The sequence below is a fragment of the Cupressus sempervirens genome, chromosome 10, assembly GCF_028749045.1.
Source record: "Cupressus sempervirens isolate cs-2001-9-10 chromosome 10, ASM2874904v1, whole genome shotgun sequence".
Lineage (NCBI taxonomy): Eukaryota > Viridiplantae > Streptophyta > Pinopsida > Cupressales > Cupressaceae > Cupressus > Cupressus sempervirens.
The window spans coordinates 479,404,214-479,476,302 of record NC_143127.1 but is presented as its reverse complement, the minus strand read 5'-3'; the positions used below and the strand labels follow the sequence as shown (position 1 = coordinate 479,476,302).

Below are 72,089 nucleotides of genomic sequence, written 5' to 3'. Positions count from 1 at the left end.
GAATTTTTTTACTGACTAGACCAGAGCCTTAACGTTAAGGTTGAAAACTAGGGCTTGGTGCTAATTAGGGTTGTGGGTGTCATAGAGCCTTGCAATTCTAGAATCTTGGTGTGCTAGGATATAGCTACCAGATTCCTAAGTTTTTTTTGGGGATTTTTTGGAGAAAATTTAAGAATGGAAGAAAAATAGGGTTAATAGACCTAATAGACAATGGGCTTATCTAGCCTATGTGAAGTATTTGGAACTTCTTGGTGTTTTATTGTGACCAAAAGTGGCAAGTGAGGTTAGGAAAGCTATGGGGAGTACCTACAAGGTCAGTAGACTCCAAGGTAGTGGAAGGTCAAGATCCTAAGTAGGGGTTAGGGTTCTAGGAGGAGGACTAGTTGGACTAGTGCTTTAGAAGGGAGTTGAGTCCAAATCAAGTCAACTATACCTAGGAGGCAAGTTGGTCGAGAAGCCTTGGATGCTTGTATTGGTGATAAGGACAAAAAAAGAATCTTTGGAAGATTCAAGATTGGACCTTAATTGAATGTTGTTTAGTTGGAACCTTAAGCCCTCTACATCATATTGGTATTAGAGCCAACATTCAGGTTGGTACATGTCTAACAAAGAAGGAAGTCAAGGAAGTCAATAAGTTGATAGTATGCCACCCAAGGAAATGAACAAGGGAACCATAGTGGACTTGGTCAAGGACCTACTGGCCAAGGCTAACTAGACAAAGACCAAGAGCAAGAAAAAGATCACAGAATAGGGAGATGAAAGTGATGAGGAAGATGAAAGTCCCATAGGGGAGACAATAGGTAGTAAGGAGTAGGTGGATTAGGACAAGAAAGTATTTTTGGAAGCCTTCAAGTCTCTTTTCAAGGACAGTATGGAGCATATCCCTTACTACAATGGTAGCTTGAATGGGGATGAATTGCTAGATTGGTTAGTAGCCATTGATAACCAATTTGAATACAAAGAGGTACAAGAGGAGAAAAGGGTCAGATATGCCAAATCTAGACTCAAAGGATCAACATTAGTTTTGTGGAACATGATGCAAGATGATAAGGTAGTAACAAGGAAGAAGAAGATAGTGGCATGGGAGAGAATGAAGATCAGAATTAAAGCTCAATTCTTGCCTACTTAATCCAAATGTATCAAAAGTTGTAGAATTTGAGGCAGAGAGACATGATAGTAAGTGCTTGTTATCTCTAAAAGTTGTGCCTTGACTAGATTATAAAGTTCAGTCACTTTGAGTAATATGGAAACACTCCTACTGTAATGTCCCACCCAAAGATCCTTGAAACCAAGATGAAATGCGAGCCAAGATTTAAAAATAATAATTACAAGTATGAGTGCACACAATAATGTCATATAGGGATCACAAAGATCACAATAGAAGACTTAACCACCATCCTAGCAACCAACGAATCTCCAAACGCCGCTACCTGAATTAACACAACCAATCAAAGGATGAAAAACTACTATGATAGCAGAACCTAAAATCTCTTAACTGCAGAAGCAAGGAAACACTAGCAAACCCAAAGTGTACTAAAAACACCAAAATGCATTTCCCAAAAACTAGTGGAGATACCCCTTGTTTTTTGTGCAAGGACAATAGATTGACATAATTTCACATAAGGAAGTGCAACACTACACGCGAGGATTTGCTTTTCACACGAGGAAATGCATCAAAGGGCGCATGGAAGTACTTGGTCCAACAGCCAAAGTACCCCAACACTGGTGTGGGTTTCATGCAAGAAAATGCTAGAAGCCATGCGTGAAAACCTAGCGCACTACGCGAGCTTTTACATTCTCATGTGAGAAAGTACAATTTCACAGAAGGATACAAAATAATGAGCTAGAAAACATAAAGGTAGCAAGCTAGAAAATGAATTCCTCCACACTAGGGAGTACTAGATCCACATAACGAGGCAAAGACACTCAATGGAATAACTGAAAGATGGAAGCTGAAATTAACCATCGAACAAAGTAGTGAAGGGATATAACTAAAAGCAACATCACAAAGTACCAAAAAAATGAACTAAGTAAACGAGTCCTCCCAGCCATAATAGCATCATGAAACCCCAAAGGTCCTAGCCATCCCCCGTGCATGACATCCCAAACTACCAACTAGATAGTCGAAGCTTTCTTATAAGGATGTCACTGCTAAAGCTTAATAACATCATAAGAACAGGAAATCTATCATGCTAAACCAAAAGCAATAGATACTCCAACTAAGCAGATAACATCATCTATCATATGTTAAACATCATAATAAGGGAATGTGTCAATAAAATAACATCATCTAAACATGAATGCAAGCATTCCAATGAAAGCATAAATCACAAGAAAGCATACTTCGAAACCCAAAGTACCAATTGAAAGCATCCAAAAATGGTCGCATTGGGATAATAGACCATCTTTGTACACTAGTCCCTAGTAGTGGTAAAGGTATCTACATCTCCCAACCATGTGAAACCTGTAGGTCCACTCCCGTCGTGTTGATGGAGATAATGATCCAACCACAAACACACTCAAAGCAAATGTCCATGGCTAACACTCATGCCATACAATAATGATGACTGAAACCAAGATTATGAAATAATGCAAGTACAATAGGTCTTGGTCAGACACTCAATGGGCTACTGTGTAGGAGCTGACATCATGGAGAGTAACTTGGCATCGATAAGCCCAAGCTAGTATTGGTAGCTACTCTCCCCAATGGAAGGCGCACAACCCAGGTAGCAACTCTTCCCAATGGAAGGCACATAACCCACTTTTTAATTATCTTATATTTATTACCACCCAATATTTTAATTTAGTTATCACTTATATAAAACTTCCTCTACTAACCAATGGGACATAGTTACCAGGTTGCGAGATGGAAGCCCCTCCATGTGGTACCCTATCATACCCATGCTCATCCAACGATAAGTACCCATAGGCATGCATATTCCTAATCCAACCTCGAATGATCATAACTCCCAGAAGTACCCTAGAAGATCAAGCCTCGCAAGTCACCTAAAAAATGTACGTGCACATACTCATGTGCGGCGCACCACCATCATGAAGATCATAACACAAGGACTAGATGAGAACACAATGTAGAAATATGCTCAACTGATAATAGACTCGAGAGAATGGATGTAGCACACATCCCAATGCAAAATAAAAAGTGTAGCAATGGTTAGACTAAAATCCAAATGGATAATCCAAGTCCACAACCAACATCATGCCAGAAAAACCCAAGAAAATGGGGTGGCATGCAAAACGAGGTAAAAACCCCAAAACGAAAAAAACTTTGAAATAAAAACCCATTTGGTCTTTGGGCACAAAAGCCTAAAAAATCCAATATGCAGAAATAGCCAACATAACGGTGTAAAACCCTAAACCCCCATCCCAAAAACTGGGAAAATTTTTATACCAAACCAACTGGACAGAACCAGCAAACAGAAACAGAGGGGAGCACTAGTTCTCAACCTCCAAACAACTAGCTACCAAAAATAGATATAGAAACTGAGTTGAAACATAAAAATAGGCGAGCCCTACCTAACAACAAAAGGGGCTAAAATAGGAAACAACACAATAAAATAAATCAACTATTGAGATTGCTAGAAATTACAACAAAGCAAGGTCTCCCCAAGTCAGATCCAACGAGACTGACCTTATGAAGATCCCATGCCCGCAACTTTCACAATGAACAAAAACATGATCCTCCAGAAGAGGATTCTCAAAAAAAGCTCTCAATTTTGTCTTTTGCAAAAGTGAGAAGAAGTGAGAAGTGAGGAATTAAATTCCTCTTTCAATACTTATTCACTTTTTGATGAATATTCGATAAGGGAAAACAATCAGTTAGACTAGCTAGACTTTGAATCGACCCAAATAAAAATAGGCTATCCCTTGAAATAGGAATTCATCTATGGAAAAGCTGCTAGAAATTAAATTCAATAAAATTTAAAGCCCGAAAACCCAAAATTATAGAAATTTCCTTAACAACTTTCACAACAATGCGAACCTCTAAATGCATAGACACACTCATAGGTCTAGTCACATAATGCAAATGAGTTCGGATTTAATAATCACCTAAAAGTTTAATTAAACAATTAGAATAAGGATACATCGACCATACATGGATGACATTGGTGAAATATGAATAGCTAAATCACTAACTCCACGTGTCACTGACAGGGATATAAATCTTACACACTAAAACACATGATCAAGTGTAATTGCATAAAATATCATAGTCAAAGCAATAAATACATTAAATAACTAATTTAATCATTTATTCAATTTAAACCTAAATAATCCATTTACATCACTCACATTTGCATAAAGCATAATGAAACAAGAATGAAGTAAATCACCATAGCATAAAATCCAACACATAACAGAATCAACAATATGTCCAAATACCAGATAACCAGATATCATCATAGACCTACTATCATCTCAAAATGGCATCAACATGCAATAAGATGAACTAAACAACATAACATTATAACATCTATGATACTAAAATCAAAGTATAACATCTGACCCTCAAGTCATCTCAAAGTACAAATAATAAGAGTATCAAGTATCTCTTGAATCAAAATAAACAAGGTACAAACTACAAACACAAGAGGCACTACACCTAAGTAGTGGATGTACCAAGGTTAGGAGTGAATCTTCAAGTTCTAGGCCAATTCCTTATGATGCTTCACCTTTTTTTTTCTTCAAACATTAAATTAAACTTGAGAGGGAATGAGATAGAAGGATTTCTTGCATGAATGCAAATGTTGAAAAGTAAAAATGAGGTGATACACCGAAACATTAAGATGAGAATATTGTTGGCCTGACATGATGAAGCATTTCTGAATAGTCAAGGTGAGCACAATATTGACCTCAAAAAACTCAGACATAAATATTTCACAAGAAGGATATACTTCAGACAAGATGCTAAGGGGAATGATGACATTCACAATTAACCACTTCAGATAAAGTACAATTTCATGACTTGTAACCTATATGAATATTCTAAAACTCCACTTGCAGTTAAAACTGAGACACAAACTCAAGGATTCAAAATAAATCACAAAATTTATATCAAATCAGTGCTTTAAACAACAAAATGAGACACAAGAAGGGCTTCTGAACTGGCCCTTTATTTTTAAGCTCCAAAGGTAGTTCCACAACATTCATCAAGACTAGTTGCCAAGCAATCTGCAAAAAAAATGCTATGAAGGACTCTTAAGAAATCACGACAACATTGTTTTTCGCATTAAACTCCAACCTTCCAATTCCCTTTTCCACATCTTGGGAATCTTTATAAAGAGAAGGATTGCAACAAGATTTATATGGGAGGGCACATGTCAAAAGACTATTTGAAGAATATAGAGACACTTTTAGAAAGTTACATTTTTACATTTTCTATATTTGGGTAAAACTAAGAAGATGGTTGCAAGATCGGCCAATTGGCAACTACTGCAAGAGCCTTTAACTAACTCTATTTGCCCTCTGATGCCTTTAATCATGTAAACCTTCAACTGCCTTTGTTGACAAAGCCATGACATCCTTAATTGCTTCTACTACTTCATGCCTTTTCTAGGGCCGTTCAAAATATTTGATTTCATCTAGACCTCTCCTTCTACTTTACTCCATCTAAAATTAGATCTCCATATCTCCTAGTTCCAGCTCTGCAAATTTGAAACTTGAATCCATTATTTTTGCTACCTTTAGTCAATCTCCAATTTATTGCCCCAACAAGATCCATGTGTCACTATTTGATAGGTTGGAATCACCACCTTGTCACCTTTTCGCATCCTCACAGCTATATTTCCTTGTTGATTAGGTTGACTTGTGATGATACGCTTACTCTTCATTCTAACATTTATTGCACATTCGCAGTTGTTTATCTCTTTTCTTTATTATTGGTTCTGACCATGTGAAAAATTTAAATTTTAACCTTTCACGGCTTTGCATATCTTTTCTCTAATTGCTAAGTTCAACCCACGACTTTGTGATCTCCTTATTGTCACGCTCTGTCCTCAATTCATTGTTCATCTTCACTAACATTTCTTGATATCGCGACTAAGCAATCACTTACATCCTCTTGTCATTCTAACCTATTCGCACATTCATGGTCTAAAACCTCTTTCAATCCTTAACCATGCAACAAAGTGAATAAATATCCCTTAACTGAGTTCACCATATCATGGCTTATTCTGACTGACTGCCACTTGACATCACAAGTGTGTGATCATATATATTTAATTCATGTTGAGTGTTTCACTAGGTTGTTGACTTTCTTGATCTTATGCTTCTTAACTACTTGACTAAGCGAACAAAGGATTTCATGACTGCTTGCAGCTTATTCGCCAGGTTGCGGCTTGAGGTATGATTGCATCATAAACCACTGCAAAAATGTGAAGACCATAACTTAACTGATGATCACCTAGTTAGAACCTAACTATTAACTCTGTTGTTGAACCCGTGATTATGTGATCCATAAGTTTTCATAACTTCACTACCATGACCATAGGTTAGCAATTTAACCATGAAATAAAGTGACTGAAGGTTTCATTATATTGCAACCTTATCCCTAAGTTAACATTAACCTTTTATGACTGTGCAATCCATTGAAAATGACTGAGTTATTTGACTTTTTGCATGATCACAAATTGAAACATTGAAGCTCATTTTGATAGAATTACATCGATTCATCAAATTTTGTTTCATTTGATCAATAAATCCTTCGAAGATGGCCCTTGTGATGCTGTGACTGAAAGATTCCTCATGTGCTAGCACTGCATATTCGCACTATCATGAGTGCCTGATGCCTTCTTCCACAAACTGCTATGACCCTACAACTGCATGAAAATGACCTTTCACACTATCATGGATTAAAAGTAAGGTTTGCATCAAATGCCTATGACCCTGCGATCATTGTAAACTTAATTGCTAATGTTGTCTTTTATATGGTCAAGACTTAATCTTTAACTCAACCATTGAATCTTGTAAACGAGCGATCAAAGAAATCATTGCATCACAACCTAAACTCTGGTTAAGCCTTTAACTCTTGAGATGATGAGATGAGAGTCTTTTCGCTATGTTGCCACTCTAACCCCTTGGTTAGCTTGACCACCTATGATTGTGCAAAAACCATAACCTTGACTACCAAGAAGACCACTTTACACCATCACCACCCTTTTGATAGTTAGGTCGTTACTGCTTGCAAACATGCGAACAAGCATGAATCACAAGATTGCGACTTAAATTTGATTAAGCATAAAACATGTGATTATAAGGGGTTAGAAGACTTAGGGATAAAAGACATAAATTAAGACCAACCTTTTATGTATCCCTCTCATGCATGCATGGCAATTATAAATAATACAAGAACGTGGGTCATGACTACCACCTTAGATGTATGAGATTGGTCAACATTTCTACCAATCGCATAGTGATAAAAATTGGTAACAATGCTTATACTAAAGAGTTTAATAGGTTGAGCCTTAGGGATAGAAGAAAAGAGGACAAGATGGAAAAGGTAGCAAGATACCTTAATGACTTAAGGCAGGGGGTTCAAGATGAGATCGCCATGATGGCTCCAGATAGTATGAATAAATGCTTCTAAATGAATTTGAGAGCAGCAGAAAAGGCCAAAAAGAGAAATGAGTCCTATCAAAGGGGAAGAGGTAATAGAAATAGAGGGTTCAGAAGAAGAGGTAACTTTAGAAGAGGGCAAAGTCCTAATAGGACTATTGAAACACCATTTTCTGACAATAGTGGAAACAACCAATACAAAGGGTCATCACGAAGAGGTGGATTCACAACAAGGGGACCACCAAGAGGCATATTTTAGTCTCAAGGCAAGGGTAGCACTTTTTTTATTGGCAGATGTTACAACTGTAATCAAGTGGGACATATAATGGGTAGATGTCCAGAGAAGGCCTCTTCTTCATCCATGGGAGAAAGGAGGAGTGCAAGAGGATGACACTCAAAGTGTCACATCACCTATCTCTAAGGTAGGGCCAGTAGTAGATGGTGAGAATTTGATGCTAAGGAGGACCTTGCTAAAGGTACCTAGTGTGATTGAACCACCGTAGAGGAAAAGTTTGTTTAGAACAGCTTGCAGGTCACATGGCAAGATTTGTAAAGTAATAGTGGATTCAAGTTCCACTAAAAAAATAGTATCTATTGAAATGGTGGACAAGTTGAAACTTAGGAGAGTACCCCATACCACACCATACAAGATGTCATGGTTGAGCAAAGGTCAACAAGTCATGGTGGATGAGCATGCTTTAGTGGAGTTTGAGATTGGAGAATACAAGGACAAGGTCCTATTTGACATAATGCATATGGATGCATGCCATCTCTTGTTGGGGCATCCATGTAAATATGATGTAAAGGCCATCCATGATGGTGAGAGGAATAGTTATGTTATAACCAAACATGGTACGAAGTATCAAGTGGACCCTTTGGTAGAACCTAGTGAAGAGAAGCAAATTGGAAATAGTCTTATGTTATTGAGTGGAAAAGAGTTCTTAAAGGTCATGAAGAAGGAGAAATGGGTATGTTGTGCAGTGATTGTAAAGCCAAAGGAAGAAACCAAGAAAAAGATTAGTATACCTCAAGAATTGCAACATTTATTGGAGAGGTGCTATGAGACAGTGGATAATGGGATGCCTAGTGCACTACAACCTATGAGGGAAGTGAGTCATCAAATAGACCTAATACTAGGGGCAACCTACCTAACATGGCAACCTACAAGATGACACCAAGCCAAAATGTAGAGATAGCAGAACAAATTCAAGATTTTTGAAGAAAGGGTTCATAAGGAAAAGTTTGAGTCCTTGTGTAGTCCCTACAATCCTTGCAACTAAGAAAGATGGCAAGTGGAGAATGTGTGCGGACTCGAGAGCAATAAATAAAATCACCATCAGATATAGGTTTCTTATGCCAAGGGTTGAGGATCTATTGGACAACCTAGGAGGCTCATGCTACTTCTCCATGGTGGATTTAAAGTCAAAATATCATCAAATCAAAATGAGGCCTGGTGATGAGTGGAAAACAACCTTCAAGACAAATGAAGGGTTTTATGAGTGGCTAGTAATACCATTTGGCCTATCCAATGCTCCAAGTACCTTTATGAGACTAATGAATGAGGTGCTAGCTGAATTTATTGGTAGGTTTGTAATTTGTGTATTTAGATGACATTTTAATCTTTAGCAAGTCCAAGGAGGAGCATATGAAGCACTTGGAGATGGTATTGAGGAGACTACACCAAGAGAAGTTGTTGACTAATCATGACAAATGTGAGTTCCTAAAAACTGAACTAGTGCACCTTGGTTTTGTTGTTGTTAATGGATGTATCAAGATGGATCCTAATAAGGTCAAGTCTATCTTAGAATGGCCAACTCCAAAGTGTATAGGGGATGTTAGAAGTTTCCATGGGTTAGCATCCTACTATAGGAAGTTTGTAAGAGGTTTTAGCCATATATGTGCACCTATACTAAACACCATCAAAGGGGGAATGAAATGTCAATTCAAATGGATGAAATAAATAGATAGGGGATTTGAAATGTTGAAGAAGAGGATAGAAAAATTTCCTACTCTAAGGTTTCTTGATTTCAGTCAGTTGTTTGTGGTGGAATGTGATGCTAGTAAGCTGGCCATTGGGGTAGTTCTAAGCCAAGAGGGGTATCCTATGGCATTCTTTTCAAAGAAGCTAAATGAGGCCAAAGAAAGGTACTCCACCTATGATTTAGAGTTGTATGAAATGGTGTAGGGCTTGAAGAAGATGAGGCATTACCTCCTTCCAAAGGAGTTTGTGGTTTATACAAATAACCATGCCCTTAGTTTTCTTAATGGGCAAGAGAAATTGAATCAAAGACATCTCAAATGAATGGAATAGTTGCAAGCATTCACTTTTGTAATCAAACATAAGAAAGGTACGAGCAACAAGGTTGTTGATGCTCTTAGTAGAAGAGTTAAAGCGATCTAAGAGATTCAGTTGCAAAGTGTGGGAATGAAGGATCTAAGTGACCTCTACAAGGAGGACAAGGATTTCAAGGAAGCATATGAGATATTTGTGAAATTTCAACAAGGTTTTCAAACTGATTATACTAAGTATATGTTGCAAGAGGGTTTTTTGTTTAAGGGACATCTATTATGAATTCCTCAATGTTCTATGAGGGAGAATATCCTTAAGAAAAAACATCAAGGAAGCTTAGGAGGACATTTTTGAATAGACAAAACATTGGAGCAGGTTTCTAGGTACTATCATTGGCCTAGGTTGTAGACTGATGCAAGGAAGCTTGTGGAGAAATGAAATGTGTGTCAGAGAGCTAAAGGACATAGAAGTAATGTAGGATTATACCAACCACTCACCATACCACAGAGACCATGGGAGTGCTTGAGTATGAACTTTGTTTTAGGACTTCCTAGAACACCTAGAGGGCATGACCATGTGTTTATGGTTGTAGAAAATTTTAGCAAGATGGCACACTTTATCCCATGCAAACAAACAAATGATGCTTCACATATTGCAAGATTGTTCTTCAGGGAAATAGTGAGGATCCATGGTTTGCCACTTAACATTGTGAGTAATAGGGACACTAAATTCATAGGGAATTTTTGGAGGACTCTTTGGAAGATGTTGGGGACTAATTTTTCATTCTCTTCAGCTTACCATCCTTAATCTGATGGGCAAATAGAGGTGGTGAATAGATCTTTAGGCAATCTATTGAGGTGTTTAACCAAACATAATGGTCAATCATGGGATCATGTTATAGGGTAGGCATAATTTGCTTATAATGACTCCATGAATAGGAGCATTAGAAAGAGCCCATTTGAAGTAGTATATGGAGCTCACCCTAGGGGGATCTTGGAGTTGAGGGATCTCAACCTACATGACAAAAGGAGTGCACAAGGGGAGTCATTTGCTAAACAGATGAAGGAGCTACATGACCAAGTGAGGAAAACATTTCAAAACCAAGTGGACAAGTATAAATCAAGGGTGGATAAGACAAGGAGGGATTTGTAGTTCAAAGTGGGGGATTTGGTCCTTGCCCGCCTAAAAAAAGAGAGGTTACCCAAAGGCCATCCCACTAAGCTACTAATGAAAAAGATAGGGCCTTTGAAAATCCTCCACAAGTATGGAAACAATGCCTATGAAATAGAACTTCCTCTAGAAATTGGCATATCTCCTATTTTCAATGTGTGTGATTTGTTTCCATATAAGGAACTCATGCAGCTACTGATCACCATACTCTTGTAGATGTGGAAGGGGTTGATTGGGTACAAGACTTACCCACACCCCAACCTTTACAATTAGAATGCATTATGGATTCTAAGGTGATTAAGAAGACCAGGAAGGGTACCTATAGGAACTACTTGGTGAAATGGAAGGGACTACTAGATGTTGAGGTAGACATACTGAAACATGGTGTCACAATTGAAGACCTCCTCACTCAAGGGACTTGAGTTCTTTGTCCTAGGGGAGTATGGTGTAGGGCACCTCCATAAACTTGAGTTTTTGGTGTGATAAGGGGTTGGTTAGGTGTGAGTGTTTTCTTAATAAATTTCACATGTCCTTGGAAGGAAACTATTCCATTGTAAGAACTAAAATGCTCACTAGGTCTTAATTGCTCAAAAAACTGCTTATTGAGCCAAAGTTGCTCAATAGGGAAAATATATGAAGGGATGAGTAACTAGGCTCTTTAATTAGCCAAATAGGTCTTAGGCATTCTATTTAAGGTCCTAGGATGGTTCTAGGTGGACCCATTTGGCCACAAAGTCTTGTGAGCAAAAAGTTGCTCCAAAATTGCAAAATTGCAAAAAGTTGCTTGAACAACTTTTGCAATTTTTGCAAGAAAGTGCATTTATCAGTTTTGGAGGTTGTAACTACCCATGCTTGAGTATATGAGAAGGGTAGATGATATTTTGAAGGGTTGGAAGAATTACCATCAAGTTTTACATGTGAGACAATACTGTACAGACATCTTTGTAGGGTTTATTTGTGTTTTCATGCAATAGTACAACCTTGTATGGATTGACACAGTAGGTCCAATTCATATTTTTGGTAGATTAGTTTTTATTGGTTCTTTTCCATATTCATTTTTGTACTGGAGTGCTAGGGTTTGCAAGTTACAAGCTTTTGTTTGCTGACTAGTCTATGTATCAGTTCACAGTGTTATTTGCACAAAATGTCTCTAAGTTGATCACCTCATGGTGAAAAATGCATGAAACTAAGGAGGGTGATAGGTTAGAAGATGTACATAATGTTTCCTTTTTGTTTTGCACTTGTTTGATGGGATTCCAAGACAAAAAGTAAAGCCCTAGCTTGACTGTTAGGAACTAGTGAGCTAGGACACTTTTACAAATATCAATGCAGGGCACACCCATGAACATGGTGAGGCAAACCTGTGCCATTCCTAGAATCCCTAAGATGTCAGGTTGAATATGCAGAAGGAAAGGAGGCTTGTTTTGAAATTTGAGGAGTTGGGGAGATTTTTGTTTACTAACTGGACCAAAGGCCTAATGTTAAGGCTGGAAACTAGGGCTTGGTACTAATTAGGGTTGTGGGCGTCATAGAGCCTTGCAAGTCTAGATTCTTAGTGTACTAGGAGATAGCTACCAGATTCCTAAGTTGGTTTTGGGAATTTTTTGGAGAAAATTGAAGAATGGAAGAAAAACAGGGTCAATAGACCTAGCCTATCTAGCCTATGTGAAGTATTTGGAGCTTCTTGGTGTTTTATTTTGACCAGAAGTGGCAAGTGAGGTCAGGAAGGCTATGGGTAGTACCTACAAGGTCAATAGACTCTAGGGTAGTGGAAGGTTAAGATCCTAAGCAAGGGCTAGGGTTTTAGGAGGAGGACTACTTGGACTAGTACTTTAGAAGGGAGTTGAGTCCACATCAAATCAACTATACCTTGGAGGCAAGTTGGTGGAGAAGCCTTGGAGGCTTGTATTGGTGGTAAGGACATGAACAAGAATATTTGAAAGATTCAAGATTGGACCTTAACTAAAGGTTTTTTAATTGGAACCTTAAGCCCTATACATCAAAAAAGGTGAAAACAACAAGAAGTCAAGGGAAATGGGCCTTGTTGAAGAATGGGAAAGCCCAAATCAGTAAGCGCTTCTCAAGGGAGAAATAGCAATTAGGGACCCTACATGACCACCTAAGTATTGTAAGTTGGAATTGTAGAGGTTGTCCATGGAGAAGAGGTTTGGGGGTGGGGCCCATAATAAAGATAGGGATATTATCATCCTTGTAGAAACACGTGAGCATGATGGTTGCAAAGTACCAGATTTTGAAGGATACAAAAAAAATCAGTTTGGAATAAATGGAATGAGATAGGTAAAGGACATGGGGGGATTACGGTGATGATTCGAGAGGAGTGGTGTGACATTGCAAAATTGGAAAAGGAGGACCCAAATAAATAGTATATTTAGTAGCAAATATCAGGGAACACAATAAATTTCAAGCTGGCTACATGTTACTCTACTCCACAAAACTCTAAGTTTTACAAGAAGAGGAAACTAGACAATGAAGATCCTTATGCATCACCAAAAAAAGACATCTTAAAGTTCAACAACACTAGAGACATAATGTTAGTGGGTGACTTCAATGCTAGGACAACTAACAATCAATCCTTGCAACTAACCAACAATGACAAAGAGACAAACAATCCTATATGGCTAGAAGAAGACAATGATCAACTTTGGAAGAGAGCCTCTAAAGATGGTGAGGGAGGTGTCTCACACTTTGGAGCTGAATTATTGGGGTTGTGTATTGTGTTTGATATGGTGATTTGCAATGGGTTGAAGAGTTGGCCAAAATCAAGATGTATCACATGTAAAATGTATAATGGCCAAAGTTTAGTTGACTATGTAATTTGTTCGCAAAATCTTATAGCTAAAATGCCTAATTTTAAAATTGTTGTTTGCCCTTTAGAGTTGAACTCCAACCACATGCCTCTTTTTGTTAAGATGGACTTTGCCTCAAATAAACCACAATATAAACATGACTCTCATGCACAAAAGACAACAATCAACAAAGGCAAAGACAATATCATTTTAAATCAAGAGAACAAAGTTATTTTCAAGACAATGCTAGAGCAATAGCATAGTGAAAGTAACAATCTTTTGGTGGATGATAATTTCAATGAGAAATGTGAACCGATTCATATCAGCGTGTTGGCCTCTAGTATACATAAGGCTCTAGATGCGTGTAAAAGATCAAAGAACAAAAAGAGGGCTACTAATACTTTCCTGGCTAACCCATGGTACGATGAAGAATGTAAAGCAAGAAAGAGATCTATAAAAGGGAATGAAACAAACAAAGAACTCAAGAAATGGTATAAAACATTGATTCACACAAAGAAAGAAGAGTATGCCACAACTAGAAGGCAAAAGTTAATATCCCTAAGAAAACATGACCCCGAGAAGTTTTGGAGAGAGCTCCAACACAAAAATAAACAAACAACTAACAACATTATAGATGCTCAATGGCTTGAGTATGCTAAACAACTTTATGACCACCCAAAAGAGGAGAACACCCCTCTATTTGTGAATATAATGAAGGAAATCTTCATGGTTGAGGATATCAATATAGGGATAAAAACTCTAGCAAATGGTAAAGCTAGGGACATTGATGGTTTGCAAGCTTAATTTTTAAAATGGGGAGTGGAACTCCTTGCACCTCATATAAATGATACAATCATGTTGCTTGTGAGGGTCTCCCATCAGAATGGACAACTAGCGTGTTTATCCCCCTCTTTAAGAGTGGAGATGTCAACAATCCATCAAATTACCGCACTATTATGGTTAACCCACTTTTGGGCAAACTTTTTGGGAGCATGGTAGAACGTCAGATCAGAAAATGGGCAGAAAAGGAAGGTAAGAGAGCAAGAGGGCAAGGTGATTTTAGATCCAGACACTCCACAATTGATCATTGCATCACTCTTCAACACATAATAGAGGAAGTGTGGGACAAATAGGGAGAAGAAGCCTACTATTATTTTGTAGACTTCAAGAAAGCTTTAGACATGGTGCCTAGAGACAAGTTATGGAATAGAATGAAAGATTTGGGTATTCTAGATTAGTATAGAGTAGTAGTGCATAGATCATATGATAGAGTTAGAGCCAAAATCAGAACTAGTGGCAGAATGTCAGAATGTTTTGGGAGTGACATTGGCACTAAAGAAGGATGCCCTTTATCTCCTTCCTTTTTTGGGTTGTACATTGATAATCTAGAGGCTTGGTTAGATAAAACAAAGGGGGAGGCTGTTCACTTGGCAGGGTACGTGGTGAAGCTTCTTTTGTATGCTGATGATCTTATTTTAATATAAAAAATGACACAGGGGCTAAGAGATCATTTAGGGGCCTTGGGGGAATTTTGTTAGGAAGTTGAGATGTAGGTGAATATTACTAAAACCAAAGTAATGAGTGAAGAAAAACATATTGCATTCCTCATTGAAGGCAAACCACTGGAAATTGTGAAAGAATACAAATATCTTGGGATTGACTTCAATTATAAACTCAGTTGGGAAACTTTTAGAGCGAAGAAAAACATATCACATTCCTATTTGAAGGCAAACCATTGGAAATTGTGAAAGAATACAAATATCTTGGGATTGACTTCCATTATAAACTCAATTGGGAGACTTGTAGAATGAAAAGGATTCAAGGGGGCTGGAAAGCTTCATTTTTACTCTAGAATAGATGTAGGACATTGAAACTATGGGACTAGAAAACCAAGAAGACTCTCTTTGGTTTGTTGGTCACATCAGTGGTTCTTTATGGCTGTGAGGTGTGGGGGGGTAGTGTGTCAAAATGGGGGTGGAGACAAATAGAGAGAATTCATAAACATTTAATCACAAACAATCTCAAAGTCAAGAGTTCTATGCCTTATGAAATTCTTATGGCCAAGGCCGAGGTTTTTCCATTAGAGGCTTCAGCAGTAATCCGATTACTTAGTTACTTAAAGAAGATTGAAAACATGCAGGATCATCGTTGGTCGAAATTGTGAAAGGAAAGGCTTTTAACCGAAGGAAGAAAACATGGATGAAGCAAAACATTAAATGGTTGGCTAAATGGAATATCAAGTTACAAGATTGCCCGAACACAAATGTGGACATAACAAAGTTTGTTAGAGGGAAGTTTCACAATGCTGCGTGGAACAATAATATGAATAGAAAAGAAAAAAAACCTATTATATTATAGAATTTAATCCAATCGGGGAACTTGGCGAAAAAGCATACCTTGGGGCTGCTATTAAAGGAAAGGCAAGGTTATTAGTGGCACAACTAAGGATGAGATCTCATCACCTTAGGTGCGAGATAGGAAGATGGAAGAGGCCTAAAGAGACTTGGGAGTAGAGAATTCACATATTTTGCAAGTCTGGAGCAGTTGAAACAGAATGACATTTTCTCTCAAAATGCACAACATACGACAACATCCGATCTCTCTATAATGTCATCTTGAGGGTGGACAACATGCATAGTTTATTTGAAGGGGATAAGATAAAACAAATTGCTGATTTTTTGGTTAAGATACATACCAAAAAATTAGAAATGGAAAGGAATTCAAAAATTATCTAGTGTGGTTGCTCTTCGATCGTGATCTCCTAAAGTCATTAAAAAAGCATTCATTCATTTAAATATAGATAGAATACATTATTTAAGAATGATGGTAGAAGAGGTGTCTACCCAACATATAGAATATGTACGATTAGACAAGTTCTTTTTATCTATTAATTAAAAACACATATGATCACACAATTTTCTACTAATTCATCAGAAAAAATTAATAAATAACAGCAAACTGTCAAATAAGATGCATTCTATAGGCTAATAGAGACACTGGTAGATGGTGATGAGCCCAACATCCGAAAATTGGTCAAACTCTTCCCATTCTTAAAATTGATTGTTGGATTTCAGAGTAACGAGTCAAGGGAAGCATTCGGAATGGGCATGAGACATCTGCTGAGACGAGTGAATGAAATGGATCCTCTAGTCTGGCACAGGGTCGCCGGTATTTCTGGTGCGCGAAATTCGTTCTCTTCATTAATCCACGTTCATTTGCATTGTCCATGGTATCATACTTCTTTGTTGCACAGGCATGGCAGCTCTCGCTTTGGGAACATACGGAGCTCACATGTATAAGCCTAAAAATGTTGCTTATAAACAAGTAAGTCTTTCTATTCCAAACACGCCTAATTCCTTTTCCTCGATTATCGATGTCCATTTTTATTTGATAGAATGCAACATGAAATAGCAATCTTTCAAGATGGAATTCGGAAGAAAATTCTATTAGACTCTACATTCTCGTCCTTAATTCTTTGAAAAAATGTGAATTGGAATTGATCAGGTTTGGCAAACTGCAAGTTTGTACCATCTGGTTCACACAGCAGCATTGCTGGCAGCCCCAGCCACCAAATATCCACATATTGTAAGTTTCTGACACATTTACCTCATGTGATACGAATTTTGATCGCCATTGAGTAATGGGCATGTTCCAAAAAGTGATCCCAAAACCTAACACGACTTCGGTTTAATGAAATTAAATTTCTTTTACAAAATCTTTTTAAATTTTGAAGCTATTGAGGCTCAGGACTCGAGCAATAACTCGAAGTTTTATATAATTATGAAGATGATGTATTTTCCAATAGCGAGTAAACAATTCAAGAGGGGACATATACAACTTCAATTCTACAATCCGTCAAAGCCTTGCTGTATTACCTCTTCCGAAAAAGAGGGTTTGCCCTATCGATTGGCTGTCAGCATTAGAGATCACCTTGAAACTGGGCTTTGCTTGCCTGGTTCCCATGATACTTTCTGTAATTGTTGTCTCTTCGGAGCATATTGAAATGACCATGCTAATCATGGATACCAGCTGACTTTATGGTAATATCCATCAAGGTGGCTTAACTTTCACAAATGCATTGGATTTTGTTAAAATACTGCCCGCCGCATATATCTGATTTAAATAGATGTAGCTTTTTCCCCACATTTATATATTGCTAAATCAGTTAACATTAATGGAAGTGGGTAGGCCTCATACCACATATAAGCACATTTGGATGGCCAGATTCCACTTATATGTTTCATAGTAGCCTACTCAATGGTCATCGTCTAGTTCTTTATTCGTGCAGTTTTCTCTGTATTATATATACTCGTTAGATGATAATAGAATATCATACGCTCTTAAACAAGTTCCAATATGAGCACAATTTTCTGCTTTCCAGACATTGATGCGCAGAACATTTCAATTATAAAATGAGCTTCAAACCAACCAATTCGAAAGGAATAAATTCATGACACATACTCATTTGAATTTTGTGCTGCAACCTGACGAGAATTTAGTTAATAAAAAATTCTCTCTATCAAACTGTGTTTTCGATAAACCTGAAGTAGGTCTCAACCTACTTCGATTAGCAGATATTTTGAATATAGGGTCAATCTGGATCAATGTTGCAGAATATTTAGAGAGAAGTCAGCTCAACGTTATTCCAAACTGTGATTTCTGTTCAATTTATTTTCCTTTAGGTTCAGTCAAAATTATATAAATCTGCAAAAGGAAAAAATTCTATTTCTACTCTATTCTAGCATATTGTAGAGTGTCATTTTTACGTAATGGCAATGGCAGAAATTTGGGACGAATTTCTCCCTTGAAAAGCTGATGAAATCAACTCCAAGGTTCCTTTAGGCTGTTTTTCAACTGTCTGGGTAGCTAAAGAGATAAATGTGAACGCTCACAAGAAGGCCTTTTTTAATTCAATTTCTCTGTGATCGTGACTTTTTTATTCCATTTCTTTGTGATCATGAAAACTTGTAAAAACTGCAAAAAGAGACAACTTCTAATATTTTTTGTATTTTTCCAATTTTAATGCGTGCAAATTCTAATGTGCAATTAGTATGAAATTTCCTAATTAACCAGATTCTTAAATAAATTGCAAAGAGATTAGGGTAACGAGAGAGAGAAAATTTGCTGAAAATGAAATAACCCAAACGGACATAAGCCACTACTGCAACGCTTCTGCAATTGAATTTTCAAGGGAGTGGTAGGAAACCCACATAGTCAAGAGCAATGCAACTTTACTTTGCAGATGCAATCTTCGGAGAAATTCTTCAAAGGTTGTATGATTTTTCATAACTCATCGAATCGTGCAGCCACTTCGGATGTACGCACACACGAGACAAATTACTATGAATGCACTAGCAGAAATTCCCTTTCCAATTCGTTACTATAGAGGTATTTGCAGCGATCATGACAAACTCCAATATACTAAGATCGACAAGCATCACATGCAATAAACTACTAGCTCTACCATCATTCATAAGCGTAAATTCATGAAGACATGATATTCAAGCAGGCTATACAATACGTAGAATAGGAGCATTAATTGTGCATCTTAATTGCACAAAACACCGACCCTTTGATCCATTATACATCATGTTTTTATAGAGAGCCAACCCTGAATTTGTGTTTTTCAGAGGTAGGGTTTCTACTATTCATAAAATATATAAAATATTGCATTTAAATCTAATTGTATGCAAATCTAACTCCTGACATGATACTAATTGGGCCTGCACTCTTTTGTATATTTTTATTATGTGCACGAGGCCATTACATAATGAGAAAAGTGAAGCTTAAGAGAAGAGTGAGATGAAGCTCTAGCTGAAACTGATCCTTTGAGGTATTGTTCGAACTTCACTCCTCAAAATATGGCCTCTTAAAATTTAAAAACATTATCTCTCCATGTACACCTCATAGTTGACCCCCCAACTTCCTTGTCTCCTTGAAAAACGCACAAGAAAGTCGTTTGAAATAAAAACTAGCAATGAAGAACGTCTAAATGAGTCGGCTGTTGAAATCGTCAGAGGAGATTCTGCATCCACGTGCTAAGTCTCAAAACTTCTTCGGAGCTGCATAGTTGCAGAGTGAGCTTCAGAATTGAGGAGTGCTGAGCTCCAAGGTTTCCTGAACTAAATTTGCAGAAGCTGGCTAGATCTAAAACTGCAAAACTGGATGTGGATATTTACTCTTATGGCTTTAAGAGCACTCCTAGATACTCGGATTTGAATCTCTCTACATTTCCCATTACATCAAAAGAATCCAGCATATCCAAAGCCTCAAGTTCTTCCTCAGTCTTCTCTCTAAATTCTCAGACTTCCTTTCTCACCTTCTTAAAACTCTCCGTCTTGCAATCGAGTTTCCTCAAAACTTCCTCACTCTGGAATAGTCTTCGAAAGTCCTCCGTAGATATGGTCTCGAATGAGGCACAAAACTGCTATACCACCATTGCGACTGAGCATAACTCCATCTTGGAATCATCCCGAAAGATCTCCAAGCTCACCTTACTAAAGAGGCGGTCTCCTTCTGCCACTTTTTTGGAAGCCTTTTCTTGGATGTCCTGTAATCATGAGAACATTTCCATCATCTCATTTTCTCCAACTCAAATTTTTCGAATCCACTCATCAAATTTATCTAATTTTGGGCCATCAAAAATGACCAAGAGCTGCTTGTTTTGCTTCTTCATTTTTCACAAGCTTGACCTCACAACATCCCAGTCATGAATCTGATCCAAAATACTATTCGGACTGTCCACCAAGGTCACCAGCCTTGCTGCATTAAATAATAACGGAATGTACAACTGCATTATTTCACCTATACACTCCTCTCCAAAATCACGAAAATTGTGCCTCCATTAGGAGCATGCTTCCAAGAAAGAATCTGAATGAATGGTAGTTGGGGATCACTTTTTGAGAGCAACCTTCAAAGAAATATCTAGATTAGCATGGTCAATGGGACCGGCTATCTTATTGATGAGCTCCCTTAGGACCTTATTCTGCTTCCTAATGGCTTGAATTTCAACCTCATCTTTATCTAGCTCCTTAAATAAATTTGTTACGCCCAACACAATCAGTGTCTTAACACCTTCCCTGGTGAGCCACCTGAGATCTATCTCTTCAATTCTATAATCTTATGGAGCGAGGTTGGTGACATCCCCTTGAGTGGGAGGAATTGCAATTTGAGCCTTCCAGCTACTTGGCTGGTCTTGTGTGACAAAAGACATCCTCTGAGGTTCTAAAGCGCTTATAGGCAACTAGAAAGACTCACCCATTGAGAGCATATCCACATCCTCCACTATTGTGTAGGTTCTTTTCCTCGGCTGAATAGCCTTGGATAACCAAATAAGCCTAGAGGCACAGGATGATGACTCTGGTTACTCTGGTGATAAGACTATAACTTGCTCTATTCTAATCTTTGTTTCCTTCCTTGTTTTCACTGTAGTATCCAATGGCTGCTTAGGTAGAGAGGGATGAGACTAGATAGCTGGTACTTGAGCTTCCAAAGGCATCCGTGGTTCTTGCTCAGCACTAGTACCTTCCTTAGTTGCCACCTCCTCTTTCCCTTTTTTTGGAGACGGAGACAGAACTATTCTTTCCTTCTCTAGAGGAGGTGGTGGAGTCTCTGGCTTCTCAGAAGGTGGCAGAGGTACCTCCTTTGGTTTTTAAGGAGGAGGTGGTGGGATCTCCTCAATAGATGGTATTGCTTGGGAATCATTGCCTTTAGGCTCTTCCATAGGTCTCTCTTCCCTTAGATCTCCCTCGTTTACAATTTCATCTTTATTCATTTCTATAGTTGGTGTTATTGTTGGGAGACCCTCTTCTGCTTCCACCTGTTTCTCCAGAGTGAAGTTAAAATCTCCAAGATTGAACACATTTGAATCCCATCCTTTTGGGGTACCACCTTGTTCCCGATCTGTGGACTCCTCAATATGAATGGGTTGATCCCTTGTAGATGGAGGAGTTTGTGTCTGGCTTTTTCTCCCTCTCTCCTCCTCTGCTCCTACACTTGCCTGAATCCTCTTTATTAGAGGTACATTATCCTCTAGATCTTCATCTTCCTTTCTGGAATGGATCCCATTGTCGAAGATGGAGTGACACTTGCCCTCTTTCTCCAATAAACCTTCCCCTTAATAGGTTTCAGTGTGATCACCACGAGCACCGTCCTCTTCTTCTTGGTTACCGACTCTTGAGGCGTAACCTACCCTTATGTCGACTGTTCTTCAGCAGTTGAAGCTTTCTTCTTCTTACCTTTTCTAGTAGCCTTCTCATCTTTATACTCATAGGCAACCTTCCTCATGCCCGTAGAATGTCCCAAGCTTCATTGGTGTCGTTGGCCCCCATGTAGGAATAGTGACCTTTTTGCTTTTACCCACTGTACAGGCTCTACCAATTGTGGTCTTTATAGAACCAGATCTAGAGGGAGAGGCTTGAAGAGCCAATTTAGCATAAGTGCCTTCACATTTCTAGCTTGGAACTCAATATCATCATTCTCTGGCTTGGTCACTTCGACATTGGTGATCACCCTTTTGTAGATCTCATCCTTGTTATAGAGAGGATCCAACATGCTAGGAGAATCCTTCCAAGCCTTAAAGAGATCTGGATGTTCAACATTGCTTCTACCAATGGGAGGTACATGCGGTAGTAATCTCGGATCTTGACATCATAGTCATCTGTGCAATTAACCCAATGATTCTCTATGTGCAGTTCATGGATGAACTTCCTACCCATTATCTTCTTGTAGCCCCCAATCGGATCAAAGTCTGGCCAAGCTATTGGAAATTCCTCTAGAGGCTATTGTTCCCATTTCAACTCATATGTCTTATTGATCTTGTATTCCAAAATGGTACATGCTCCTATTGTCGTGGGAAATACCCAACAATGCCTATGCTTATGCTTGCATCTCTGTAAGCACTAGCAAGTTGCCTGCTGATCTTTAATAGAACCAATTTGACTGGAGGATACCTTGGTAGCTTCTTTGGGTAAACAAGAGAACCAACTACTTTGATATAGGTGAATGTTTGGAATTGACTTTAATATGCACCAAGCTGCATAACCTTCGTAGTTGCTTCTATTTGATGACCTCTTGGCACAGTCACCCTTGATCAAAACAAAGACATCATTAACGATGTGGAACTCAAAACTATCCTCCTTCAATTTCTTCTTTACCAACTGAGGGTAGACCTTGTATGGCCAATCTCTTCCATCCTACAACGATGCCCTCTTCACCAATCCGTAATAATCTGCTCTGGCTGCCAAGAAGTACACTACATACGAGGTCATATAGAATTTAGGGTCTTCCATGATTGAAGTCAATTGCTCATCAAGGGAATCACTGATGATAGTGGCCCAATCGATGCAGTTCTTTGTGCTTTTGATCTTTTCAATAAAGTAGATCATCCATGTCTCCAAGCATCCGGACGCAGGGAATCAGAGTAGGGGTTATCAGATACGTCTCTTGTATAATTCTTTGCACTTCTTCTTTATGATCAATGAACCACCTCTGAGCGCTTTCAAATGAGATAGCATAGAAAGTGTCTGAGGTTGGAATATGGAACACTTTTTCGATGACATTAGACTTGATATCCAACATTATCTCCCTGGTTACATTCTTTAATACCCTTTTGTCTAGTACATAATGTTGTGCAAGGGTCATTATCAACTTCGAAGATTGTATAAATGTAGGATGCAAAGCCACATTCACCAACCTGACAAGCACCATTGAGGTGAGCATCTCCAACCTCTCATTAGGTATTTTGTAGAGGCCAAGGAAGTGATTCCAATCTATATTCCCCAACTCGGTATCCTTGATCGCTAAATGTGCATCTACAAACTTTGATACTGGATGGACTTTTTGAACTTGTACTACATCAGCCTAGGTGAAGCTAACTTTGGTTTGGATGCAAAAGTGGATGTCATTTGTTACCTGACAAAGGACGACCATCAATACCTCACCATAAACCCATGGGTGAAATAACAATTAAAAGACTAAGATTGGACTAATGACCATGACGATAGGATAAAAAACTTAATTGTGAGAAGCAACGCCGTAGTTGCACACTTGTGCAGCTGTGGACCTCCGCAAGTGTACAAAAACATACACACGAGATTCTTAGAGTTTTTGTACTTGCGGACCTTTGCAGGTCTGCAAGTCCGAAAAACTAGTGGACTTAGCATTTCAAGGACTCCTAGGTGCAAAGACTTGACTCTTGGAGCCTCGGACTTGTGGACCTCCGTAGGTCCACAACTTTGTAATTCACAAGGAGTTAGCGAAATTCGATAGCTTCTAGGGGTCTGGTAACCACAGACTTTCTCACTTGCAAAACGACACTTAGGGACCTCTGCAAGTCCACAAATTTGAGAGTGCAGAAGGACTTGGAAAAAACAAGAGACTCCAGTGGCAGGGTGCAAATCGGCAAGGCTTTGCAGTTGCGGACCTCTATAGATCTGCAACTGCGAAAATGAAAGGGTCTTAGCCTCTTTTCCAGGGTAGTGATGGCGAAGCTGCACAAATCTCGGACTTTCAAAGCTCCACAACTCTACAAGGTCTGAGACACCTTGTGGAGTTATCGATTTCTTGATGTTTTGTCCTTGCACACGAACTCTTCTTGTGCAATCCACAAACCGTACAACTCCAGAGAATGACAATCCTTGGTTAGGAGGCGATGAAATCCTAGGTTTAGAGGAGACAAAATCCTGACAAAAAGGGAAGCACAAGGTGGAACACTTGAAAGACCTAGAAGCTGAGACACAAAACCCTAGGGCCTGGACGCTAAAACCACAGATTGACTACAAATGAGGGGGGAGGGGAAGCCAAAAAACAAACCCTAAACTCCCAAGAAGAGACCAAGATCGAAAAGGGCTAACCACAGGGAACTTTCCTAGAGTAATTGCAAGGCGTTGAGAATTCTTGGCATAAAGAGTGTGGATGAAAGCATGAAAACCTCAAAGGCACAAAGGACACAGAGCAAATGAAGAAAATAAACTCACCAACCTCCTTTTATAGATCTTGGGGCGGGCCGATGTCAACCCCATGAATCGCACCTTCCTTGTGGTGCTTTAAAGTTCTGGAGCTGCTGCAAAAAACTTGTAAGAAGGAAGGTGCGAGGGCCAGATACTACAAAGTTGTGGAGCTTCTCAAGTCTGAAAGGACTTGGGAGCTGGAAATCTCGGATTGTATAGGGTTGTAGAGCTTCGTAGCTCCGCAAGTCCAAAAAATGGACTTTGAAGAATTGCAAACCTTGTGGGGTTGCAGAGCTTCGCAACTCTACAAGTGCAAAAATACTTAGAGGAGAAAATGAAAGACTCCGAACAAGAGAAAACCTAAAAGTGAAAACTGAGACGACAAACTAGGATCCTACTAGGTAACCGAAAAATCCTTTCCAACTATCGTGGACACTTGAGAGTCACCATCATCTAACTTAGAGAAGGCATGAATTATGAGGTAGGAATGCAAAAAGAAAAAAGGGTCCCCAATTTGTGAAGGCAAAAATGGGGTGTGTGTTGTGGAGCCATAACAAATAGCCCCAACAAAAGGAAGAAATGACAAAGGCATTTCTTCATCAACAAGCACTTTTGGGACCTTGTCAAACAATAAACCAATTACAAATCTCTTTGTTGAGAATGAAGTATATTCGACTAACAAGTCTGCATCATCAGTTTTCACATTCAATGTGTGCACATGTCTTCATTCTTTCGATCCTTAGGTGAGGACAGCCATGAGTAAGCAGTAATTGAAACCAACCCTTGTCAACCAACATAAACTTCAATGGACTCAATCTAACCTTGCTCTACTGCCAAGCAAATTGTTCAGTTCTGGTAAAAATCGCTAGAGTCCCATGTTTCTATCTTTCCAACTAGATGTGAGAATCCATTCAGAGGATTCTTTAATGAGTCTTTTTTTTTGCTTTTCTTTTCTAATATCTAATATTTGCATTTCAAGTAAGCTAATATGTTTCCATTTGATTGCTCCCTAATTCTTCTTTGAACGTTTAAGGCAGTGATTAGACTGGTCTACCCTACGAAATCTTCTTTTTTTTCTTTTTTTTGAGATGCTCAGGCAATAATTAGACTTTGCTATTGGGGCCTTTGAATTTTCTTAATTCTTTTCTTTGCCTTTTTAAATTGTGGAAATTCACAAGACAAGGAGTAGACGGAGATGGGCTCTAATAACCATCGTCGATCATGTTAGCCAACTTACAAATCCCAACCACTACTCACTCGAACCATTGACGGCCTTTGCATCATGCTTAAGTGTTTGATGTGATGAGAACCATCAACCTTAGTTTTTGAGCTTGATAACTGAAGACCATCATTTTCATCTGTGATATATCTATAGAGTTTCTTGCACGAAAAGACCTTTGAGTTCTTTAACTAAGAAATACCTCCTCCATAAGCCGAGACCATTTGGGGTGGGCCACATGCTAGGAGCAACCTCGACAAAACATACTGACTCCCTGACTCAAAGACACCAAAGAAAAGAAAAGGATGCAAGAAAATGACAAAGGACTCAAAAGACCGTAGAAAATTTCGTATGGTACAAGGTGCAACTTTCATTCTTTAGGACCCAAAATAGTGTTTGAGGAATTGACCATTGATGGGCACCAAGACCATTTCTCCATCTAATGAAGTCACCATGAAAGTGTTTTCCCCCAAGATCTTTGAGATTTGATACAGACCAATTCACAAGTGTTGAAACTTGTTGTGACTGCCCGGTCTTTCTTTCACCTTGTCCCACATGAGGACTACGTCAGAGAACCTGAAAGCTTTTATTTTAGCTCTTTTGTCAAACCAACACTTGACAATAGCCTGATGTTTAGCAACGTGTTCTAATGCCAAAGTTTCTCATCTAATTCCAAAAGATTCATCAACCTGACATGAACCCTATCTTTGTTCTCAACATAAACTCTCATGAATTTCAACATAGGAATTTTCAAATTCATAGGGAAGACAAGCTCTTGACCACAAACCAACAAGTAAGGGGAGGTACCTAAGGCATTCTTAACCCTAACTCTATCAGTCCATAGTGCATATTTCAATTGTGAGTGCCAGTCTTTCGGATTTTCATCAAGTAAGTGTTTAATCATTGTGATCAGATTCTTGTTAGTAGACTCAACAACTCCATTTCCTTGTGGACCGTAATTTGATGATTACCTGATTTTCTAATGCCCCTTGCATGAGAATTAATGAAGAAAAAGAGGTTCTGTTGTCACATACCAAAAAAAAATGACATTCCAAACCTCATGACGATTCTCTCCTCAAGGAAGTCGATGATGACCTGGGTAGTGCAGTTGTGGAACACCTCAACTCCAGTTCATTGCATGCAGTAATCTGTTGCAGTAAGAATGTACCTGTGTCCTGTTGAAGATGGTGGATTTATAGGCCCAATAAAATGAAGTCCCCACTTAGCAAAGGGGCACACCTCGTATACTGGTTGCAATGTCATTGCCGGATTTCTTTCTCTGTTTGCATTTCTTTGGCACACATGGCAAGAACAGACATGCTCATGCGTATCCTTCAATAGTGTAGGCCAATAGTAACCTGACCTCAAATGTGATGTGTTGTAGCTTCAGCCGAGCCATGCTCGGCTCCGTATTTATAATGAAATTCTTCCAACGCAACTTTCACTTTGTCACGATTCATCCTTCATAATTCTGTTTGTAGAGATGTCCATCTTTCAACATATGTGAACCACATTTCATTTTGAGAGCTCTTTGCTGCAAACTATTCATACCCTCAGGACATCTGTTCTGTAGTAAGTAGTACATAATGTCTTTGTACCAGATATCCAAAATGACTCCTTCATTGGTGTATACATATGAAACCAATCCTTGTTCTGTATCAACAATCATTTTAGTCAATCTCTGTCCTCTGATAAGTTTCATCGGTTGGATTTCTAAATCAATGTTTTTCAATGTAGCCATCCATTTACCTCTACGTTCACCCAACTTGTTCTGCATAAGAAGCGACTTGATTGGCGCGTCAAGCACAATAGCATATACTTTACTCCATACGATATAGCGTTTGAATTTCTTGACAACCTTCACCAAAGTAAAAGACGGTTTATCCAGATTTGGGTAATTGAGTTCAGCATTTTTAAGAGGACAACTCATAAAGGCTATGGGCCTTTTGTCCTCGTCGCCTTTCTTTTGAGTGATCCCTGCAAATGAGTATTTTGAAGAAAAAGAATGAACCTTGAAAGGTAGCTGGTAATCTGGATTCACCAAGACTGGTGTTGTAGCTATTGCTGTTTTAATCTCTTCAAATATTTTCTTTACGAGTGTTGTCCATTCAATCTTAGCATCTTTCCTGAGAATGTCATTAAGAGGGCATACTAGTTTTGCAAAACCACTTATGAATTTACGAACAAAGTTGATCTTCCCGAAGAAAGACTTCAACTCCTTGTTGTTTGGTGGCAGTAACTTCAAAATAACCTCCATTCATTCAAGATCAATAGAAATGCCAGTTTCAGATATTATGTGATCCAAGAGTTTCCCTTTAGTGACCTCGAAAGAACATTTCTTAAGAGTTTCCCTTTAGTGACCTCGAAAGAACATTTCTTAAGGTTAAGTGAAATCCCATATTTTTGATACCAATTCAGCACTTGTTTGAGATCCTCAATGTGATTGGCTCTGCTTTTTGAAAACACCATTAGATCGTCCATGTAGATTACAATGCACCTATCAACCAATCCCTTGAATTCAACATTAATGGCGCGCTTAAAGGTATCACCAACATTGATCAGTCTGAAAGGCATGTATCTGTACGCAAATGTTCCCCAGTTAGTAGTGAACACAATTTTCAGCATGTACTCTTCCTGAATCAGTCCGAAAGGCATGTGTCTATAAGCAAATGTTCCCCAGTTAGTAGTGAACATAATTTTCGGCATGTCCTCTTCCTGAACCATCACCTTTTTATAACCAAAGTATTCATCCAAGAATGACATCATCTTAGAACCATTCACAATCTGCAACACCTCATCAAGTGAGGGTAATGGGTAGTTATCCTTCTGCGAAGATCGATTCAAATTTCTAAAATCAATGCAAAATCTGATTTCTCCACTTCTCTTATGTACTGATACTAAATTTGCAACCCATGTAGCATGCCAAATTGGGAAGATGATCCTTGCATCCAGCAATTTATGTACCTCTTTTTGAATCAAAGGTTCAATGACCGGATTGACTGACCTTTGCCGTTGATGGAATGGTTTTGCATCCTGTTTCAGAGCTATATTGTGTGTGGTCACTTCCAGATGGTAGGTTTTTAAATCTTCATTGCTCTTGCTATGACATCGTTATATTTGGTCAACAATCAAAACATATCTTTCCTTTCCTAATCAATGCAAGCCTTACCAATCTTTACCATCTTTGGGTCTTCTTCAGTACCTAGATTATACGAATCACAATCATCATTACAAACCTCAAGAAGGGGTTTTTTATGTTTTGCAGATTTGTCTTTATCAAATATTCTTTCCAATTCAACCATACTCTTGGGAATGGTGTTTTCTTTCAGATTCACGACCCCATCTTTATCTTCAACCTTCTGTTTGTCATCACCCGCCAACTCTTCATCTATCATTTATCCTTGGAACATTCCACAACACGTTATGAATTCCAGAATATGTTGATCATCTTGGAACACTTGAAAATTGGTGATGTTATCGGGGATTGAGGGAGCTGCAACTAATTCTACTGAGAACCTTTTCAGTTTAGTCCTCTCTATAGGCTGTAATGCACTCGCCAAAATGGCTAATGCATCAGCAACAAAACTCCTTTTGGGAATTGACACTATTCTAAAAGCTTGAAAATCATCAATCAAATCCCACTCTCTTTCGATAAGCGAGAAATCTCTTATCATTGAATGAATATACCCCTCTGACTTGTCGGATTGCTAACTGTGAATCTCCTTTAACCATTAGTACCTTGATGTTTTTCTTTAGTGCCATTAAGAGACTGCACACCAGAGCTTCATATTCTGCAATATTGTTAGTACAGATGAATTGTAACCGGTAGGCAGCATAAAATGACTTACCTATTGGGGTAATTAGCTTGATACTAGCTCTAGCTCCTTGTTTGCACTTGGATCCATCGAATCTCAGTGTCCAAGCTCCATGATCTTTGTTGGCCTGATTCTTAGCTTTTGGTTTCATCTTAACCGTTGTTTTGGTCTTGGAAGACTCTTTTTTAGCTTTTGGCTTATCAACATTGTGCAGGGAAGTATACTCTTCAAGAGTGGGGGGACATTTTTGTTTCTTGGTACACTTTATCTTCCTGTCTGTTAGAAACAAGCTCCGCATGTTCGTGCCGTTTGAGCCATATTTCTTCGATTAATTCATTGAGGTGAGAGGTACTTGGCTCAGCCTCGATTGCCATAGAGACCCAACCTTGGCTCTTCACGTAACGTCGTCACCTTTGTTTAGGTATAAAACCATTGGGACCCTTGTAAGGTGGTAATCCTCCCCCATCAGAAGATGTATCGCTATAGGAGGCATTGAAATCCTCTTTAGGCAGCAGCTCTAGCTCAGCAGGTTCGGCAATTGTAGTGACCCTTTCGTCTTCAGATTCTCAATTTTTGAAGGTCCAAAAATGTCTACTTCAAACTGATTTTCTGCATTCCCTGCACTTTCTTGATTCTTCACTGATAGGATATTCAGATGTTCCACCTCATTTTGGATTAGCCTAACATTTTCCATAGCTGGATCAGCGGGTGTATCCGTACTTTCTGCAAGCTGATGGACTTCAGATGGCTGCCCCATTCTCACCAAAACTCTTGATACAACATCTTGACAACATGCACATTCAAATTCTAAGTGTCCTTTGTGGTGGAGGCAACAGAAACTGGGCAGCAACAAAATATTCAGATGGACGTCCTCTCCAAGATATTTGAGATTTTTAACCATGCTGTTCATGAATATTTGGAATGCCTCACTTTGGAGAGAAAATTCCTGTAGGCCCACAATATGGTTGTCATTGGATATCTCGGAGTCTCGTGCCTCAAATGCCATCACTCAATAAGAACCTAGGTCAGACCGTGAGAACAAATTCTCATTGGGATCATTATATTCAGTGAACATTTTCTTCAATTTGGGCTCTGCATCAATTTTAATCTGATTGTTCAGCCCATTCCAAGGTAACCATAGTTGTGTGAAATCAGTAGAGAACCATCTTGTCAGACACTTTGTCCATTCTCTGCCCAGCAACATTCCGTAGGTTTAATATTTAGGTATACTGTTGATTCATTATCTGTGACTAGGTTTTGTATATGGACATGTGGAATATGTGACTTGGGTGCAATACAATGTGTATTTATACATTTGTTGTAACCAGCCATGGAGGGGGAATGAGGGTTTATGATTGGGATAACAACAAGGAGGTTACCTTCCAAGGGCCTCACCTTATGGTTGTGACTGGAGAGTCTCCATGGGGCCAAAGGACGACAAAGTGGACTGCCTTTAGGCTTAGGAAGGATAGACTTTTAGGGCACCTTGTTGTGAATGATCCACATAGTCCTTACCATGGTGACTAGGTGTTCCATCATTTGAAGCGAAGCTAGGAATGGTGAGGTGAAGGAGAACAGTGATAGGACCTCACACTAGGTAGCTCATATCATATGTATGACACATAACACATAAGGCTAAGGAGAATGGTACATCTGCTCTAGAGCCTAGGGTAGGAGGTTTATAGGGCACCTCATCAAATCACCCTACCTTAACACTTCAATGGTTGGGTCACTATGATGTTGATTTAAGCAATTTATTGATTTGATCATATTGTTTTTGAAGAAGTCTAACTATGAATCATGATTATAAATAAACCCTAATTGTGCCACAAGGCTTCAATCAAAGTGAATGGTATCTCTTAAACTCTACTTGTTTGAGAGAAAAATGTGATTCAGGGCAAAATTTGGATACTCATAATTAGAGGACATTACAAGTGGTATCGGAGCATAATTCTGCCATCCTTGGAAACAAACCTATATCATAATTAACATCTAAATAGGGTTAACTACTCAGCCCCTTTCCTTAAATAAATGGGCCAACCTTATGTCTCTACATGTATGTGCCTTAAATTTGCTCACTATAAATGTATTTTATATTCAATCTTCATGTGAATACTGTTTTTTCATGCAACTTTACACCATGAGAACATTCCTCATGTATGCTTGTTTATTGCTCCATGCATGTGTTTATAGCATTCTTCATATATGTTTGACAGGTATTTATGTATTGCTTCATGCCTTACATGTTTGACATGTAATAATGTGTATTGCTTCATGTTTAAAAGTGTTTGAGTATATTTATTGCTTTATGCTTGACATGTACACTTCATGCCTTGTGTGCATTGATATGGCTTCATGCCGTATGAGTATTTATACTTCATGCTTTATGTGTGCACTTCATGTCTTTGTGTATTAACATGTACACTTTATGCCTTGCAAAATCTATGTATATTGTTGCTTCATGCTTTATGCACTATGCGTATTCACATGTATGCTTCTTAAGTGAATTCATATGTATGCTTCATGTTTTATGTTCTATGTGTATTCACATCTATGTTTCTTGACTTAAGTGAGATCATATGTATACTTTTATATACTTAGGTGAACCCATATGTATGCGTCATCCTTTATGTGCTACTTGTATTCACATGTATGCTTCACGACTCAAGTAAATTCATGTGTATGCTTCATGACTTAAATGAATTCATGTGTATGATCATGCTTGATAGGTTTTCAATGTGTACTTCATTTCTTGAGTGCATGATCTCTGCTTAACGTGTATTTGAAATTCATGTCTTGTATATGTTCACATGTTTGATGATACCTTATGGGTGTTCATATGTGTGATTCATGTCTTACATGTATTTTTTGGAGTTGATAGTTGGTTGTTGACTTTGGTATGCGGTTTTGGGTATTGGTTAATTCTTGTTATTTTGACATTTTTTATTCTTTTCTTAATTAGTAGTTGTGGTACCCTTGAGGTAGTGAGAACTTTTATGATCCTTTATCTAGGATGGTTTTTGTGATTTGGCATCTGTGCGTGGATCGTACATTATCTCCACTACATGGTGGGAGTGGGCCTGATTAGGTTACTACAAGGTTACTCATGCTTTTTGTGTATTCTTGCTCTACATATATTTAAGTGTATACATCACATGTCTTAAATAGGTGCTTCATACCTAAAGCGTATATCCCATGCCTTGCGTGTAGGCTTCATGAACAAGCTTTGCATTTGAGGTGTTTTCAGCATGGTTACTTCATAGGTGCGCACATTTTACATCTGAAGTACTTTTAGCAAGTTATTCTGTTTACGAGTACATATAATTGTTTCTAGGTCTTTTCCCTAGAAGATTAGAGAACACTTGTCTTGAGCTAAGCTTTGCTAAGTTTCTACTATCAAATCATAATTCATGTTCAGAATAAGGGAGAAGATATATATGATAATATCAGAATTGCAAAATGAAAGGTACATTACAAATAGGTTTCTATGATCATTCAACCATTGCTTGAGGACAAGCAATTTTGGGAGGGGAGGACTTCATGATTATTGTGAGGTTGTCACACCATTGCCCCATTGGAAATAGGGACTCCTCTTTTTTCTTTGCAGGTAGAAGTAGTGGTCTTTGGTGGTCTTAGCTGGTGGTAGTTTTCAAGTCTCCGATTCGAAGAGATGAGTTTGAGCAACTTAGGCATGTTGGTTGTTAAGTTTGTCAAGGGCATGGAGGAAAGTTGGGCTAAATTAGTCAAGGATATGGAGATGAAATCAAGGATTTTATGATGAAATAAGGTAGAACTTTTAAAAAATCCTTGTTCCAATTTTAGTTTCATCTTAGAAGGTAAAGGAAATTTTTGGGAGATAATACTGTTGGAGGTGTGCTAAATCTTGAAACTTGGTTCTCTGGAATTTTTTGGAAAATCCCAAAATCTAGAATCTTTATTGTAACTCCTATGAACCCGAAACCTATCTCAAACATCCTAACAATGATCATATAAAATACAACTTAAAGTATAAGAAAGGACTTCTTATACTTAAATTTTATATTTTATATAAATTACTTCACCCTTTGAGTTGAAGAAAATGACTTGAAGAATTTGGGAGTTCACTTGCAAAATGAAAAAATCCTAACACTAGGTAGGAATTCCACTATGTCTTAGAATTGGCAATCTCGACAACCTCCAAAATTCCACCTATACTTTAGGCAAGTTTCAAGTGTGGACTGATGAGTAAAGAGAGTGAAAAATGCAAAATGATGATTTCGAATGGCAAAAGAACAATCCCAAGGGAGGGGAGGAATGCACCCTGCACATGGGATTCTTAATCCCAATAAACATCCCTATAAGGGCAATTTTCATAAGAGCATTGAGGATAAATAATTGAATCCATGGAGGGTGATGATGTGTTCGAAGTCTAAGGAGAGCACCATTGACTTATGAATTCAGAAAGGGCAAAGGAACAATCCCAAAGGAGAGGTGGAATCCACCCTCATTTTGGGATTCTTAATCTCAAAAGGTATCAAATTTCTGACCACCTCTTGGGATTCTTAATCTTAATAAGGGTCAAATTTCCGCGCCAAATGGAGATAAAATCCTGACTTAGCTATGGTTTCCTCCATGAGTTTGGTGGTATTTGAGATGCTTCCTAGACCCTGAATCACATGAGGAGGATGAGAACCAATGCTAAGGGCGAGTGGTGATGGCATTTTGGAAAATAAGGATGAAATAATGACTCAGATCAGAGAAAAAATCAGATTGATTTGGCCTCAAAACATCATAAAATCAATGGATTTCAACCAGAAAGCTAAGAGTGGATGTGAAGAAGCAAAGTATGGAAGCGAGGATGATTTCAATTCAAGAAAATGGCAATGGATTAATCCTGACTGAGGGGCAGAATCCGCCCCCTAGTCATCATTTGTAATCCTAAGAACCCCCTAATCTCTGCCTAGACTTAAACAAAACAGATCTGTGGGATATTTGAGAAGATCGCATCGCAGATTTCAGGATTAAAACTTGCCTTTCCATCCTCAAACAAAGTCGGCCTAGGTGGGACAAAAAGGATTAAATTTGAATGATTTTATTGGCCAAATGATCGCAAGTCAGCCCTGACAAGGGATATGCCTCTTCATCTTTTTGAATTGCCTATATAAGAAGGATGGAGGCAAGATATTTTCCCATCAAACTCAAAGAAGAGCTCTTTCTTTTAAGAGCAGCAAATTGGCTAAAATCTCAAACTTACCTTTTTCAAGGCAGCCACTTCATTCCAAGGGCAGAAATTTCATCTTTGGTGGTGATTTTATGACTAAGGGGAGGCATTTTTAAAAGAGTTTGGAGGGAGAAAGTCACCGATTGCCCCAAAAATCAGAACTGAAGAGAAGAAGTTTGGTCTTGAACTAAGAAAATCCATGATCAAAATGCATTTAGCCCCTTATTTTGGTATAAATTCTTGATCTAGTTGGTTTAGTAGAAGAGAAGGTTAACTTAAAGCAAATATAGAAGCGATTTCATTTCATGCAAACTTTCATATTTATGCTTATCATTTCATGTGCTTTATACAATCTCTCTTGTTTTTGCAAGGTTTTGTTGGAGAAGGGAAAGCTTGGAGAGCAAGGGGATGGTGGCAAGGCCAAATTCAAGACTTGAAGCAAGTAGAGAACAAATGGGTGCTACAAGAACAAGTTTGAGGATTTAAGGCAAGAAAGATAGTTCGAGAGTGAAAGCTAAAAAGAAGATTCCAATGCAAATACAAGATCAAATTATGAAAGTGGATATCAAAGAACAAGTCATGAAAGCAATTTTCAGCAACTTTAATTTCCCCAAAGAAATCCAAGTTCATTTTGAAGGATCCAACTACAAGAAGGATTTTATCACCAAGAAGGCCATAGCCAAGAAAATCAAGATTTCAAAAACCAACAAGGGCAATGAGAAAATTTCCAAGAATTAAGATGGAGAAAATTTGAGAAGATAAAGCAGTTTGGGAATATGCCATCACAATCAAAGGATTGAAAATGTTGAGTATCTAGAGCTATTTTCTCATCACCAAGAAATTGACCAAGTCTACAAGATAAGGAAGCTGAAGTAATGCCTACTTGTCTTCAACCAATCAGAAAGTTCTAGTTATATGTATCCAAGAACATTAAATCATATATTACCAAGTGTATAATTTTCTCATTGGCTCTCAAAGCCATTATATTTTTCCCATTGGCTCACATAGTGGTGTCTTCATCTAATTGGATGATAGTGTGGCATTCCTAATTAGGGTTTATAACGGGTTAATCTTGGCCCTTCGTTGTAGTTAAACAACTATAAAGGCCAAGGCCTTCTCATTTTTAACTCATTGGATTAGACTAGCTAAGGGAGAGACTTGTTGAAATTGTCGCCATAATCTATCAAAGTAATTATTGATTTGTTCTTGGTCTTCATGGTGGATTGCTTGTGTTACTTTGGAGTATTGCATGGTTTCTTCAATTCCTCACTTAAGAGTAGATTAGAAGTAATGTTTAGTTGAGAGGAAGATATTTTGGATGTTTCTCTGGTCAACCTGCTTAGACCAAACAGTTAGCTGCTTATGGATTGTAAGTTTGCCTTACATGATCAAATGGCATTTATATGAACTGAACTTCAATTATTCCGTGCGCATGGATATGCGTCAATGGATGCTATTAATGGAATGGTGGTGGTTTGAACATCTTACATTTACCTTAGGAGATTGCACTAGCTTTGTTGATGTTGATGGCTAAACTAAGTGTAGTAGAGTCACTGAGACATCCATTGTTTCCTGCATTCTAGGAGTAGAGTAGCTTACTTAACCCTTGTCCTTTGTAGTTTGAATAGTTAGAGGTGATTTGAAGAAGTTAAAATCAAATTGATATCCATTGCTTAACGTAAGTCCCTTTGTGATAACCAACATATCACTTCAATATAACTGAGTGAAGGTCCACAATAAGAAGGAACCTTGAGTTTGTTCGATTTGATCTCACAATTTGTGTACATTGTGTAGCATATGAGCATCCTTATTTAAAGAGAGTTGGATATTTGTTATTTCATCTCAAAATACTAAGTATTTGATTTTGCATGTTGTAGTGGAACAAAATTTACATCAGATTCATCCTCCTTTTGAAACCCTTATTTTGATATCCCCATCCTTCTCACATTAATTTTCTGAAGTCTCTTAGAGACAAAATTGCAAAAGTGATACACAAATAAAGGATATTGATTAATAACAAATAATAATGCAATTAAAACATACAAACATAAATAAACAAAGAAATACTAGTGAAATAAGTGAATATTAAATAAGACTACGATTATCTTATATAAGGCCAAATATACAAGCGATCTAATTAATCAGTTTAGTAGACTGATTTAAGATTAATGATTAGCATTGATGAAACAAGGAAATATATTGGTCTCTATAAGGGATATTACATGAAATCGACTATCTTCAACAGTAATATTAAACTATTAATATTCATCCCAAACTTCATAGAAGGGAGGCCAATACAATTCTACACTATATTGATATGCTTAATGGGGACATTGACCTCATGATGAGAAGTATAGGTTGAAATAGAGATTATCACCAATAGATTCAAAAATATCAGAGTTGGCAAAAGGAATAGGTTTTACAAACATTTACGAAGAACATGGGTACAATCAAATATCAATGTATGCTATCGATGATATCAAATGGTAGTATAATAGTAACCTAGATAATGTTGAACAATGACTTGGAGTGAAGAATGGTTGCATCATGAATAACATATGTTAGAAAGGAGTCAAATAAACACGTGTTGATACTATTGTGGTCGACACATTCATAAGCTCCGTGCAATTGTCTTTTATGTGAACTTTGAGTCTCTAATGGAGGACAAATGATGGTAAGACCAATAGTGCGATCCTCTTACAACAACAAGCATGCACTCCATTAGATTGATGACTTGGTTTAATATATGGACATATGCAATATGTAACTTGGGTAATATACTAGTGTATTTATACCTCTAACTGTTGTAAGCAGCCATGGTGGGGGAAATGAGGGTTCACAATTGGGAGAACAATGATGAGGTGATACAAGAGCATCAAACATATTGGATTTCTTGTTCACCAATGACAACTTGTGTGAATTTAGTTTGAAATAAGTTTTGGGGGCGAATCAAATAAGTTAGAATGGTTGAAATAAGAGAGGAAGGGATATAGATAAGGGAAGATGGAAGGAATGTAAGGGGGTTTAGGGTTTGACTACACCTACAAAAGTTTAAATGGAAGAGTTTGCGAAAGGGAAAATGACTTGAAACACACCATAGAGTGCACAAAAGGCATTAGCCGAGGAAGTGAATAGAGTAAGAGTGATTTGCAAGAGGATATGAGTACACCATATAAAGGAATGTTTGCATAGATTAAGATGAGTAGATTCGACAAAGGACTATCAGATCTATAACCTAAGCCATGTATTTTTGCCTTGCAAGAAATAAAGGAAAGAACAAATTTTGATTCCCAGAATGGTGTTTTGTCTGTTAGTACCAATGTAATGTGATGCAATTTAAATCGATTGTTGAATGCTTTATTTTACATTGATATTTCTTGGTCGTATAGCTTTGTATTAATGTTTTAGGTTGTTAATGTGTTGTAAGTTCCTATCGTTGCAATAAAACGGTCTGTCTCTATTAAAAGGAAACTTGCATTGTTTGGTCTTAGATTGTGAGAGTAGGTGAGACCTTCTCACCATCACGAGGTCACCTACTAAGCACCTCACCTCATGGTTGTGACTAAGAGTCTCCATGGGGCCAAAGGGGGACAAAGTGGACTATCTTTGGGCTTAGGAAGGCTATACTTGTGGGGTACCCTACAATGAATTACTCATAGTCCTCACCATGGTGAATAGATGTTCAATCATTTGAAGCCAAGAGTGGCGAGGTGAAGGATAATGGTGGTAGGTGCTCACATTAGATAGCCCACCTGATATGTATGGATTGAGCTGAGTGAGGCCAAGGGGTATGGTATATTTTCTCTTGGGCCTAGGGTAGGAGGTATTTGGGGGTACCTCATCAAATCACCCTACTTAATACTTCAATGGTTGGATCACCTTAATGTTAATTTTAACAATCTATTAATTTGGACATATTCGTTTTTCTAGAAGTCTAACTATGAATTATGATTATAAACAAATCCTAATTGTGTTGCAGGGCTTCAATCAAAGTGGAAGGTATTTCTTAACCCTACTTGTTTGAAAAAAAAAATGTGATCTAGGGAAAAATTTGGATACTCATAATTTGGGACATTACATGATGATGCATTACTATACATTTTCAAGGCTAGGTTGGTTACACAAATAGGGTAGGAAGTGTGGAAGATAGGGAGAGCACATTGGGCTTGGTGCTTCATTTGGCTTTGGGAGTTACTGCATGGGTTTCCAAGAAGCAACCTGTAATTGCTCTATCTACAACGGAGGGTGGGCATACAACAACAAATGCTGCAGCATGTCAGACTATTTGTTAAAGGAGGATCTTAGCAAATTTGAAAGAACAAGAGGATGAAACCACAATATTTTGTGACAGTTTCATCATTAGCATTGATAGGAACTCATTTTATCATGGGTGAAGCAAACACATTGAAATCAGACATCATTTTATCAGTGAGTTGGTTGAGAATGGTGAAATTAAAATAGAGTTTTGTAAGTCTGATCAAGAGCTAACAGACATTTTTACCAAGCCATTGAGGACAATTTTGAATGCCTAAGAACAAATTTGGCTGTTAATGATTTAGATAAAAAATGATCTTGTTTGTCAGCTCAAGAAAAAGGGGGAGTGTTGGAAGTTTAAATTAAAATTACTGCTCTGCGGCTCTTACCATTCATCTACTTGTCAGGAGCAGCCAGCAGTGAGCATCAGGAAGACTGCAGTGGGATTTCAACCCTCCCAATTGCCTCAGACATGCAACAGTAAATTTCTAGTCAGGTTAATGCTGGTAGGTAGATTTGAATTTTGAAATTGTGAGAGAGAACTTGAAGCTCCAGGCAAGCGGGAGTTCTGAGCAGCTTCAGATTTTGAACGATTGGCGCAGCTCCAAATTATTGCAAGTAAATTTGTAATCAGTTTAAAATTGATTTTGTAATCAGTCCCAGTTAATTTGTAAAAAAAATTGTTTTTTAATTGAAAGCAACAAAGAAAGTTACATGCCTCCGGTTGTGTGTTTGCATCTCCATTTGTATTTGGTATTCCGCTGTGTATTGCTAGTGATTGGAAAACATAGTTGCAATCTCTGTATCCGTGTTTTGCTTTGGTATCAGAGCATTATGCTTTCAGATTTTAGGGTTTTTTAAATTCCTACATTTAGTATCAGATCTTTTTCTCTGTCCTCTTTGGGGATTTAAATCTCTTACAAAATCTTTCTCAATGTCTACTTTGCATTCCCTAGGGATTTGTTTCAGGTAGAATCTCTAGAATTGCAGCATGCTATTTGAAGCAGCAACAAAAAAGTTGTTATGTTTTTTGGACTACTTCAACAAATTCTTTCATTAGGTCTTGGGTATGAAAAGTCCAATTTCACCAGTTTATTTAGCTGAAGTCCCAGATCCAGTTTTGAATATGGTTTTGATCTGTGGTTTGTCCTAGAAGAACGGTGGTTGAACCTGTAATGAATTTGACCAATTCCAACCAAAATTAGACAAAACCTTATGTTTTTGATTTTTTTTTCCAAATTTATACAAATTTACTTTTTCAAAATCACTTTTTGCATCTGGTGTAATCATAGAAGGTAATAATGGCATTTGCTACATATAAGCTCTCATGAAACTCTACTCTTGCTTTTAAATTGTTAGGTATCCAACTACATGGTAGGAAAATATTGCTGCAGTCAATTAAATGATTTGTTTGCTTTTCTATTTGACTGCATTGAATTTGTTTCCATCTATTGTCAAAGTAAATGGAGAAATATGATTAGAAGAACAATGGAGGATAAATATTTTTCTATGTAAAAATTAGGTCAATGCAGTGTATCATTCCAATTTTTGGCACGAAATAAATGCCTAGTGCTGCCATTTTTTATCTCTACTCTTGCTTTTAAATTGTTAGGTATCCAACTACATGGTAGGAAAATATTGCTGCAGTCAATTAAATGATTTGTTTGCTTTTCTATTTGACTGCATTGAATTTGTTTCCATCTATTGTCAAAGTAAATGGAGAAATATGATTAGAAGAACAATGGAAGATAAATATTTTTCCATGTAAAAATTAGGTCAATGCAGTGTATCATTCCAATTTTTGGCACGAAATAAATGCCTAGTGCTGCCATTTTTTATCTCTACTCTTGCTTTTAAATTGTTAGGTATCCAACTACATGGTAGGAAAATATTGCTGCAGTCAATTAAATGATTTGTTTGCTTTTCGATTTGACTGCATTGAATTTGTTTCCATCTATTGTCAAAGTAAATGGAGAAATATGATTAGAAGAACAATGGAAGATAAATATTTTTCTATGTAAAAATTAGGTCAATGCAGTGTATCATTCCAATTTTTGGCACGAAATAAATGCCTAGTGCTGCCATTTTTTATCTCTTAATCCATCTTAGTTTGGGGGTCTAATTATTTAATAAATCGTTTATACTCTCACTCTATATAATAGGAATTTGTATAAATACTTAGTAAAATTCTTTTTAATAAACATTTGATGTCCTTTAAATAGGGAATGCAAATACTTAAAGGAATATTTGGAATAAAAGCTTGTATTTATTTATCAAGAAAGGGTTTTTATGGTTGATGCTTCAAGATATACGGGGAATTAGGAGATATATATATATATGATTTTTGAACAAACTCAAATTGAAACCAACCCCCAATTTTTTTCTTCCAAGTCCAAGATCCCAAAGCTGAACTAGCAATACACAATAAATCTATATTTGTTTCATCTTGAAGAGCTTACTCATTTCTAATGCATTATATTTTTCTCTCTAAGTCATACTACTTTATTTTCGAACTCCTTTAAGTTTATTTAGAAAAAGGGTTTCAATTTTAGTTTGTTTAAAGTTCTTGGCGGACATTGGTAACTTGTACCCAATAGATAAGGCGTATAATGGGAGGATTTTTTACGTTGTAGTATGTATTTGTGAAAGCATTGTACAATTAAGTTTATCCTCTCTTTTTCAGTTATCAAGAATGGACCCCAGTATAGCTAATGTTGATAATGAATACTTATTGAAGTAACCTGACATTAGTAGATCTAATAGTGTGTTGCTTTTGTAGTATAGAGTTCAAATATCCTTTTTGAGCTGTGTTTTTTTTTTTAGTTTACAAGTTTCTGTCTTGTAGATTTAATCTTAGCCAATTTTTACACTTTATGCAGTTTGGGGCCTTGCTAACAAGTGGAATAATTGCGTTCTCTGGATCGTAAGTAGTTTCTCATATTTTCAGATCTTCTTGAAGTATTTATTATTTCTGAATCTTCATTTTAGACTTTCCTCATAGAACTATATTTGGATGTGCACCGACGTTATAATGGATAGGTTGAGAATCAAGAGCTAGATGCATTTTAGTTGTTAAATAATCTTGGTGGATTTGAAGATAAAAAAGTTCATGACTTATCATGAGATGAAATGTTTTAGGGTAACAGAAGGAATATTCAGCAGTATACACTTTTGTGCAACCAAACAAAACATTAGCTGTCTGTTGCTTCCTTTGTCGAATTAAGAACTTTTTTCGTTTTCAAATGTACCCAATACTGTGGAAGCAATAATGTTCCTTGCCTTACCAATTAAATATTACTGTGGGCTTTGCCTGTTCATTCTACTCATTAAGATTTGAATCAAGCTTTTCTCTTCACCCAGTACAGATGAAGCAATATAAATAATAATATGCTTGCTTTGCTGACTAAACATAACTCTGGGCGCTGCATGCTCATTCTGTTTAGGGCCATTTTTTGGAGGCCCCTAATAAGATTACCTATTTCAAATTATCTGAATGGACAGAATCTATTTTTAGTAGCTTTTTAGGTATTTTACCATCTGCATGGTGTAATTAAAGTTTTTGAAATTGTACTTAAAAGAAATTGGAGAGACAATAGTACATAGCTATGGGACAATTGAAGTCATGTGTTGATCAATGAACCTGTGCAAATGAAACTTTAGTATGGGCAAATAAAATTTAACTGGTTACAAGGAGAAGTCGAGCAACAAGTTCAGCTTATGAAAGCATTTGAGATTCAAGGATGGCTGACATTTTTCCAATCAAAACAAAATTACGCTCAAGTGGAGATGGTGTTTTTAATGCTCAAGATTCTAAGTTTGACCCTAATTTAGTTTTTTCTTTTGAGTTTCAAGATTCAGAAACCGACAATAGTAAACAAACTCCATATTTTTAATTGGTAAGTTTTGTTCATTCACCACAACCTCAATTAGATCAATCTATTCATGATCCTTTGTCATATGAAGCCTATCAAACACAATTTGCCACCTTCTACTCTTAGAGCTGTTAATCCAACTACTCCTGCTTCCCAATGGTATTACTCTAAATTTTGTGTTGGTATCATGCTAATTAGGGGTGATCCATAGAAAGTTTTAAGGCTTGTAAGATAAATGGTACTATTATATGTGAAACATACAATTTCTCGAAGAAAACAAGTAATTGAATTAGAAGATATGCAACTCTTTAACTAATTGTTCACTTAGAATCGTTTTTGGGATCACTCTCAAACAAGAATTCTTGATGAAGAAAACCAATTGTAAACCTACTGTTCAAGAAGTTGCTTCTATTAAAATTGTTTAACCTATGCAAATCACCTGAAACTTTTATTAGAAAACAGTTACAATCTGAGCCAAATGTTGTAGGAATCTTTGAAGTAAGACATGGAAAAGTTGAAAAAGATTTCACTAATATCACCCATGCTGATCCAACAAAGTTTTATTCCAAGATAAAATAACCAAAACATTCAGCTGAGCCTTCACCAACAAATATAAAATCAAAAGCATCAAAGGCCACTCAAAAGGGATGAACCCTTGACAATGAGATTAATACCATAAGAAAACCAAAGAATACTCTTACACAATGAATAGCATCCAAAATTCTAACAAACTCAAATCAAAATGTCAACGTAGATATCTTTATGGAACATTTCAGCAAAAATACCGTGTCCTTAATCCAAGCGTATACGTATGGTTGTGCATAGTCAACTTATGGCTACCTTAATTCCTAATTGAGTCATATTATCATTATTACATTATTATTTAGTTAGTTGGGTCGGGCTTACTTTTGTATAGTCATATTTAGGTCAGCCATGGTGTCTTTTGAGCATAAGATAGGAGGTAGTTTGCCTTATTTTTAACATATCGAGTATTGAAGCATAGTACATATTATATCTTAGATTTTGCAAGTTATTTTATTACAAGTGGTATCAAAGGATTGATCTAGGCACCTAAGATCATCAATTCTGGAGGACTTTTTAAAAATCTCATGTCTCTCAAATTTGAGTTAATTTTTGTTATCATTTTTAAAGGGTTTTTAAGACCATATTGAAGAATATTAAGTCGAATTTATAAGGAATTTGGAGATGAAGCCAGCAAGTTATTATAAAATTAGATTTTCTGCAAAAATAATTGAAAACAATGTAACTTCCAAATCTTGGTGAAGTTATTCCTAATTATTGAAGGGCTTTTGAGAAGGATGTTGAAGAGTACACCATATAATTTTCAGATCATTTCTATTTCATTTGTGTGATTTATTACAAAGTCGTTATTTCCCATCATGACGGTGCCTTCTACAAGGGGCAAAAAGGATTTTGAGATGCTTGGAAAAACTCCTGATAAGGATGGTGGAACAAATGAGTATATGAATCGTAATGATGAAATAAACAAGGTTAATGGTGAAAATTTGAAATAAATAAAATTAAGGAAGAAATATCATTAGTCAAGGGAGATATATCTCAAATGTAAGGAGATATTGAAACCATGGGAGCATAATTTTTCGACATAAAGAATATGTTAACATCTTATATGATTAGATCAAGAAAGAATTTTCCAAGAAGAGAAGATGAATTGTCTAGGTCAAAAAATAGTGATTCAAATTGTAATATTTATTCTAGATCTAGGAATTGGATACAAAAAGTAGATATGCACAAGTTTGATGGCAATGATCCACTAACATGGGTAAATCAAATGGAGATTTTTTGTTGTGTATCAAATACCAAGTGGACAAAAGGTTACTATGACATCCTTATATTCAGAACCAGAGCAGGTCATTTGGTATTGATGGCTATGTACTCAAAGTGAGAAAATGGTCAGTCAATCTCATGATCGGCTTTTACGGAGGAGCTACAACCACAATATCACATTAGTGTGACCAACAATTTCTTCAGCCAACTAGCCAAACTTCAACAAATAGGATGTGTAAAGGATTACATTCAACAATTTCAGAATCTATATATAGAGAGTGGATATAATTACAGAGGAGAACTTGAATGACTTATTTTTGGGAGGTCTCAAAGACTACATTCAACGTGAGGTTCGCATTTTTAATCCTATCTCTACAAGTAAGTCTTTTGTCTTACTACGCAAGGTTGAGGAAAAATATTTTAGTTTTAAAAGGCAAGGGGTTAGTGGAATAAGAGAGGAGGGTTTTCAACACCTTCTCATCCTCAACCCATTAGATTAACACCACAATAAATTGAGGAGAACAGACCAAAAGGTTTATGTTTTAATCGTGTCAATATATACAGTCAAGGACATAAATGCAATCAAAGGAATTTGTTCTATATTGAAGGTCCGAGTGTATAAGAAGAGGAAGAACCATTGTTAGAAAGTGGCAAAGAATTAGATGATTCTCAACTAGTAATTTGTTGTCATGCACTTGCTGGTTTTACCTTTTGAAGATTATAAGGAGTGCTTTGGATCAGTACTAGTCGCTATGAATTCCAGGTTTAGACAAAATTTCCTCATTTTTGAATATTATGTAGAAGGCACTTGAAGCTTAGGTTAGGAATCATTGAAGCAAGCCATGGAAAATTGAAAGAGACTTTACTAGTGTCACTTGTGTTAATTCTATGAAGTTCTATGGCAAGAAAAAATGACCAAAACGTGTGGCTGAACCTTCACCCACAAATATTAAATCAAAAGCATTAAAGGCAACTCAAAAGGGACCTATTGATGTGATTTTTATTCCACTACAACATGCAAGATCAAATACCCAACATTTCAAAGTGAAACACCAAACATCCAATCCTCTCTTGAATGATGTCATCTCTCATGCTAAGCTTTCAATGTAAGATCATGCAATGACTTCAAGGTTCCTTCCAATTGTGGCTACTCAGTGAAATGATGTGATTTGTTGGTAGGGACTTATGCTATTCATTCCATGGACATCAACTGCTTGCACTTCTAAAGATTTAACTGCATAACGTGCAATGAAAATATGATCTGGTTTTCCAATTCTTACTTTAACTTAAACTGATGTCTACTTCTACTTGTAATTGTGAATGCAAGTAATCATGGATGAACTCGGACTCTACTAGATGTAGCTTAATTAGTGTGTTATCTGCCAACTGTGGCAGCATTCACATGCCAGATATGGAAGTGATTGTGTGCCAGATATGGAAGTAGTCACATGCAAGGTATGGAAGTTATATACAACAACTACATACCAATGCGATCAGAATACTAAACTAATAACGAGAACATACGAATTGCACAGGAATGGCAAAACATCACTTTATTGATTGTACCAAGGGATTGCATTACTAGTATGACCAATGTTCTCCATACCATACCTTCCCAATTCCCATTAATCCCTACATATAGCGCTCTAATTGGTTATGGGAACCAATTGTCATGGCTTTTCAGTACATATGTTTTCATAACAACTCTATATATATACCTTAATTACTTTATTACTAGCCTACATTATCCCCCCAAAAATGTAGTCATCTTCCAGATGACCAAAACAAAATAGCTAGGCTAGTGGACCACTGAGACGAGTGAGAAGATGTCCTTGGAGTGGTAGATGTTGTCATTTGTGCAAGTTGTTGTCTAAGGAGCTTCACATCCCTTTTGGTTGTCAACTGTTGGTTTGTGTTGTCTACAAGAATCTCAGCACATCCATCCCATCCTTCTCTGTGGAGGCCAACTTTTTTGCACGCATGGCTTTCTCTTTATCTAGTTCAGCTTCTAGCTTTTCCACCATTTCCCCCAAGATAACCCATTCTCCTTCCATCCAAGCCACTTCCTAGGTTACCTTCTAAAGTTCTACGAAAGTGGATCTAAAAGTTTCCTCCATTTGCGAGAGGATAATCATCATGGTTGTTTGTGCATTGCATGCTTGTATGGTCTGTGGGGCTCTCTATTTTGTATCCTCTCTTCTATGTCCTTACTAGGCCATCCCTTCTATGTGAAAATCCTCTTAAACTCTTTGCAATAACCTTCCTTCATGAAGTGTAATAGGGACTCTGCTGCGAAGACCATTGCTCTCATATCCACTTCCTTGGCCTCTCTTCTTATTTCATGTGTGGCACAGGTCATGGCCTCTAATTCTCCTAGGAATGGTTGTGTGCACACCTCAAAGGGTGTTGGGCCTTTTGTACTTCTCGCAACTCCACCTTCTCCCATGTGTTGGCTCTCACCTTCCATCCCAACAGGTTCCATCTGCAGATCCATGTCCTCGTGGTCGTTCATCAAGGTTGGGGAGGGTGGTGGTATATCCTCAACTCCCATCCAAAATTTGGCAAGTAGGTTGTTTGCCTCCTCCTCTCCATCCATCTTAGTCTCATTGCCAATGTCCAGCCCGTTCTCTGTATCTTGAATAGCCATAATTGTTGGAGTTATGACTTGTGATGGTGTAGGAGTGGGAATTGTTTGAGTGGCTTGAGTTGAAGGTGCTCCTGTGGGTGTGACTACCAGTGCAATAGGGTTTGTTGTCTCTACTCTTTGCAAGGTAGTGATGCATAATCATATAAGTTCTACTAACTATTTCTCTATCAAGTTTGACCTACATATAAGTTCTATTTGTTTCTTTTCACTTGTAGTCATTTTGGAAGAGGACTTGGTGGCTTGATGGCCTCTGTTGGGTAACCTACATACTTTTGCAAAATCCTTCAGTGAAAAAGAGACTGCCACATTCTGCTACAAATACTATATGGTGGATTTACAGGTCTTTCTATCGTAGCCATGCACCATAGTTCTGAGTACTGGTTCAAATTCTTTCAAATGAAAAAAGGGCATGAAAATAATTTTGTCTACCTCAGCTTTTCTTAGTACTACATTTAATGGTTGTTGGTTATTTGTACCTTGCTACCAATTTCTTCATTTTGTATCAGTCGCTCCTTCAAATGTGATGTTGGTTGTTGAAACCTCTTCTACCTTGCCCTTTCTTTTCTAGCCCTTGCTTGTCGTGGCCATTTTTCTTATTGTCGTCTTTCTCATTCCTAAGTTTTTATAGCCTGCCTCAAATGTTTCCTTGCTAGGGTTTCCAAAATCCTCCCCACCAAGGAGAATTCTGCATATATGGAACAATTCTGAAGTGGAGCCTCCTCCAACTTCTCAAGCATCGAATATATGGAAGAGAAGAAAGGGATATGTTCAATCTGTGAAGTGTTGCACATTTCATCCACAAATGCTAGTAAAGAGGAATGCAGGGGACTATAAAAATCTGTCGAGGAGGTTGGAATGCACCCAACGCAATGTCTTCATGGTAGAGAATTTGTTTTGCACTAAACTCTAGCAATAAGAGAAATTTTGGGAGCAAATCTATAGATGCCCTAAGTTGATTCAATAAAAGAACATTGCAAAATAACAACTAGCTGACGAAGGCTTCCAAATGTGCTATGGGTGCATATTCATCGTAGTAAAGGAAGTTTACAAAAGAAAAAATTATCCATGAGGGAGCCCAATTTGCACCTAGTGCAAATGAACACAAGTCAAAGAAAGATGGAAGAAATAATAGTTCACCTTGGAGCCTAAACTGTGCCCAATGCTATTCGACGTGAATGAAGGAATGCAAAAAACACAATCGGAGATGGAACACAAAAATCACCTGAATGCAAAAATAACTAGATCGAGGAATAGGGAATGAAGGAGTGTTTAAGATTCTATCCTTGATGGACTCCAATTCGTTCGGACCATGTGAAGGAATGTTCAAAAATTTAAAAAATCCACCATGGAGCCCAGAATGCGCTCTAGCACATATTGTTTATGGTTAAGGAATATTTTGTTTAAGAGAAAAAACGATGAAAAAGTTTTAATCGCACTCTAAGGGCATCCTTGACTTAGTAAAGGATCGTTACAAAACACATGTCTACTATGGTGCTCGAAAATCCCAAGGGGCGATTTCATACAATGAAGGGAATGTTACAAAATAAAAGTCCATAAGGGAAGGTCCAAACACACACAACACAAATGAGAATGAATCAAGGAAGATTTATTGTTTTTGCAAAATGGAGAAATTTTTATAAAGTAAAAAGTCCACTGTGCTCCCATATTTCTCATGGGCATATAAAGGATTGGAACTTTGTTTTAAAATTTTCCGCCTAGTATATTAAGGCATTGAAATCTTCTTGTCAAGGCATGTATTTGTTTAAGGATGCACTCATGGGACAAGAAAATTGGTGAGGAATATTGGGGTGGGCGGATTTTTAATTATTGAAAGAGTATTAAAACTTAAGTTTCCTTTTTGCAATCCATACATACTCATGGATATATTTGATGAGTGATAATGATGATGAGTTGCGATGTTGCATTTGTTCTAATGTTTTCAATTAATTTAAAAACAGATTTTGAAGGGACTTGAAAGTTGAAACCCTTTACAACTTTAGAGCGGAAAGATATTCAATGAAAGCCCTAAGATAAAATGCTGCCAATAGACACTAAGTAGTAGCCCAAGACAAACCAGAGGAATATTGCGAAGGAAAACACTATTCAAGACTAAAAGAAACTAGCAAAATAGAAAAATAAACAGAAATCCCAAACTTCCCAATGGGTTTAAGAACCAAGAACACACAACCTGCACGAAACAAGGGAAAACTAGTAGTTTCCTTTGCCTCCCTTCTTTTGGGAGCACAGTATCATCTCAAAATGAGGAAGGCACTTCTTATAGTGTTTTCCAATAATTGAAATCCACCCCTCCACCACGAAAACCTTATCCTGCCAATCTTGAGAAACCAAAGCATGAGATCCCAAGATATAAACAAGACAAGAAATGGCCACAACATAACCAAAAAGAAAGTTTTGGACAAAACCAACAATGGGGCTCTCCATAGGAGGAATGGCATCATCATTTTGTTGGATGAAACCAATGACAACAGTCATAACAATGGAAGAAGATATGACTATGATCCAAAACAGATATAACCCGAAAAAGGAAAAGACCATCCATCCATATGATTGGTCAACGGAGTAAATATCAAATATTGCTACATTGTCTGCACCAATTTTGGAACTCACAAAATGGTGGGTCGATCGACAAATCGATAGGATGAAGGTACTAGAGGATAACTTGACTCATAAATTGATGGTTCATTAGTCATTTAGGGATGAGAAACAATGGAAACAAAAGATCCTACTACAAAAGTGAAAATCCCTGCAGTGGAGTCAAAAAGTCCTACTATCCTCTTCACCCATTGAAGATAGGTCCTTTTACTAGGGAAGAAGTAGAGACAAGCAGAAGGAGAATAGGTAGGAAGATCACATGGCTAGGCCAACGCAAAACAAGGAGAGTGTGAATGCCTATCAAGAGTTCACCCAGGGAAGAAATAGAGAGCAAGTTGTTATCATTGAGGAAAGTCTCAACACCATCTTGGAGTGACAAATGATGGAAAGAGAGGATCCTATGGCAGAAGTAGAAATTCCTTTAGTAGAGGCAAAAATTCATTCCGGCCACTGAGACAATGACATAGAGTCCTATAACCGAGGAAGAGATCGATGTAAGGGAAATACAAAGGTAAGAGTAGTTGGCAGTTCAAAATGACTACAATGCTTTCATTCCAAAGTAGTTAAGGCAAAGGCTACAAAAAAGTCAAGAGAAAGTGTGGACCCTGCATTTGAGCTGCAGGAAATTGTCAACTTTGTCAACCAACCAAAGGAGAAAGGAAAAGAGGAGAAATTTGCCAATGTCATCAAAGGAGAATTCAGATCCACAACTCTACAATTTGCAACACTTCTGGTCAATAAGACAAAGGATCAGATCATTGTGAATGATTACAATGTGACAAAGTTTGATCTAGGCCACGCCTCTCGAGAATAGGTTATGGAAGAGTTTGAGGATTCTACACAACAAATGAAAGATAAGATGAGCAAACTAGGAGGGAAATATCAGAGTAAAAAAGGTGAGATCAAAGCCTTGTGGGAATATATAAACAACCTAACTCATCCAATGAGAGAAGAAGGTCCAACCTTTATTCCTCCCACAGTTCTTTCGGCCAAGTCAGTGGAAGGTATAGAAAGGATCAGTTGGATTTCTCAGGGTGAAAATGTTTGGATAGAAGGTATTCAAAATGAGGCATATAGATACTCTGACAACTTCGTGCAAATTCATGACAAGGCATTGGTCGTCCTTTCCAAGATACATTGCATGGACGAGTCATGGGAAGTTGAACGTATTTATCAAGATGAGGTGATCTCACATCTATAGGATTTGATTGAAACTACTAGATTGGTGTTCGCTGATGGAGAAGTAGTTAGAGAACGAGAAGCATATGAATTTCCTTGATGGTATGATGCAATGATCGTGGCGAAGGAAATGTTTGAGCATTTCAACAGATAATCCACTCGATTGAAGAGGGTAGTCAAGAATATTCAACAAGGAATCTCCAATGTAGTTGCATCATTGTTATCACTGAGATTGGCTGAGAATGAGATAACAATAGACAACCTAAGAAATAAACTAGAAGAGTTCTTTTAGCTGAATTCCTTCGCTAGGGATAACTTTGAGAATTTCTCCATTTTCTCAAATGTCATGCACACAACCCAAGACTTGTTGCTGGATTGGGAGAACAACTTGAGAAAATTTGAACGAGCGATGACAGTCTTGGAATTCAAATGGGAATCAGCGCCAAGTATGAGTGTGGACGAGTTGGAGACCATATTGAGCAGATTCCATGCATTCAAAAGGCAAGGTCAAACATAAGGTATTCTAGGCAAAGGCACATTAAATGCATAGTGGGCATTCGTTTCACCCCACTCTTCTTCTAGATAAACATGCATAGTGGGCATTTATTACCCCACTAAGGAGGTGGATCTCTCTTGATTGGTCCATGTGGACAAGTGAATTAATGTTGATTCTCATCCCTTGCCCTAACCCAAATTATAGCTGAGGTGGCAAGTCTAGGCCATCGATTATTGTTTCAATCCGGGCCATTCGTTGTAATCGGGGGCCTTTATAAAGGCCTCACTTGTCATTTGTAAGGACAAAGATTTGGAGATTGTTGCTATGAGCTGCTGAGACAATAGAATTATCATTGAACTTTGGTGATAATTTGATGTTTCTTATTATTTTCTTGTTCTCTTATTTCCTCATTTAGATTAGATTGGTTGCATTAAGTGTTTTGACTTCAATGGAGAGTGCAATGATGTTTTGATGAATTACACAGTTCATACTTTTGACAGTATGCTGATTGTAAGTTGTGTAAAGTTAGTCTAAACCTTACTTTTATGGATGCTTAACTTCTATCATTCAATGTGCATTGTTCATTTTGATGGTGTTTTTTGTGATATGAAAATCATCCACATAACCCACTGAAGATTACACCAGTTCTTGCGTAGTTGGTTATCCTGGGATTTGTCCATCAAAGCAGTATTTTTTGTTGTCACTACCCTTAGAAGTAGATCAGAATTCCTAAACCCTTCCCATTTGCTTTCTGCATAATCGTAAGCCCCCCAAAAAAGGTACTCTATTGTCATATCCTTCGCTAGCTTCCACATCTTGTTTCATCTGAAATCAATTTGAGTAATGCAAAAGTAGGGCCCCTCATGATAAAAAATCATATCACATTTACCATTGAGCTTATCCATGGTCAAGACCTGACACGAAAGAAACTCTGGATTCACCTGTACGATCTTCCACAATCTTAGCATACATGGGAGTTTGATCAAGAGAGGATAAGATATCTCAATATTTTGTTCTCGTCTTTGGTGGGTCATAAAACGTACATCAACATGTTGCAACTAGCATTCTTTACATTACTAATCTTCCCGAAGTACTTTTGATTGTATTACAACTTCTCTAGGTGCAGTTTGTTTATCTTCACTTGCTTTCACATTGCCCTAAATACCATACGTTACTCCGTATTTAGGATCAAATGGAACAAGCACTTTTTTCTCAGCTTATCAATGATTATGTATATATTTTGGAATCATATATCTATATTATATGCATAACACTGCAACCTTTCTATAAGAAGAAGTTAATTATCAATTTCCACAAGCTCAATGGCTTCAGATTCTGTGACAAACTTCAATCCATAGTTTTTAATAGCTATTCTCCTGAATTACCTTGGCAATACTTTGTTCTTAATTGCCATAAAATTGATGGTGTGGTGAGGGACATAGTGATGGCTTTCCATTTTTATCCTACGTATGTATCATGAACACATTCATTTTCACATTGTTATCAATGAGTATATCACAGACCCTAGCACCGATGATTGACACATTAGCAATCAATTTTTTATCCTGATTTGTAGACCAATCTTGATTGGTCTCCTTAGTATGCCTTCATAGGTTGCTGTTAGTCCCACTCTTCGACTATTACCTCAAGTTAGCCATCAAACCTACTTTTTGTAGCAAATATCCTTTAGCATCATCAATTCTTCTTCCTTAATGGCATTCCATTTGTGATTGGCATAGTCTGCCTTCTTTTCTGGGCAGTTATAAGATCTCCTGTGAGTTTAGCTAGTATCCTATAGCATCTCTCTCTCTCTCTCTCTCTCTCTCTCTCTCTCAATTGCCTTCAATTGGTGCTCTCCGTACACTTTCCCTGATAGTTTTGCCAATTGAAGTCTCAGTGCCACTTCTACATTTTTCTCTGATCTACATCTGCCATGTCACCTTTTAGTCCTCATAATCAAGTCAGGGCACATTTCCATTTGGTGTGCATTTCTTATAGTGGCCACAACAGAGAAACTTATCCACATCTTATATCTGCAAATATAGCATTTTCTTTCTTTCTTTCTTGGCTTTAACCGGAGCCACTCTTGCTGGTCTTTGATTTTCATATTGATGTGCAAACTCCTTACATTCTCCTAGTTCAGGTTTAGTATTCAGCCTCTTTGAGGCCTCAATTTCCTTGAGCATCCTACAGTCTTTGATGTCACGTGTATTACTCTCATAAATGGTACATTTATTCATTGACACATTCCTTATCTACTTCAACAATGAACAACTTGCTTCTTGATGTGCATCATTCCAACAAATGACAATATTTACTTCTTTACTTCCTTATGCTGACAATGCTCTAACTTGTATGTGTTTGCAAACAATGTGATGCTTCTGTTTGCACGGTTGCCACTGTCCCTTTTGCTTGGCAAATAAGTTTTCACCTCTGGACCTGCCTTTCTGCATACTTCGTACCATAGTAATTTGGCATCTAGAAAATATGATCATCCATTATCCTGCCACCACTGTAAACGTTGCAAGTTTGCTACTTCCACTATTTTGTAAGCATTTGCATAAACTCCTATTTCTCCAATCTGCATAACACAGGGTCAGCTGACAATCATTGGTCATAAACTTGATAATTTTTCCCTTTGCCCCAGCCTCTGTTATCCTTGGACCTTAAGTGCTACTGCTTCACTTTTTTCATGCATGACAGATTCTCAACTTCAATGTAGTGACACAATTTTCATTTGAAGTTGGGTCTTGACAATGGAACCAAAATACTGGAATTAATTTTTGTTAGTGTCAGACATAGAATCAATAATTCAACCGTAGATATTCATTGCATTGGCCTATCATCCACAAAAGGATTTGGTCCTTTGGTGAAAGTTTCATCCATACAAGGCACATAAATTCCAGTCCAAGAAAAGAAAGAATGGATGACAATGCAGAGATAATCAGAAAGTCAATGTAAAAGGAGTCAGATTGCATTAGTAGCTTTAGTATGTGTATGTTGCTGATGACCAATATTAAATTGGTCCCTTGGGCTCAGAATATTGGCATCATGCAGTGTAACATTATTATGCCAATTGGTCATGTCCCTTATATATCTATACTGACCATCTCCTGGTCTTGCAACCAACTATTCCCTCTTGGATCCATAGCTTGTTTAGTTACTCTCCACTATTCTCTCTCTGCCCCTCTGGACTCTCCCACCAGTTTTCTTTGCATTTTGATTTCATCTTTTTCCAAGTAAATCCCGTCAATATGGCTATACAAGTGTATTTATAGGCATCCACTTAGGCTAGGATATTTCTACTGCCATGGTACGATCCTTCTCTGCATGTACACTTGTCTCCCTTGGTCTTCCATGTGGTTGCAAACTTGTGTTCTTTGGTGCCTTGGCCTGCTGAGCAGGGTTCAGTTGTACCTCTCTATTTCATTGCCTATTGACAATCATTTTTAAATTTTCTCTGTTGCCCCCTGCGTATCACTGCTTGGCTTCTGTTTTGGTCTCCCTCTTGTGATCAGGAAATTTGCAGTGATTATTCCTTAAGCATATTTTTATGGCAAAAGTATTCCTCTATGGAATTAGCCAGTCATGGTTGCAGCTTGCAACTACAGCTAGTATGTACAACTAGCTAATATTCTTTCTATCCTTTATCTATCAATGCTTTTAACATCTAAAATCCACACATAATGAAGGCAACTTGGATGAGATATGCAAGGCATATTTAAGTCACGTGAAGCAAACAATCTATGTTCTCTCCCAGAATTGTAAATAGATTCAATAAATATCTAAAGGTGGAAAGAGTCGTGTTTATTCTAATTTCAGTAATCTACCATTTTGACAAAGATTTCCTTTAGTTTAGCTTTAAATATTCTATGATCAACTTTGGCTGGAGATTCATTATAAACATCTGAAGAAACAGAAATAACATAATCTATCCCAAAGTTTGCATTAAAAGACACTGCAGGTTTTCAAGTACCTTCAGTATGTTCCTTTGCATAGGAGGTCTTTGGTGTCTCTCTTAAAACTTTCATATGGGGCATAATCAATAAAATGCAACGGAATGAGTTCCCAAGTTTAATCAATATTCACATTTTTCTTCATTATCAGAGCCTAAACTAATAATATTTGGATTAGATTTTTTTAGATTGCATTATGTAATCAAGCGACGAAAGATTTCAAAGAACATAACTTTTTTGAATCCGAATAGTCATATCAACCTACTATGAATGGAAAATGAAATATGAATTTTCGAAAACATAAGATATTTGAGACTTGACTGCATGTATGTTTCAATGTTTTTCATCTGATAATTTATTTCAAATATCGGATCTTTGTGGTGAAATCCGTAAGGTTTTGTTTTGAAAGCTTTTATCTTATAAGAACAGATGAATACGAAGGTAATAAGGCGTATTGTTTGATTGGAATATACAGGTGTTATGTAGCGGCATTATTTGAAGATAAAAAGTATTCGTTACCGGCACCATTTGGAGGCTTTGCTTTCATAAGTGCATGGGCATCTCTATTATTTTGAATCTTGAAATGCTGATCAATATATAGTGAGAATATCCGTGAATTATTTGAGGTCTTTGACCAGTTCAAAATATGAAATAAATTATACTCTTACTATTAGTAGTTCTATTTTTATTTTTTATTTTTACTTTTATATGTAAGAATAATAATTTTGTTGATTGTAATCTAATTTGTATATGAACTTACAATCACAAATTTATGAATATATATGATCATTTGTTGCTTCAATGTTCTTATAGTTTAGTTGATATGTTATTTTAGGGAAGTCCCACTTTTAGAGAAGGGATCTTACTAGTATGGGGCTTTAGCGTTTATCCGAGGATCACAGTGGACCTCTAACTTGTTATGGTCGCCACCTTCTCCAGCTCTGTGAGTCCTCCAACTTGGTGATTCTGAATGGCCTCTCTTGTTTCCCGGGTTCTGAGCTTTTTACGTGTTGGCCTCATAGTGGGGGTGCGAGCGTGGTGGATTACATCTTCGTTGTTGCTTCCTTCCTCCCCTCCATCCAAAATTTTACTATCTCCCGTCTTCCCTTGGCTGATCATGCCCTTCTTAGCCTTTCGGTCCATGTTTCTTCCCACCCTTTATCACCCATCTCTACTCACCCTGCCCGGTTCCGCCCCCACACTCGTTTTTGTTTCGAGGATAGTGATCAAGACCTCTTCATTTTCCATTTGAGAAGATTCCTCTGCCCAGCTAGCTTCACGGATCACAGTTAGGTGTCCACCATGTTTCACTCACTAGCTACCGCGATTTGGGTGTCGGCTCTCCTCTCTATCCCTCACTGCTCCATTTTCAGCACTCACAGATCGACTCGACGAAATACTTGTCCCATGAATCAGTAGTTTGATGATGACTGTAAAACTTTCCACCGCTCCTTGCGCTTAGCTTTTGATACTCATTCCTCCGCTTTCACCAATTTATGGCTCTCTTACAAACGCTTTCTTCACCATAAGAAGCGATTATTTATTGCTTCACAGGGAAAATCCCTCCGAGACACGCTTATTCAATATCCCAAGTTGTTTTGGCGCATCATGTTCCCCAGGCGTAGCCAACCCCAGTCCACCCCCGACTTTCATCTCCTTGCTTCCCATATCTCCACGTTGTATGACATCTTAGGTCAGCTCACCCCCTTTCCTAGCCTGCTCCCCCATTGTCACTTATTCTCCACCTTCAGCATTTACGAGGCCATCAGACTTATGAGATGCAACAGGGCGGCTGATGACGAGGGTTTTCAGGCGGAGCTCTTCAAACTCGGTACCACGATCTTGGGCCCTTATCTCTCTACGCTCTTTAATAGAGTGGTTTGTTTTGATTTTTCGGACTCTTGGTCAAGACACATTATTCACCCGATCCATAAGTCTGGGCTGACCTCTGATCCCAGAAACTATAGGACCATCATGATTGGGCATACATTTGCCAAACTTTATGCTACAGTTTTGAATACTATTTTATCTAGTGAGCTTGATAGGAGGAATTGCAGGGCTAAGGGTCAAGCAGGATTCAAGACAGACTACCAGACCATAGATCATATCTTTACACTACGAGCTATTATTGAGGAGGCTCGACATCACTCAAAGAAAGTCCACTGTTGTTTTGTGGATTTTTGTAAGGCTTTTGATTCCATCCCCAGAGCAACCCTTTTTCAGAGACTGAGAGATATTGGTATTTCTGAGATCTTAGTGATGGCTATTATGAGGTTATATGAGACTGTGATTGGTAGACTCAGGACCACAGAGGGCCTCTCTGATCCTATCCAGAGCACCATTGGGGTGAAGCAGGGCTGCCCTCTCTCGCCCACCTTGTTCGGGATCTACATTGATGAACTCGAGGCTTTTCTTAGTGACTCCTCGCTTCTAGGTGATGGTTGTCATCTACACCAGGTATTGATCTCCATCCTTCTCTTTGCTAATGATGTGGTTCTTCTTGCTTCCTCTCCTGAGGGTCTTCAGAGGCTTTTAGATAGACTTGCATCTTTTTGTGATATGAGATAGCTGGTTATGAACCTTGAGAAGACTCGGGTTATGGTCTTCAACGGTCTGAAGACTTCACGTCTCCATTTTCACTTCCAGGGTCGGGGAGTTGAGATTACATCATCTTACACATACCTTGGGGTTAAGTTTTTTGTATCTCGTTTCAACTTGAGATCAGCTATTCAGCCTCGGATCAATAAAGGGTTGGGTTCCCTTGCCCTGCTCGAGAGACAGTGCTTCAAACACCACTTTCAAGATACATCGTCAAAGCTATCCCTCCTGGATTCCTTAGTAAGACCCACAGTGCTCTATGGTTCGGTGGTTTGGGGTCCTCCTCTTTTAGACTCGGATTGGGCCATGATCGAGCGTACCCAGATTATGCTCCTCTGTCGGATTATCAGATGCCACGGTTCTACCCCCCACAGTATTATTTTGGTCGAGTTCGGTGCTCACCCATTTAGACTTGCAGCCATTTTTGACTTGATCTGGTTTCTCCACTGTCTTCGTGGCTTTGTTGACTCGGAGGAAGGCCAACACAGATACCCTTATTTAGCCTACTGCTCCTCAGTTGCTATTGCTGACGTCGATCCTGCCACTAGAGCTCGTGGTTGGTATGCTCAGGCTGCTATCCTACTGAGTTCAGTGGGGATCGACATTGATCATCTTCCTCCCTACCAGTTCTCATTGGATGCCTTTGCTCATCTACTCCCTTCTCGATAGGAGTTGAATGGGCATGTCAGACTTGACATTTACAGGAAGTATATCACACGGACTTGGGTGGATCCTCCAGGGGGACTACACCCAAGGATGGCTTTCTACGCTGAGCATTCTTAGTTATCCGAGATGGGATTATTGTACGGCCTGAGTACTTAGATACTGGACTCACGCCCTGCATATCTCCCTTGGCTCCTTTAGGGTGGGCTCACACAAACTCCAGATTCAGGTCGATCACCATATTGCTAGAGAGGATCGAGTGTGTACACTTTGTACCTTAGCAGAGGCAGAATATGAGATTCATTTTCTTTTCAGATGCCCCATATACTACGAGATTAGAGGGAGATTTTACTGTCTGTTTAGAGATTGCAGATCCCTCTCAGATTTTTTCAGGTACACCGATCAGCGTTGCATTGCACTCTATCTCCGCGAGTCTTTACAGCTTCGTGACCATACTTTACAGCTTTCATTTCCCAGGAGTCAGACCCAGGCATAGCTTATTACGACCACCTTCTCGCCCTTAACTCCAGCTCGGGGTGTGAAGCGACCGTACAGTTTCCCTAACACGGGCTGTTCCAGATCGGTGAGACCCCGTAGGGGACCTTTTTGCCAACGACACTCCTCTCGTGGCACTCAGCTTCATCACAGAGCTTTTGGTAGCCGCACAGATCAGTCACTATTGGACTTTTTCCCTGTGAAGACGGATACCTAATCTTTTCCGTGATGTTTCCTGCTTTCTTCTTCTTTTGTTGTGCTTGTTCTTTTTTGGACGCCGTTTGTCTACTTTGTCCTTGTTGTAAGCTTCCAGTCCCATAGACCCATGTTGTGGTCTTTTGTTGGACATTAATAAATTTATCTTATCTTATCTTATCTTATTGAATTTTTTTCACTTTTCTTTTTAGATTTATTGTCATGACAATAGAATAATTTGTGATAACAAACTCATTCTCATATTTTATGATCAGTTGTTTGTAAGAATACATCTCTCATGAAATGAATGAAACATTTAACACTCATTATATCTAGGCGATGCTCATAGAGGACTCCTCTGGAGGTTACCCATCCCATCACTATGACTCACGTGCATTCAACTAAAGAGTTTGCTCCATGGTTAAGCCCACTTTACTTGTAATTTTATTGTATTATATGAATCATTTATTAAAATAAAATAAGAATAATTATTTTTAGTAAAACATTATACAATAAAAGATCATTTTTGTTAACAGCTTAAAATCTGAAAATGGTGAAAATTTTTGAATTTTTTTAGAATCAAATGAGTAAAATATTGAAATGTGTACTTTTTTTCTTTTTAAAAAAAAATATTTTAAGTACGGTTTAAATTTATGATACATTATTCTTACACCATTTTAAGACCATTTTAAGGTTGGGTTGGTAATGTGTATTTAAATGTGAAAAATAAAATGCTAGATTTTTATATAACAATGTAAATATTCTAAATTAGTTAAAATTTTAATACAAAGATTATAAATTAATTAATTCTAATATTATTTATTAGTATTGATTATTTTAAAATATAATTAGAAGTCATATACAAAATAGATTTAACTAAATAAAGTATAAACAGTTGTCTGGAAGGTTTGATGGGTTATATATTGTAGTTGTTAATTCTTCCATAGCTAGGCATTCATGCAAAATGTGTAAATATCAAAAGAAAGTGCATGGATAATATGATATATTTAGTTGTTATTTCATGGAATATAATTATCTAGTGATAATAGTATATATAATTTATCAAAAAGGATTTTGCAAAATCACAACTTTAATTAGAACCACTCAAATAAGTGCAATATGTATAAAATTGAAAACAAAGAGGAGGCTTCAAATTAAGTCATTACTCATGTTTGTGGATGGATTAATTTTATTCTTTAAATTTGTAAATTGTATGGTGAAAAGAAGGCTAGTTGAATACCTATCTCTATTTATATTCCAATAAAGAAATACAATTCCTCTATTGTAATATTCTTGTAATTTATCCAATATTTTCACAAATAAACAAGGACGATCTTCAAAATTGTATGCACATTTAATTAATGTTTTTTTTACCAAAACAACACAATGTGTAATGTACTAAAAAAAAAAAAAAACCCACAAATACTTTATCATATTTACAATTTACTAAAATGCATTTGATTCACTTTTGAAAGTGATATTAAATTCTTAGACTATTATTTACTCTGATTGCATTTCAACAAAATCTAATCTTTGTGAAAATGAAGAGACTTTTGTTTAACAAATAATAAAAGAGAATGTGTAAATGTGTAATCAATAGGATTGAAGATTTGAAAACGCAAAGACTATGTTGGTGGATTCACAAGTGTATGTGAATTTCAAATTGTTGCTTTAAAAATTAAAAAAACATGATTAGAGTCAAATCTCAAATTATTCTTGTAAAAGCGAAAAAATGATAAACATTTCTTTTCTATTTTGTCCATTTTTTATTACATAGATAATTAATTCTAATAGCATTTATCTTTTTTTGTTTTTTTTGAAACATTAATCAAAGAAGATAATAAAATATAGATTTGCATCTCTTGATAATATCTAATTTAGACCCTATTAAGTTTACTCCTTATTGTTTACCTCTTCTAGTTTAGTTATTTCCCTGACTTCATGTCTTCTACTCCTAGAATGTTCTTCTAACCATGACTTAGGCCTTCATCATTAAGTATGTGTTTATCATGTTAGGTTTCTATCCCTACCGATCTTCTAGCTTCTTATTCTTCTGGCACTAAACCAATAAATGGCCTCTAACAGTCACTACTTCCCCATTCATCTTTATCTTTTCTTTGTTTAACTTTATGTTGGCCTTTTATTTTCTCTCTACCTACCTCCTCCGGCATACTTTCTTTGGTTTCCATTGATGAGGGTATTGTTCCTTTGAAAATATGCAACACAGTTTTAAACGTAACAATACCCCCATCTATGGATAACATTTTTGGCTTGCCTTGGTTTCTTTTTGTCAACTTTTACCTCCAAATGTGATATCTTTGTATCTCCCCTTTCCTTCTTGTCTCTTCTCTCCTTCTACCCCTTCCTTTGGTTGCATCCCTAGGATGACCTTCTCTCTCTATGGCTTCCTGCTATATCCCTTTAATTCTCTAGCTTATCATTTTGTAGCCTAGATTATCTTGAGATATTCAATCACAAGATTGTCATGTCACAAGATCAAAGGTTTGAATGTTCCAATGATTCCCACTTGTCTATGGTTCCCTTTGATTTATATTTTTCCCTTGTATCAAATTTATTTGTTCTTCATCTTCGTTTTTATAGCCTTGTTGAATATGTTCTTTAGTCCTTTGAACTAGGCTTTATTCATTTACTCTTTAGTTTATTGAGCAGTACATAATGTTTTAAGGTATAATCTTATTCTTAACATGACATAGAAAGATCTTGGATTTCTTTGTATTTATTTAAATTTCATTTAAGGTATAAATCCCTAGTTACCTATAGATAATTTGATTGAACAATTTGTCATACAAGTAGACCCTAGTTGGTTAGGATTGTGTACTCGAATGGTATAATTAGAGTTATGTATGAACTATAAAGGCAATCTTGTAATATGTTTTTGGGATCTTCCTCTTGTTTCTTTATAGAATTTTATGTTTTCTATAATTGTAAACATTGTCATTCTCTATTTTTTAAACTATTCTTTTAAAATTCAGTTAAGTTGTGTAGAGTTTTGTTTTAGACTACATTATTATATTAACACTTTATAGGTACTATTTGTGAATACATCCTTTTTTCAAATATTTTATGGGACCTAATCTTCATGTGTATCATTAGGATTGATGAAGATAGAAACCTATGGAAGTTTGGGTAGCTTTGTTGATATCTTGTGCAATTATAGATAGAGAAGATCAAAGTTCTAATCGTAAACATCACCCCCTTTAGTTTTAAGTATCTCTTCTTCTTCCCTTTTCTCTGATTGGAAAGGAAGCCAATCTTGTATGGAGACTCAACCTAAGTTATTGAGGTCCTTCACTTGGACACTGCTTCCATGTTTCACAAGGTTTCCTAGGGGTCAAAATTTAAGGTAATTGTGGAAAATTTTGTGACAAAATTCTCTTTTGAGATTTTTACCACAATTAACATACACTTGAGCTCCATGATATTTATCATTTTCATTATAACTTGAGTTGTAGAAACATTAGATTGACTAAGTATTTTTTCCTTCAAATCACACATGTTTTGTCTCAATTGAGATTAGTCACACAATTGATCTATTATTTTTATTGATTATGTTTTGATTCCATTGGAACTCAAATTCATATGAGAAAAACAACTACAAAAAACCCACAAATTTTGTACAAAAGTAAGATCTACAACTATAATGCCCCGCTTGAAAATCCTTGGAAGACGAGGATAAAACATGCACTAAATATTTTTCTTTTTTCTTTTAACAAGTTACCTAACATCAATATAAAGTAACCAAGTGTAGTGTGCATGCATTTAAACATAATGTAAAACTCGTAGAACATAGCATAAATCACATGTACACAAGTGAAATTATATCTAACACTTTCAAAGATTTCCAAGCTACATACACATTCCCAAGATTATGCATCCAGGATTCGAATAACATCCATGGATCACAAGAGACCAAGCCATCAATCATTCACAACTAACAAGAGGGAGATAGTTGCACTATCTATCTCAAAAAAGATGATCTTTTTAAGCCTATATAAAAGATTCTGCAGTGGTTAACCATACAAGTTAGTTTACATTGTTATCCATAAACCAAAGGTGTACATACAAGTTATACAACCAAGAATCAAAGACGTCCACAAGTCAATAAGGACCCTCAGGAATCCAACTTGGATGCTCTCACAAAATACCCATCAACTTAGACTATAAGAAATTCTAATTTGAGTGGAGATGCCAAGGATAAGCACATATATTGATTGGGAAGCATAAATGTCGATTGGTAGGGACACTGATCTACGTAGATGTCAATATGAAAAAATGTCAATTTGTAAAGAAAATGGTTTCTAGCACAATTAATCTCAAATCTAAGAGGCAAAGACATCAATGATCAGACCTAGACGCCCATTGGTGAACTTGAGTTATTTTTTTAACAAGTATAACTTGAATCCCAAGATGACAACAATGTACAATTGAAACAAGTCTAGCTCCACATTGAGGAGTACCGATACGTGTATATCAAGGTTGTGGTCACTCAATTGCATCCATAATACATAAATAGAAAGCATAAAGCAATCTAAGCTAAACCAACAACATCAAGGACATATTCCATCATATGACTATGCATTAAAGAAGAGAGAGATTCCAAGCTCCAAAACTAGTAGTTGGAAGAAGTTCATCCCTGTATACCAATCCCTAGTAGTGGTATAATTAGCAATGCATTCCTACCATGTAGTACTTACAAACCTACTCAACCATACCTATAGAGATAGTAACTTGGCAAAAAATAATAATAATATACACACAAATAGAATACTCGCATGCCATATAATATGCAAGACTCAAGAGTGACACAAAAACCTGAGAAGAAGAACCCTTACAAAAGAAAATCATGTAGGAAGAGGTCACCTACTCAACTAAAAGATTATAAAGTGAAGACTCAAGAATAGAGTGTCATCACATGACTCGAGGGCTCGAGTGGCTTTGAGTTATCTCTCTCTAATCAAGGATTCTCTACTAAGCCATATCAACATTTGTAAATGGAAAGGCTAAATGGTACATTAACTACATCCACATATGACAGTAAGGAAATATTCCATATCAACATCCTCAAACAATGACAAGGAAAGCCATACCATATCTACGTACTCAAACAACAATAAGGTAGTCAATCACATTAATCTTATTTTAAGTTTGATTCCCTATTATTGTATTAGGTTTTTAGTTGTTTATTAGGAACTTGAGAAATGTTAGTTTGGAGTGCCTTTGTGCTCAAGTCCATCATGAATAGCCACTCCATCTCACTACTCAACAAAAGCCATGAGAGGAACATTAACAAGACCAAAACCCAAAATGCATAAAATAACTTGATTTGTCATAAGCCAAGAGTGTGGAACCAGTAAGATCTTGTCATTGAAAACTTAATATTCTTGTTGTGTGACTTTAAACATCAACACCATACATCCTAAATGTGATTAGATCAAGTATAAAGGTAAAAATTCAAGAAGGCAAAAAATGACATAAAATGCACATGACAAACTCAATCAAGCACTTTTTTTGGAGTGTGGATTCATCCACAAATCTAAAGACCATTAATTAAAAGCATGTAATTATTTTAAAAATAGAGGAAAATCAATTCCAGCACAGAAGGAATGCCAAAAAAAATTGATGAATTATGAGAGGCACACAAAATAATGCAAACACAAAAATGCCTAAAAGTCAAAATTTCTAGAATTCAACAAGATTAAAACCTTGAGATTATAATCAATTAGACAATGGCTCCCACTCACGCTGCTCCCACTCGTTGCATTTCAAAATACTGATGATCTCGCCCACCACCCTCCTGATGCATTTGGGGGTGTTGCTTGTGAGAAGTCCTCTGCCCATGCTACTGCATCTCTTGGTGGATCTTCTAGGTTGCCTCAGACGACCCTCTCCGAGTATCAGGTTGATGTGGGGAGGTCTACAATTTCTTATGTGGATGTGGCTTCTTTTGAGGCAAGTCTCGGTGGGCTTGCCTTTCTTGGGAGAGGAGGACCCCATCCATCGATTGTGCCTATCTTTGTAAGTAGCCCCATTGTGGTTAATCTTGATTTAGAAACTCTTTATGAGATTTCCAAAAATCTGGAGGATTACTCATCTACTACTACTATTTTTTGTTTGTAGGGGTTTCTAGTCATCTCTTTTGGATTTACATGCTTGGATTTCCAAACATTGGGAACCAATCATAATTCATACAATTCAGATTTACCTTGTGGCAGGTTTTTTTTTTTTGTTGTAAAATTTGCTAATATTGCAGATAGGAAAACGATTTTGTGTAACAGTGGTTTCTCTTGGAAGGAGAGGGAGAGGTTTCCCTTTATGGCCAAACCTTGGTGTCAGGGATTTGATCTAGCTATTAAATCCTTTAATAAGATACCTTTATGGGTAAGATTGTCGAATCTTCCGCTCCGCCTTTGGCTGGATTTAGTCTTGGAGTCTGTGGGGGTGGCCATTGGGGATTTTTAGATGGTTGATAAGGATTCTTTAGATGTGTTTAAAATGATGTATGCTCGCATTCTTGTGGAGGTTGATGTTTCTAAGGGTCTCCCTAAACAAATTACTTTGGCTTGGACCTATAATCTTGATTATGAGGGTACTCCTTTCAAATGCAAAAAAATCACAAGATTGGCCATCTTGCTATGTGGTGTTCCTCTGATAAGGTTTGATCAAAGAAATCACCTTGTTGGTGGTTGGGGGTTTCAAACCATCATTATACAGCTCAAAAAGTTTTCAAGGAAGGGGATGGGGTGAATTGCTCACCACAAAATGATATTTCTTTGGTAGATGATATTGTTGTTGTCTTTAATGATACAGATGTTGTCTCTAAAGTGACTTTGATTCAAAATGTTAAGGTTGTCCCTTCTTTAGTTGTTGGCTTTGTCCAAAACATTAATGTTGGAGCTAGTTCAATTGTCTTATCTCCTGTTGTTGTGGGTATTGATGCCCATGTTTCTTCTGCAAGGGCTTTGGGGATTAGTAGTGGTGCTACCCCTTTCTCTCCTATGAATACTCTTGCAATCTGCCTTGGTTCTTCAAGTTTATCTTTGGATTTGCAAACGGATACTGGAAAGGTGGAGGATGGATGGACATCAGTTAATGGGGAAAAAAGTAAAATCTTTCAAACCTTCATTTGATATGTCTTTACATTCTCAAAAGACTCGACCAAAATGTAAATCTTGACAGTCTTTTGTTTATATCTGAGCTGGTTTTTAGCCCTCTTGTTGGGAACTATGGTGTATCCCTCTAGTTTGTTGGGTGGTGTTCCATAGTTGTGTTAAGATCCTTCATTGTTGTATCTTTCTTTTCTCTTTGTACAAGGTTTATGGTCCTTTCAAAACCTAATTTTACTTAATCAAAACAAGATTAGAATTTTTTTTTGCATTTCATGCCCAAACCCCCAATAATCCAATAAAATATAAAATCTAGGCATGTATACGAAATTCAACAACATAACAAGATAAAAACTTCAAAACCCAACCATAACAATAAACAAATGCTCATACTCATCAAATCGAATGATAAAAATAAATGAAATGATAGAGAAACATTTTTGTCAACCCATATTTCTAAAGTAATCAATTGTACTAAAAAATATGAGGCAAAGAGAAGTATCTCAAAAGCCCTACTTCAAGCCTATAAGCCAAACAAAACAAAAACTGAAGATAAAAATGAAGACTACACCAAGTAGGATAAAAACTTAAATATGAAACATGGAAATGTAGTGTTATTACATAAGATGAGAAAAATCATGCAAAGCACTTATCATCGACTTTGGGAAAAATCCTACAAAGCACATATCATCGACTTGGACTTTACATTAAAGTTCAACTTTAGTTACAAATATAGAGTCTAGAAAACCCGAATTCCTCTCCATGCATAGACTGTTACAAAATTATTTACATGGATTGTCTACATTAACAAATTTGGCTTACTTCTATTTCTCGATTGAAAATTTCCACAACAAGGTATCTACTGATTCTTGTATTGATTTGTTTATAATGTAACTTTGAACTTATCAAAGTGTTTCACTATAGAGTATTTCTTACTTTGAACTTATCAAAGTGTTTCACTATAGAATACTTCTTGCACGAAACAAGGTATTTTCTAGAACTGATATGTGTTGTACGCAAAATCAAATCAAGATTGCTCTTCATATATTTGGCAGGAACTTGGCTGCTCTGCAGCTCTTGTTCAATGCACTCACATGTAAAGAAATGCTTGGAAACAGGAAAAAACTATCAGGAACTTATACACATCACTACCTTATTTCATTGTCATCACAAAACTAATTCTTCTGCCATGGAATAGTATTGACCATTACACGGAGGAGCACAGACAAAATCTCACTCCATCTCCATAACTATCCTCAAAACCTACAGATATAACAGTGACAGTTTCTAAGTGTTTGTCACCGACCTATTAATTTTCTTACATATTTGATGCAACGTTTGCAACTTTTACAAAGCTGCATTTTTGCAAGTTTGGACCATAATGACACTTTTTGACTTTGATGACTCAAAACTTACTAAGAACCATATAAACACTTGTAAATAGACATTTTGAGAACTTCTACATCAGAACGTTGTTGAAGGAAAAAGTCTGAAGTAAATGGCTCTTAATGATGATTGATCCACAATTAAGGAAAAAAATTCAAAATTTATTATTATATCAATTAATTAATGGATATAACTTGTGACATATTTAGTTTTTTACTCTCAGCACTCACTTGTACAACAGCTAAAAACTGATGTGTAGAAACTGAAGACTTCTTTTGTTGTATTTGGGGGGCATTACATTGTCATTTGAACCTTACTCTTTTTTGAAATTTATATTCATAATTATGCTTTCTCCTCCACTTCACTTATTGTGTGGGTGGTCATTTGATATGCTAATACAAGCTTTTCTAGCCTTTGGGGGAGATCCATAAATATGGATATAGAAACAACTATCATAATTGTATTGGAATATTGAATATCTAAACAAAATCAGCATCAGAGACAATTTCTCTACTATAATTTATAAACTATTAGAAGGATTACATGTTACCACTCTTCTGGATGTAATTTTCACTCCAACTATAGCCAAATTTGCTTATGGGAAAAACAATTCTAGTGATATCATTTAACCTCACAAATGTGTTATCCATGTTCCATAGTCCAATGAACACAAATTGCATCCCTTTGTAATCATATTGGCCCTCTTAAATCACAATCGTGTTTGTAAGTTAAGCATGAAAAGGTCATCTCATTTGCTTGGACTAGACCCTACACACCCTATCCAAAAAAAAATTGTATTCAGTCTTCCAAGATTTCTTTTGATACTAAGGAGGTGGAATACCTTGATCATATTGACTTAGTATATATATTAACAATAGATTCCAATAAAATGGAAAACATCCAAAATTTTCCAAACTGAAGTCTTTGGTAACTTTAGGTCACGTCAATTATTATTGCACCTTTGATTGCAATGTTAATAAAATTGCATTTGTGATGTGTGAGTCATTGAAAAATAATATTAAGTTTCTCAAATATGTGATATGTACCACACCTATACTTGTTATGTCCAATTTCTCCAAATTGATTATCGTCGAAAATGATGATGTGACTTTTTGAAATTGGCATAATGATGATGCAAGAAGTGCTTGGCATTCATTAGCAAGGAATTTTTTTGTGAAACCTACCTTTGAGAATGAAAAGTTAGCCTTAGTATTTCATATAAAAATAAGTCTCTTCACCTGGACAATAGAAGCTTCCCCCAATACACCATATTTGTTCAAAGATTTGTTGATCTTTAAATTATGGTTTAAACCTATTGTGTCCTTGTATTTTCTTGAAAAAAATGATGATGAAAACAAGTTTTCTTAATGATGCAATATAAATGTTCCTAGATATCTTACTAAATGTCCATATCAATGCATCCCTTGATCTTGCACAATAATTGAAACATTTAATGAGTTCCTTCAAAGATCACTTAGGTTAGTTGGAGAAGAAAGAAGTTGAGTAAAGGATATTATCAAGAAAAATATCGAGATAAGAAATTTGCACAAAAAATCTCACACAAGGTTGCACAGGAATTAAGAAGATTAGTATATGTGTGATGAATGCTACAAGCATATTTAAGTATAGTATAAAAATCCTAGTTACCATATTCATGCCCTAATAAGTGCACAATAAGGGGTGCATTGATATTCACATATTTATACCCTAATCTCCCTAACAAGAACCTAGAAAATAAGATTTTTAAGAGTTAATAGGTAAACTATATTTTATTAATAGTTGTAAACAAAATTTAAAAATAACTTTTAAGATGCAAGTAAAACTCCAATTTTGGGGGTTTAGTGAATGAGTGGTTCTTCCTTGAATATATAGTGGCAAAGGAAAGAGCTTCCCTACCAATCATGTCGACAATTCGTCAATAATGAGGTCTCTATCTACAACCTCAGGTGTCATCCTATCAATGCATGTTAGAGGCCCTCCATAACATCTATGAAGCTATCCAAATAGAGAAAACCAAGGATAAGCATCCAACTGCATATTGGATGAATATTAGGTTATCACGTCATTTTCACATGCCTTAACCATTTTATGTGTGGCCAAGTTCATATGAAGGCTACATGAGTCTACTTTGAAATGCTAGAGTTTGGGGATTTTTTAGCGGTTACTTTTATAGATATGATCAAACCCTTCTAAGTACCTTTGTTACTAAGGGTTTTAGAAACTTTTTTGCATTTCCTATTATATCTTTCACCTCTGGTTATGTTCAATGTTTAGGTTCTCCTACACCTATAATGCCTACCCCTAGTTTACTTTTCATGTTATATGATTGAATTCTTTTTGGCCATTTTTATGGTTACATTTTATGATTTAGTGGTACTCGATTACCGAATTTGATTGGATGTTATTTGATACTCAGTTTATATATTTGATGAGCTACTTGATACTCAATTATTTTATGTGGTTATGTTTGTCTTTTCAATGATGATACTTCGTATGTTCATATAGTGATTTTAGTTATGTCATGATGATGGAAAGATGGATGATTTATATGCAATTTTCTATAGTTACTTACCCCATACTTTCATGTGTAAGGCGTACATGTATGTTTTACTTTATGTTTGACATTTTCGATGTGGTTGAGGGAGGGAGTCGTAGTCACCTACTAGTCTGGATCTACACGATGCACCACTCCCTACCATTCCTATTTAGTTTAGATATATATGTATATGTACATGTTTGACTTTTATGCAGATTGTAGGTACCAGGCATCGACTTCCTTGAATTTCCAGGATGAGTGTGCCCTATCGCAGTATCTCAATGCTATATAGGGGAGATGGTTCTCGAGTCCAAATCCTAACCCTAAGCCAATTGTCCTAGAAAATAGGACAAGTATCTAAGTTATTTACCCTTTTGAATTTGTCAAGTGATGTGAATTTGAGATTTTGACCCTTGAACTTGGTTTAGTACTTTGTCTTTAAAATGAGTTTTCTTATTTAGATTTGTGGGCCTATTGTGATTTTCAGTTATAACTAAATCAAGTTAAGAGAATATTAAATGATTTAATTTACCAAAAAAATTATAAATAAAAATCAAATTCTAATTATATTTAATTAATTGAGAAATTAATTAAATAGAAGAATTAAATTTAAAATATTTAATTTAAGTTCCAAAATTTTGATGTAATAATATTTATTTAATTTAATAATAGTTAATTTAGGAATTTCATTTTAATTAATGAGCTATAAATATTATTATTATTTTAATTAATAAATATACTATTAAATATGCCTTGTGATTTAATATGTGTGTGTGTGTGTGTGTGTGTGTGTGTGTGTGTGTGTGTGTGTGAGAGAGAGAGAGAGAGAGAGAGAGAGGAAAATTTAAAAGTTTATTTTAATTAAAAAGCAAAAATTTTGCACATGAAATTAAAATAATAAAGAAAAAGGGTTTGCGTATTTGTAAAACCAAAACCCTAAAGGAAAAAGCTCTTTATTAAGAAACTAGACCTCGTTTCTCCATACACAGGTTTGGAGGAGCAAAATGTCTAGAAAGGGTTTCGAGAGAGGGGAATTCTTGCAACTTCCAAGCATTCATTTGGTTAGCATCAGATCGAGGTAGGATCTTTGTCGAGATTATCACAGTAATTTCCCTTCGAATTTCCTCTATCTTCTTCATATTTGTTTGTGGATCTTGTTTCCAAGAATTGATTTTGTTTGAAACCCTTGTTTGAGTAATTACTGTTCTTCGTAATAGAAACATTTGTGAGTGAAAATCAAATTGGTT

At 36.9% G+C, this 72,089-nt stretch overlaps 1 protein-coding gene across 1 annotated transcript; it reads left to right on the top strand.

The window, feature by feature from the left end:
- The first annotated feature begins 16,793 nt into the window (after positions 1 to 16,793).
- On the top strand, positions 16,794 to 56,647 carry LOC149534767 (uncharacterized). Its single transcript, XM_089806513.1, has 5 exons — positions 16,794 to 17,016; positions 17,093 to 17,163; positions 17,344 to 17,424; positions 42,156 to 42,199; positions 56,321 to 56,647. Exons 1-5 carry the CDS (start codon positions 16,941 to 16,943, stop codon positions 56,418 to 56,420), a joined length of 372 nt encoding a protein of 123 aa, XP_089662639.1. The 5' UTR covers positions 16,794 to 16,940; the 3' UTR covers positions 56,421 to 56,647.
- The last annotated feature ends 15,442 nt before the right edge of the window (positions 56,648 to 72,089 follow it).

Excerpts from the sequence above, each read along its gene's own strand:
- LOC149534767 (XM_089806513.1), top strand. The coding sequence starts at position 16,941 with ATGGGCATGAGACATCTGCTGAGACGAGTGAATGAAATGGATCCTCTA. Across the intron at positions 17,425-42,155 it reads CCACCAAATATCCACATATT|TTTGGGGCCTTGCTAACAAG; the intron begins GTAAGTTTCTGA and ends CACTTTATGCAG. Across the intron at positions 42,200-56,320 it reads ATAATTGCGTTCTCTGGATC|GTGTTATGTAGCGGCATTAT; the intron begins GTAAGTAGTTTC and ends TGGAATATACAG.